Here is a 72089-nt window from a genome sequence, read left to right as displayed (position 1 = left end):
TAATATATCTTTTAAATGTGGCCTCACTAGTACAGTGCACAGTTGCAGCAACACAACACCTCTTTACTTCTCTACTCCAGCCCCTTGAAATAAAAGCCAGCATTCCCTATTACCTTCTGCACCTGTATGCTAACTTTCTGGGATTTCATGAACAAGGAACCCCAAACCTCTTTGTGCGACAGCTTTCTGCAGTCTCTCTCAATTTAAATAATAATCCACCTTCTCATTCTTTCTTCCAAAATGAACAATATCACATTTTCCCAGACTGAATTCAATTTTTAAATTATCTGCCCGCTCACTTAATTTGTCAATATCTCTCTATAAACTATTTATAGAATCCAAGGATTTTTGGAAAATGACTACAAATGCATTCACAATCTCTGTAGCTACCTCCTTTAAGATCCTGGGATGCAAACCATCAAGTCCTGGGGAAGTGTTAACCTTTAACCCCAGTAGTTTGTTCGAACTAATTCTCTAGTGACGATGACTGTATTTAATTCCTCCCCTGTGCCAATCTATCCATTTCCTTCTTAAATATATGTAAGTACCTTGAACGTGATCAAACAAAAAAAAGTCTATTCTGGGTGGGATTAGAGAGGCTGTCTCCGGCATACTAATGGCCCACCGAGGCCATACTCAGTCACTTTCCTGCACTGAGGAGCTCTGTTTGTCAGTTTAGGAAGAGATTGGGGTGCCATTTTTCAATGCCCCCCCCCCTCCCCCCAGATCCCTTCAATGTCCAACTCACCTTTTGGGGTCCCTCGTGCCCCCCACACTGCACCTCATACAAGCAAGGAATTGCACTCCATCTCCCACAGTCCAAAGATGTGCAGGTTAGGTGGATTGGCCAGGCTAAATTGCCGCTAAGTGTCCAAAGGTTAGGCGGGATTACAGGGGATTAGGCCTAGGTACGATGCTCGGAGGGTCCTCAGAGGGTCTCACAGCGCCAGGGAACCAGGTTTGACTCGAACCTCGGGTGACTGTCTGGAGTTTGCACTTTCTCCCCGTGTCTGCGTTGGTTTCCTCCGTGTGCTCCGGTTTCCTCTCACAGTCCAAAGATTTGCAGATTAGATGGGTTGGCTATGTTAAATTGACCTAGGTGGGGTTACAGGGATAATGTGGGGTTTGGGTGCTCTTTCAGAGGGTCGGTGTAGACTTGATGGGCCGTATGGTCTCCTTTTGCACTATAGGAATTCGCTGATTCTAACATGCCATTTGCCTTCCTGATTGCTTGCTATACTTGAATGCATGCTTTCCGTGACTTAGAGACCCAGGTCCCTTTGGATGTCAACATTTCCCATTCCATCACCATTACGTAATACTCTGCCATTCTGTTTCTCCTTCTGAAGTGGATAACTTCACATTTATCCACATCATACTGCATCTGCCATGTATTTTTCCACTGACTCAACTTGTTTAAATCTCCTTGAAGTCTCTCAACCTCCTCCTTACTACTCACATTGTCGCCAAGGTTCATGATATCAGTAAACTTGGAAATATTGCTGGACCCAAGTACTGATCCCTGTGCGATGTCGTGAGTCATTGCTTGCCACTTTGAAAAAAGTGTGATTTATTCCTACTCTCTGTTTCCTAATAGATTTCCTTTGGTGCAGAAGGAGGCCATTCGGCCCATCGAGTCATCACCGACCCGCCAAAAGAGCAGTCTACCCAGGTCTACTCCCCCATCCATCCCACCCTATCCTCGTAACTCCGTCACCTAACCTGCACATCCCTGGACACTAAGGGACAATTTAGCATGGTCAATCCACCTAATCACACATCTTAGGCTGTGGGAGGAAACTGAAACACCCGAAGGAAACCCACGAGGAGACACAGGGAGAATGTGCAAACTCCACACATACAGTCACCCAAGGCTAGGATTTAACCTGTATCCCAAGTGCTGTGAGGCAGCAGTGCTAACTACTGTGCTGCCATACCACCACACCCATACCTGCTAACCAATTCTCAATCCATGTCAACATATTAATCCCACAGACTTTAATTTTGTTAACCTCTTATGTGGGACTTTATCAAAAGTTTTCTGAAAATCCCAATACACTACATCTACTGGTTCACCCTTATCTATTCTGCTAGTTACATCCTCAAAAATCTCCAGCAGATTTGTCAAATATGATTTCCCTTTCAGAAATCCATGTTGATTTTGTCTAATCCCATTGATATTTTCTAAGTGTCCTGTTATCATATCCTTTATAATAGACTGTAACATTTTCCCAACTATTGGTGTTAGGCTAACCCATCTGTAATCCCATTTTCTCCCTCCTTCATTTTTTAAATAGAGGGGTGCATGTGCTGCCCTCCAATTTGCTAGGACTGTTCCAGAATCTAACGGATTTTGGAAGAAGATAACCAACGCACCCACTATTTCCATGGCCACCTCCTTTAGTATTTTGGAATGTAGATTACCAGACCTTGGGGATTTATCGGCTTTCGGTCCCATTAATTTTTTCAACACTATTTTTCTAGTAATACTAATTTCCTTCAATTGTTCCTTCTCACTAAACCCCTGATTCCTTATCATTTCTCAGAAGTTATTCATGTCTTCCTCTGTGAAGACAGATCTAAATTAGTTGTTTAATTGCTCTGCCATTTTCTTATTCTCTATTATGAATTCGCCTGTTTTGCACTGTGAGGGGCCTACTTTTTTTCACTCATTCTTTTCCTTTACAGTCTCCTTTTATGTATTCTGCAGGTTTACTCTCATAATCTATTTTTCCCCTCTTAATCAATCTTTCTGACCTCCTTTGCTGAATTTTGAAGTGTACTCAATCTTCAGGCTTGCTACTTTTTCCAGCAACGCTACATGACTCCTCTTTGGAACTAATACTGTCCTTAATTTCTTTTGTAAGCCATGGTTGGGCCACTTTTCTTGTTGTGTTTATGCACCAGGAAAGAATGTATAACTGTTGCAATACATACATTTGTTCCTTAAATATTAGCCATTGCCTATCCACCATCATGCCTTTTAATGAAGTTCCCCAATCAATCTTAACCAATTCACACTTCATACCTTTGTAGTTCCCTTTTTTTCGATTTAGGGCCCTAGTTTCAGATGGACTTCTTCACTTTTCATCCTAATGAAGTATTCTATCTTGTTATGGTCACTGTTCCCTAAAGGAACCTGGTACAATAAGATTATTCATTAACCCCTCCTCATTGCATAATGCCAAATCTAGGGTAGCATGTTCCCCAGTTGGTCCCTCAACATACTGGTCTCAAAAAAAACATCTTGTACACACTCTAGTGATTCATCTGCCACAGTATTGTTGCTAATTTGGTTTGCCCAATCTATATGTAGATTAAGGTCACCCATGATTACTGTAGCATCCTTGTTACAGACACCTCTAGTTCCCTATTTAATGCCATCCCCGACATTACCATTACTATTTGGAGGTCTATCGACAACTCTCACTAATGTTTTCTACGCTAGTTGCTGTTTAGCTCTACTCAGATTTATTCAACACCTATATTTTCTGAGCCACTATCCTCTCTCACTATTGCACTGATTTCATCCTGAACTAACAATGCCACCCTTGTTTATTCAGTTCTCAACCTTGGTCACCCTTTAGCCATGTCTCCGTAATTGTAATCTTATCATAAGAACTCATCAAGTATGCTCACTCTAGCAATATAGGAAACAAGGCAGCCAATTAGAACACAGATTAGAACTTGGTGGCAGGGTGGCACAGTGGTTAGCACTGTAGCTTCACAGCGGCAGGGTCCCAGGTTTGATTCCCGGCTTGGGTCACTGTCTGTGCGGAGTCTGCACGCCCTCCCCGTGTCTGCGTGGGTTTCCTCCGGGTGCTCCGGTTTTCTCCCACAAGTCCTGAAAGGCATGCTGCTAAGAAATTTGGACATTCTGCATTCTCCCTCCATGTGCCCGAACAGGTGCCAGAATGTGGCGACGAGGGGATTTCCACAGTAACTTGATTGCAGTGTTAATGTAAGCCTACTTGTGACAATAAAGATTATTCTTACAAACATGGGGGGGCGATTCTCCGAGCCCCGCGCCGGACCGGAGAATCGGCGCAATCGAACCACGACGCCCAGCAACGGCGCGCGATTCTCCGAGGTGCGGAGAATCGGCGGCATTTGCGCCGGTGCATTTGATGTGGCGCTGGCCGCGGGCCGCTGGAATCGGTGGGGTCGCCGAAACTCCGGCCTGGATGGGCCGAGCGGCCGCGCGGATACGACAGAGTCCCGCCGGTGCCGTTCACCCCTGGTCGCTGCCGGCAGGAACTCTGCGCGAAGAATTGGGGGGCAGCTTGTGGGGGAGGGGGGCTCCATCCCCGGGGCCTCCGATGGCGTCTGGCCCGCGATTGGGCCCACTGATCGGCGGGCCGGCCTCTCCCCCCCCCGGGCCTACATTCCTGTGCGGTCGGCCCCTGAACACCGACGCCATGTCGAGTCGGGACCGGCGCGCTGAAGAAATCCCCTGCGCATGTGCACGTTGACGCGGCGCCCATTTGGCGCCGGGAAGGGAAGTTGGAGCGGCGTGAACCGCTCCAGCGCCATTCTGGGGCCCTGTGGGGGACAGAATCGGTCGTCCCCGTGCCCGTTTCGCACCATCGTGAAACGCGAAGGCGTTCATGATGGCGCAAACAGTTCGTCTCCATTTTGGAGAATCGCCCCCATGATCCTGCAAATAGCAATATGATATTGACCATTTTTATGATGTTACTTTAAGGAGAAACTTGCCAATTCACCTAGGCTCCTTTGACAACAACTTCTAAACCCATGACATCTACCAGAAGAACAAGAGCAGCAGACATACGTTGCAGACCACTGTAGGTTCTCCTCCAAATCGCATACCATCCTGAATTCGAACTACATCGCCGTTTCGTCACTGGGTCAGAATCCTATAACTTCCACCCGAACAACAGTGGGCAGCACGGTTGCATAGTGGTTAGCACAGTTGCTTCACAGCACCAGTCTCCCAGGTTCGATTCCCGGCTTGGGTCACTGTCTGTGCGGAGTCTGCACGTTCTACTTATGTCTGCATGGGTTTCCTCCGGGTGCACCGGTTTCCTCCCACAGCCCAAAAATGTGCGGGTTAGGTGGATTGGCCATGCTAAATTGCCCGTAGTGTCCAAAAAGGTTAAATGGAAGTTACTGGGTTACGGGAAGAGGGTAGAGACGTGAGCTTGAGTAGGGTGTTCTTTGTAAGGGCCAGTGCAGACTTGATGGGCTGAATGGCCTCCTTCTGCGCTATAAATTCTATGATTCTATGAACACTGTGGGTGTACCTACAGCACATGGACTGAAGAAGGCAGATCATCACCTTCCCAAGAGAAATTTAGAGATGGGCAACAAATAGCAGCCTTACTCGTGAGCGAATAAAAATTAAGGCCCAGCTCTTCTCTGGAGCGGTGCCATGAATTCCTTTACATCAACCTGAGAGGGTTGAATATTATTTTCATGTCTCATCTGAAAAACTGTGCAACACTTCCTGTGCACTGCAATGATCTCATGCAGCTGTCCTTTCTTAGAATTACAACATTTGTCCTTCCACCACTGCAGTCCAGACTGCTGACATCAATGCTGAGGTAATGCAGTCCAAAGCCCGCCTCTCAAGGCTCAGGTTTGCTCAAGGTCATCCTGCAATTGGCCATCTGCAGATGTCTGCATCCCATGAGTGAATTTAAAAAAAATCTTAACTTGAGGGTAGGAATCAGACTGTTGGAGGACAAGACAAGCAGAAAAGACATTGGCAGCATGAGACTCAGATAATCTTAACTCCCAGGATACCCACCCAATAACTTTAAGAAATGGGTTGTCCACAGTTTATTTCAAACAGAAACATGGGAGGAGGTCATATGGTGTAAGCGTGGGAGTGGCTGCGTTTCCTCGAACTCTGGTGCCACTCTGCTTTTAATCCTTTTTTTATCCTGATGCACAACTCATAGTTATTTGATCCTGATGTGTGCAATTTCTGCTATGTTCCTGTAAGACCCTTGCTAAACAATGGCAAGGAGAGCCAACTTAACTCAGGAAAATCCTTGTTTGATTGAGGCAGTTGGAGATGGCGCGGGTGGGGCCCAGTTCGCAGTGGCGGTTTCGCTGGTGAGCATTTCTATGCTTCGGCAATGCCGTTGGTGTCAAGATAATGGCTGTCATTGTGAATGAAGTTGTGGATTATTGGTGCTCACTTTGAGGAACTGTGAGATATCTTAAAGAGAATGGATGAAGCAGAGAAGAGAATCCTGTCAGGTGATAGGGCAGTTTTCTTGGTGGGGGCTCACCTTCAGTCCTAGGAAATCCTACTCATGGTAGGTAGCACATCCTGGTTGATTCAGAGAAATGCGGCCAGAGAAGGAGCATCTGTCTGCCCGGTCCCCCGAGGGAATGTGGGAAGGAATTCTTGGGTGAATTTGAGAACTGGCTGCCATGCTTTCCCAATCTCAATTTGAAGGCTGGGCTTTTCTAGTGCAATGGAACACATTCTGCGGAATTCTGTGTTGGCGGGTTCCTCCGCTTTGCCGGCAGAGCACCCATGCCCGCGGTCTGGATCCGTGGATCACATACAGGTCACCAACGCTTGAAATAGTGCAACACTATTTTATTGAATCATTAACTGTTTAACATACTCTCACTGTGGGTTAACACGATACTAACTTTAACTAAAGACCTTTGCCCTGTCCTAACCTTTGCCCTGTTTAGGGCAGCACGGTAGCATTGTGGATAGCACAATTGCTTCACAGCTCCAGGGTCCCAGGTTCGATTCCGGCTTGGGTCACTGTCTGTGCGGAGTCTGCACATCCTCCCCGTGTGTGCGTGGGTTTTCTCCGGGTGCTCCGGTTTCCTCCCACAGTCCAAAGATGTGCAAGTTAGGTGGATTTGCCATGATACATTACCCTTAATGTCCAAAATTGCCCTTAGTGTTGGGTGGGGTTGCTGGGTTATGGGGAAAGGGTGGAGGTGTGGACCTTGGGTAGGGTGCTCTTTCCAAGAGCCGGTGCAGACTCGATGGGCCGAATGGCCTCCTTCTGCACTGTAAATTCTATGATCTATGATGATCTAACCAGTCGATGCACCCAGCACATGGTGAATGTCTGTGCTGCAGGCTGTGAGCTCTGTCCTACTAGCCAGCTGCAGCTCGAATGAGCTTGAACTCTAACTGCGTGTGCTCTAACTGGTGATTGGCTGCGGTGTTGTGTGTGTTGATTGGTCCCACTGTGTGTCCATCAGTGTGTGTCTGCACCATGATATACTGGTGTATATTATGACATCCCCCTTTTATAAAAGTATGTACATGTGTGGCAATAAATAGTGTATGGTGAGAATATCCCTGACTACGTGTGTGCGAAAGACATATTTACAGAACTATGTATATGAGAACTAAGCTATTTACATGGGAAGGTGCCTGGTGCAGAAAAATAGTATGCCACAAGAATAACGAGATGAACACTATATACAAACCATGTAAACGATCAAACAGAAAAACAGAACAATTCAGAAAGTCTAGAAGTCCACAAAGTTCACAAATTAAGTCTCTGAGGTGGGCGACGAATTCTGGTTGACCACCTCAAGGGTGGGTCGGGAGCCGCCGGCTGAGGAGCGGGCTGGACTGCGTCAGAGTGAGGAGGACGCAGAGTGACCGGGATCTCTGCATAGTCCATGGCAGGGTCAGCAGGAGGGCGAGGCGACTGGAAGATCACGTAGCGAGCATGGAACGAGACGAAGGGCGCGTCGATTGCGGCGCAGAATGGAGCCATCCGGTAGACGAACCAGGAACGAGCGGGGGCCACCTGCCGAAGGACAACAGCGGTTGCAGACCAGACACCATCCGGAAGATGGATGCGGACGTTGTCATCTGGAGACAGAGCAGGAAGATCAGCTGCACGGGAGTCATGAGTCGCCCTGTGCTGTGCACGAGACAGCTGCATCCGTCAAAGGACCGGCTAGCAGCCACCTTGTCCGCATCCGGCCGCACACCCAACTGGGAGATGTTATCCCCAAGGAACTTGAGTTCCGTCTGACCAAAAGAACAGTTGGCCCTGTTGAGGCGTACGCCCTGCTCACGTACGCGTTTGAATACGCGCTGGAGGCGACTGACATGCTCCTGCGGGGTGGTGGACCAAATGATTATGTCGTTGACATAGACGCGAACACCTTCAATGCCTTCCATCATTTGTTCCATAATCCTATGGAACACTTCTGAAGCAGACATGATCCCAAACGGCATCCTGTTGTAACAATATCTGCCAAAGGGGGTATTGAATGTACACAGTTTCCTGCTGGATTTGTCGAGCTGGATTTGCCAGAATCCTTTTGAGGCGTCGAGTTTGATGAAGAGCTTGGCGCGAGCCATCTCGCATGTGATCTCTTCGCGCTTGTGAATTAGATAATGCTCCCTCATGATATTGCGATTTAGATCCTTGGGATTGATGCAAATTCTCAATTCGGCGGAAGGCTTTTTTACACATACCATGGATCTGACCCAGTCGGTTGGTTCCGTGACTCTGGAAGTCACTCCTTGGTCCTGGAGGTCCTGCAGCTGCTGCTTGAGGCGGTCCTTACGGGGTGCTGGGGCCCTGCGAGGTGCGTGCACCACAGGCGTGGCATTCTGTTTCAAAAAGATCTTGTAGGTATATGGGAACGTGCCCATGCCTTCGAAGACGTTGTGGTGCTGGTTGATGATGGCGTCGAGTTGCGCCCTGAAGTCAGTGTCCTGAAAGGCAGACGTGTCATCAGGAGAGAGAGAGTGAACTCTCTGAACTAGGTTCAACAGCTTGCATGCCTGCGCGCCAAGCAGGGAGGCTTTCGAGGAGCCCACGATTTCAAAAGGAAGATGGCTTTGCGTGACCTGTGCGTCACTTCAAGTTGGCACGAGCTGCTGGCATCAATGGCATTGCCATTGCAATCCAATAGCTGGAAGGATGGCTGGTTTGACAGAAAGGCTTTGGAAGTCAGACCATGCAATGAGATTGGCGGAGGCACAAGTGTCCAGGCGGAATCGTATTTGGGACCGGTTGACCGTCAGGGTGGCACACCACTCATCGTCTGGATCGATGCTGTATTCCGACAGCGGCTGGTGTCTTTGCTTCGGGGACACCCTGTTTTTTGTCACGATACCAACTCGAAAAGGTGCCTTCGGGTCCTCGGTGTCACTGCTGTGTGGGAGCTCTGCATTGGACTCGGTGACCGTGGGTTGAATTGCCTGGACATTCCTGCGAGGCTGGCTGAAGCGATATGAATTGACAGGCTGAGCTGCTCGGCAGAAGGCAGCATAGTGGCCAAGTCTGCCACATCTTAGGCATTGTCGAGATTTGGCAGGGCATTGCCATTTTAAATGGGCGGAGCCACAGTTGCCGCACGTTGTAGCGTCAGCACGTTCGCTGCGCCACCGCGCATGCATGGTGCGGTCGTGCGTGGTGCGCGCCTGCGCATTATGTTCTTCGACGTCGCCGTCCCCTCATTTGGTGCGCACAAGCGCGGGAGTCCGCAAAAAGCGTGCAAAATGGCCGCCCTCATCCAGGCTGAGGCCCTGGAGTTGCTCAATTGCTTGGACCCATTCCACCTCGTGGGGACCTTGCTGCGCCATTTCAGCCGCTTGGATGTGGGAATACCGACTCGTAGCGTTTTCGTGTAGGACACAGGTCTCAATGGCGGTCGCTGGGGTGAGCTGCATTATTTTGAAGAGCTGCTGTCGTAGGGGGTCCGACTGAACAATGAAAACGATCTGGTCGCGTATCATGGGGTCGGAGGTGGGCCCATAGCTACAAGACTGCGCAAGGATGCGGAGGTGCATGAGAAAGGATTGGAAAGGTTCATCCTTACCCTGCAAACGCTGTTGGAACACGTAGCGCTCGAAACTTTCATTCACCTCTACGCTGCAGTGAGTGTCAAACTTGAAGAGGACCATCTTGAACTTTGTTTTATCTTCATCATCCGCAAAGGTGAGAGAATTGAAATTGTGGATGGCATGGTCTCCGGCCGTGGAGAGGAGGAGAGCAATCTTCCTGGTATCCGAGGCGTCCTCCCTGTCTGTGGCCTCAAGGAAGAGCTGGAAGCACTGTTTGAATATCTTCCAGTTGGCCCCTAGGTTGCCGGCGATGCGGAGCGGCGGCGGCGGGCAGATGTTGTCCATGTTGCAGGATGACGGAATGCTGGCGGAAGGCAGAGCACTTGCAGGTAGGTCTAAGAAGTGCTAATATCCCTCAACTCCTGGTATCATGTTGTGTTGGGTGCTCTGGATCCGTGGAATACATACAGGTCACCAACACTAGAAATAGTGCAGCATTATTTTATTGAATCATTAACTGTTTAACATACTCTCACTGTGGGTTAACACGATACTAGCTTTAACTAAAGACCTTTGTCTTGTCCTAACCAGTCAATGCTCTCAGCAAGTGGTGAATGTCTGTGCTGCAGGCTGTGAGCTCTGTCCTACTAGCTAGCTGCTGCTCGAATGAGCGGGAACTCTGATGCCCCCTGTCTTTATAGTGCGTGTGCTCTAACTGGTGATTGGCTGCGGTGTTGTGTGTCTTGATTGGTCACACTGTGTGTCCATCAGTGTGTGTCTGCACCATGATATACTGGTGTATATTATGACACGCCGGTTTCCTGATGGTGTGGTGTGGCCACAATGGGAAATTCCATTGGCTGGCTACCGGAACAGAGGATCCCGCTGCTGGCGAGGGCACGCCGCGCAGGAAAACATGGCTGGCAGACCAGAGAATCCCCCCCCCCCCCCATTGTATCCAGTCTTTGAAGCCTGAGGTCAGTCAAGTCTCTGGCCACTGGTCTTACGTTGCCTCGGTGTTCGTTGAGAAGGGTTGGAGGCGGGCGGGTGCGACAGTTCTTCACCACTGGCTGGGGCCTAAGTTTCTCTTTGCCGGGGCTTCGGGACAATGACATGGCAGAAGGGCAAAGGCTTCGGTGAAACTCTGGATGGTCCTGGATCTTACTCAATGATCCTGTCATGGCTTTGGCCTTTCCAAGCTCCGTGGATGGTTCCAATATCCTGCAGTTCATCATTAATCTTGAGCTTTGTTCTCTTGTGATTGTAGTACTGATTTTTTGATATTGCTTTTTATCTGACAAGAGTGTATGATATATGAACACAGATGAGATTGTTGCCTGTTATCCTGTTAAACTGCGAAAATGAGGGTTGTCCAATTTCTTTCTTTGATGGTATTCGCCTATTGATGCGCTCCAACGGTGGAATGAGTGAGACCTTGCTTTATTGTGCCTTACTGTTTGCATTCAATTTTGATTTTGATGTGGGTATGAAAGGAGCGTGGTGGGTAAGGGGGTCCACCCACCTGCTTCTGGCCCGGTGTGGAATTCTAAATCCTGGATTTCGGTGTTTCCAATACGGAGATACATCCTGGCTTGGGGATTATTTGTAGCTCTTCTCCTTCCTATTGGGGAGATGCTGAGATGGTTATACAACTGAAGGGTTGTGCTGTATTTACCTGGAATTATTATGCACTCTAGTCCCTGCTTTTACACTGAGGACATATATGTTTTGGTACCCTTCACTTTTCAAAGTAAATTAATTGCAGTGTTGATGTAAGCCTACTTGTGACACTAATAAAGATTATTACTATTATTCATAGATAAGATGAGTGGAGCCACAGCAGGGTGGGGATAGGTTGTTTAGTACAGAGGTGATTGGTATGACCTTATAAGTCCTCATTGTGGTTCAGGAAGACTCCTATTGGAACTATTGGTCTTGTGTTTTTCTTTTGTATTTGTGTTATTTTGGGATTAAGGAATCCTTGTTTGTTTCCTATGAAGGTGCAGACAGATCATGTATCCTGGAAAAGACTGGGTGCGTTCTTTCTGCCATTGGCGCCTCTGGTGTTGGAATTGGGGGGAGGGGGGTGGGGGGGGAATATGTACTGGTGCACGCCTGGGTGAGGTTGGTTAATCCTTGGACGTCTAACCTTTCTTGGGTTGGTCTTCTATATTTACTTAGGTGCGCAGGTAGTGACGGTGGTTACTTGATTACTGACTCATGGATAGTACGGTAGGCATATCATCCTGTTAGGGTTTCTTTGATGAGGGGAAATAAGTGGAATCTCTTTGAATGGGGGGGCCCAAGTGGCGCCTCTGGGGTGCCTAGAGATAGTGGTAGTTTTCTTTGTTCAATATGCAAGAGTGATTTGAGTATCCTTGTGTATGTATTCTCTGTATGTATATGTGGGATAATGATTACTCTGTACTGTACTAGATTTGGGGGATTTTTTGTGTGTCTTGTGACTAAATGGAAAACCTTCAATAAAAATATTAATAAATAAAAACAGAAACCCTCCTCAGTCGCAAATCTGCCATAGGTTTTCAGATGCCTCCTTTCCATTGACGTTAGGGTGAAAGAGTGGGTAATTCCTTGCAGAAATTCTAGGCACACAATTCTGTTTGAGTGTGTCTCCGAGCCTTTCCAGTCCACGTCACACCATAGGCAATCATTACATTTGCATAATTGTAGCTGTGCAGAAGAAATCTAATAAAGAATTCTGGGGTAGAAATTTATTTTGAGTAGTAGCTAGGAATTTAGGAACAGGATTAGGTCAGTCAGCCAATTGAGCCTGTTCCACTGTTCAATTAGACCATAGTACGAAGTCTTACAATACTAGGTTAAAGTCCAACAGGTTTGTTTCGATGTCACTAGCTTTCGGAGCGCTGCTCCTTTAACCTGATTTGTAAGACTTCGTACTGTGCTCACCCCAGTCCAACGCTGGCATCTCCACAATTAGATCATAGTCAACCTGTACCTCAGCCCCATTCGTCTGTCTTTAATCTGTATCCCTTGATGCATTGATCTAATAGAAGGATATTGATTTCTGTCTTGAACATTTCAGTTGAATGAGCAACAACCATATTTTGGGAGAGATTTCTGGATATCTACTGCTCTCTGTGTGAAAAGATGCCTCCTGCTTTCATTCTTGAATGCCTTGCCTCTAAATCTGAAGATTGCACATCTCGGGTGAAATTCTCCCCCAACGGCGCGATGTCCGCCGACCGGCGCCCAATTCGGCGCCAATCAGACGGGCATCGCGCCGCCCCAAAGGTGCGGAATGCTCCGCATCTTTGGGGGCCGAGCCCCGACATTGAGGGGCTAGGCCGACGCCGGAGGGATTTCCGCCCCGCCAGCTGGCGGAAATGGCGTTTGTTGCCCCGCCAGCTGGCGCGGAAATGCGGCGCATGTGCGGGAGCGTCAGCGGCCGCTGACAGTTTCCCGGCGCATGCGCGGGAGCCTCAGTGGCCGCTGACAGTTTCCCGCGCATGCGCAGTGGGAGAGTCTCTTCCGCCTCCGCCATGGTGGAGGCCGTGGCGGAGGCGGAAGGGAAAGAGTGCCCCCACGGCACAGGCCTGCCCGCGGATCGGTGGGCCCCGCCGGTAAATACCAGGTTTAATTTACGCCGGCGGGACAGGCAATTTCTGGGCGGGACTTCGGTCCATTCGGGCCGGAGAATTGAGCGGGGGGTCCCGCCAACCGGCGCGGCCCGATTCCCGCCCCCGCCCAATCTCCGGTACCGGAGACTTCGGCGGGGGCGGGGGCGGGATTCACGGCAGCCAACGGCCATTCTCCGACCCGGCGGGGGGGTCGAAGAATGACGCCCCTCGTTCTGGACCCCCTCCAACAGAGCTGTAATGACCTCCAAGTGGCATTATTGGTTGGCCAATTGGAGTATGAGCTCCCTCAATGATAGCTCATTGAGGGGGCCCATATAAGCACCTGTGTAAGCTTTGTGAGGCAGTCTTAAGTTGACTGGAATGCTGGCAGCACTGTTTGGAGCTGCTCTTGTATATAGTTATTGCAAATAAATACTGGTGTAGTGACGGAACCCCTGCCTCCTGTGGATTATTACAAGAGGAAATATCTTATTTGTATCTAGCCAATTTATTCCTTACCACTCCAATAGTACACTATCTTTTAAACTTTAGGGTACACAAACCAGGCTTACATTATCAATATTCAGAACAGAACTTGTTAAGTTCCAGTTTCATTTTGTGAATCTGTGATTGCAACCCTCTAATGTGGAGTCCAAATCTGCACAGTGCTTAGTGACATGAGCCGGGATTCCCCAATCCCGCCGCCAAGTTCTGACGCCGGCGAGAAAAGCAGCGCGAGCCACTCTGGCGTCAATGGGCCTCAAGTGGCAGATATCCACCCCTTCCTAGGGGGCTAGTATGGCGCCGGAGTGGTGTCCGCAGCTCCGGCACCTGAAAGCCGGCGCACCATGGCCGGCGTGAGTCCACGCATGTGCGCCACGGCCAGCACGAGTTTGCGCATGTGCGTGGGTTCCCATCTCCGCGCTGGACCCCGGGCAATATGGGGAGCCCTACAGCGGCCCGGCGTGGAAGAATATAGGCCCCCACGGAACTAGCCTGCCGGCCGATCGGTAGGCCCCGATCATGGGCCAGGCCACCGTGGAGGGCCCCCCCGGGGTCGGACCCCCCTGCCCCCCACCAGGACAGCCCCGCAGACAGAACTCCGAGGTCCCGCCGGTTATAACCATATGTAACCCACGCTGGTGGGACTCGGCTGAACTCGGCGGGCACTTGGCCCGGAGAATTACCGGGGGGGGGGGGGCGCTTTCAACGGCTCCCGACAGGCGCGGTGGCGATCCCACGGGCGTCCGGGAATCGTCGAGCCGGCGCTGGGGCAGCATGGCGCGATTCTCGCACCTCCCCAGCCATTCTCCGACCTGGCGCGGAGAATCCCAGCCATGGGGTCTGACCAAGGCTTTGTGCAACGGAAGCAGGAATGAGATCAGGGGATGGGAGTATCGGGAATGAGGGAGACAAGGGACTGGGAAACTGGAGGTCAGGAATAGGGGTTTAAGCAGGAGAGGGAGTTGGGAAATCAGGACAGAGGCTAAAGCCAGCATTTCCCTATAGAATTAGCAGATTTAAAAGTAGCAATGCAATGAATCGCATTAGTGCCAAGAGAGAAGTAACAGTATATGAGTGAATGAAATATGGAGACCTTACTACATGCAAATGTAGGTACAAATATATTAATGAGGAGCAGGAGCTGACCATTTGGCCCCTTGATCCTGCTCCCGCCAGTCAATAAAATCATGGTTGATCGGATTATGGCCTCAATGCCTCTGTCCTGCATATACCTGATACCCCCTTGTTCGTCAAAAATGTATCTACTTCTGCCTTAAAATATTGAATGGCTCTGCCTCTGTCACTCTCTAGAGAAAGAATTTCACAAATGTAGGACCCTCTGAGAGAAAAGACAGTGGGCAGCACGGTGGCACAGTAGTTAGCACTGTGCCTTCACAGCGCCAGGGTCCCAGGTTCATTTCCCTGCTGGGTCACTGTCTGCGCGGAGTCTGCACGTTCTCCCCGTAGCTCCGTGGATTCCCTCCCGGTGCTCCGGTTTCCTCCCACAGTCCAAAGACGTGCAGGTTAGGTGGATTGGCCATGCTAACTTGCCCTTAGTGTCCAAAAAGGTTAGATGGGGTTATTGGGTTACGGGGATAGGGGGGAAGTGAGGGCTTAAGTGGGTCGGTGCAGACTCGATGGGCCGAATGGCCCCCTTCTGCACTGTATGTTCTATGTTCTCATTTCAGTCTTAAATGGGAGACCCATTTAGTTCTAGTCTCGCCCAAAAGGGCAAATAACCTTTCATCACCCACTCCATCAAGCCCTCTCAGGATCTTATTTGCTTCAATAAGATCACTTCTCATTCCTCAAAATTCCAGTGGATACTGGCCCAACCCATTCAACTTTTCCTCATAAGAAAATCTCCTTATCCTAGAAATTGGTTGAATGAACCTTCTCTGAACTGCTTCTAATACAATTATGTCCTTTCTTAAATAAAGAGAGTGGGCAATGAAGTAGAAGATGAAATACAATGTGGAAAAGTGTGAGGCTATGCACTTTGGAAGGAGGAATTTAGGCATAGACTATTTTCTAAATGGGGAAATGCTTAGGAAACCAGAAGCACAAAGGGACTTGGGAGTCCTTGTTCAAGATGCTCTTAACGTTAACGTGCAGGTTCAGTCGGCAGTTAGGAAGGCAAATGCAATGTTAGCATTCATGTCAAGAGGGCTAGAATACAAGAGCAGGGATGTACTTCTTGATGTGTTGGGTAGGCTGGGTCGAGGTGAACTGCACTTGATGCAGTGTAGTGAGAGACAGACCTCCAACACTTGATAAAATGCAACACGATTTTATTCAACATCCAAACTATTATACATGTTCAACTGTGAGTTGACACTATGTTGACTTGACCGGAGACCTGACACTAGCCTGGCCAGACTAACTTAGCTACCACATGGTGTAGGCACTGGCTAGCTCACGAGCTCTGACTGTCTCAGAGGCTGGGTCCCGAGAGAGCGGGAAAACTGGTGCCCTCTGGCTTTATAGTGGTCATGTCCTGTCTGGTGATTGGCTGCTCTGTTCTGTGTGCTTACTGGTCATCCTGTGTGTCAATCACTGCCTGTCTGCACTCTAGCGTATACATAGATGTATATTATGACACTTCTGATGCTGTATAAGGCTCTGGTCAGACCCCATTTAGATTATTGTGCGCAGTTTTGGGCCCCATATTTAAGGAAAGATGTGCTGGCCTTGGAAAGGGTCCAGAGGATGTTCACAAGAATGATCCCTGGAATGAACAGCTTGTCGTATGAGGAATGGTTGAGGACTCTGGGTCTGTACTTGTTGGAGTTTAGAAGGATGAAGGGGGATCTTATTGAAACTTACAGGATACTGCGAGGCCTGGATAGAGTGGACATGGAGAGGATGTTTCTACTTGTAGGAAAATCTAGAACCAGAGGACACCATCTCAGACTAAAGGGTTGATCCTTTAAAACAGAGATGAGGAGGAATTTCTTCAGCCAGAGGGTGGTGAATCTGTGGAACTCTTTGCCGCAGAAACCTGTGGAGGCCAAATCACTGAGTGTCTTTAAGACAGAGATAGTTAGGTTCTTGATTAATAAGGGGACCAGGGGTTATGGGGAGAAGGCAGGAGAATGGGATGAGAAAAATAACAGCCATGATTGAATGGCGGAGCAGACTCGGTGGGCGAGTGACCTAATTCTGCTCCTCTGTCTTATGGTCTAATGGTCTAAAACTGTACACTGTACTCCAGAAGTGGTCTCACCAAGGCCCTGTATAAGTGTGGCAAAACATCCCTACTTTTATACTCCACTCCCCTTGCATAAATGGCAACATTCCATTTGTCTCCCTAATCACTGCTGTGCCTGCAACCAACTTTTCCTGATTCATGTATCAGGACAGCCGGATCCCTCTGTACCTCAGAGTTCTGTAATCGCTCTCTATTTGGATAATGTTGCTTTTCAATTCTTCCTGCCAAAATGGACACGTTCAAATTTTCTCACATAGTACTCCAAATGCCAAAATGTTGCCTACTCATTAACTTCTGTACATCCCTTTGCAGACTCTTGTATCCTCCTCACAACTTACTTAATCATAATTTTAATAATCTTTATTGTCACAAGTAGGCTTACATTAACACTGCAATGAAGTTACTATGAAAAGCCCCTAGTCGCCACATTCCGTCGCCTGTTTGGGTGCACAGAGGGAGAATTCAGAATGTCCAAATTACCTAGCAGCATGTCTTTCGGGACTTGTGGGAGGAAACCGGAGCACCCGGAGGAAACCCACGCAGACACAGGGACAGTGACCCAAGCCGGGAATCGGACCTGGGACCCTGGCGCTGTGAAGCCATAGTGCTAACCACTATGCTTCCTACCTATCTTTGCGTCATCAGAAAATTTTGCAACTATATGTTCAGTCCCTTCATCAAAATCATTGATGTGGGTTATAAATAATTGAGGCCCCACTGATCCCTGTGGCATTCCTTTGGTTACACCTGTTAGCTTCCTGTTAGCTAACCAACCCTCTAACAATACTGATATGTTACACACTGTATCAAGAGCTCTTATTTTATGTAGTAACCTTTGATGAGGCACCTTGCCAAATGCCTTCTGGAAATCTAAATGTACCACATCCACAGGTTCTCCTTTATCCACATTACTAGTTACTTCCTGAAAGAAACCTAGTAAATTAGACCTTCGTGATTTCCCTTCCATAAAACAATGTTGACTCTGCCTGATTGCATCAAGATTTTACAAGTACCTGTTATAGTCGCCTTAATAACTCGTGTGGAGTTTGCACATTCTCCCCATGTCTGCGTGGTTTTCACCCCCACAACCCAAAGATGTGCAGGTTAAGTGAATTGGCCATGCTAAATTGCCCCTTAATTGGAGAAAAAAATAATTGGGTATTCCAAATTAATATTAAAAAATAATAGATTCCATAATTTTCCCTATGACAAATAGTACGCTGACTGGCCTGGACTTTCCTGCCTTCTGTCCCGCTCCTTTCTTGAATAGAAGAGTTACATTCACTACTTTCCAATCTGATGGGATCTTTCCAGAATCTGGGCAATTTTGGAAAATTAAAACCAATGCATCTACTATCTCATCAGCAACTTTAAAGACTCGTGGATGAGGTCCATCAGGACCCGGGGACTTGTCAGCTTTTAGTTCGAGTATTTTCTTAGGCCATTTTCTCAGGTGATTGTAATTATTTGAAGTTCCTCCCTCCCTTTAATCTCGTGGTTCACAATTGTTTCTGAGATTTTATTTATATCCCCCTCAGTGACGAAAGATACAAAATATCTGTTCAATCAATCTGTCATTTTCCATTCTCACTCTCTAGAGGACCAATGTTCACTTTGCTCACTCCTTTCCTTATAAATACCTGTAAAATCTCTTGCTATCTGTTTTTGTATTTTTATCTAGCTTTCTCTTATACTCATATTCTCCCTTCTGATTATTCTTTTCGTCATTCTTTGCTGTTTTTTATATTCTGCCCAGTCTTCCAACCTGCCACTAACCTTTATGGAATTGAATGCTTTTACTTTCAATTTGATGCTACGCTGGTGCATCCTTTCCTGAGAGGCTTTCTTTCCCACTGGAATATATCTTGCTGAGTGTTATGAAATATTCCCTTTAATGTCGACGACTGTATCTCTATTGACCTATCCTTGAACCTAATTCCCCAGTTCATTTTAGCCAGCTAAAGACAGATGAAATTGGAGGTAAATGGTGAAAGATTGGTTCTACTAGTAGGTAAATGGAAAATAAAGAGATGGAGACTCAAGATTCTCACTGGAATAACCAAGGAGGAGGGAAAATGAATGTGTTCATCAATTCAGGGAATGCCACAACACATGCAGTTATTGAAGTACAGAGTGTCGTGTTATTCATCCTGGGGTAACACGGACTGCAACAGGATGCAAATGAACTGTAAAGCACACACCAAATGTAGGCGTTGGTTCAATACGATTTATTGAACTTCTATAACAATGCACACAGCTGGCTGTGGGTTGACTCTCTAATACTCTAAGTATACTAACTCTAACTAACTAGACCAGGCTAGCTCTGATCCACGTGTAGAAGGTGCTGACTGATATATACACCTTGACTGTCACTACAGTTGTCACCAGTAGATAGAGGCAGAGTGCTGATGTCTCGTGTGTTTTATAGTTGGAAACCCCCCTCTGGTGTTTTGTCTGGTGATTTGTCGTGTTCTGTTCTGTAAGTTGATTGGCTCACCTGGGTGTCAGTCACTGCCTGTTTTATCTCATGATGTGCATGGGTGCATATTATGACATCCCCCTTTTTAAAAAAAAAATTGTTGACTGCTTAGAGCATATACGACATATTTACAGAGATAACTATTACAGCAAATGGCGAGTGAATGCATATGTACATGTAAGGTGTCTAGAGTGCAGATACAGAACAATATATACAAAGGAAATATTTATAAGTCCAATCGTTGGGGCTGGCGTCGGATTCTTGTTGATCGCCTGAGAGGTGGAGGTGAGGACGACGGCGCCTTGACAGGCGGGAATGCAGCCAGATTGGTGGCCTCGTGGAGCAAGGTGTCCGGATAAGACATAACGACATCTGGGAATGTAGGATCCGGTGGTGGGCAGGCAAGTTTGCGTAGTGCCCTTCTGTTGCGCCTGACAATGGATCCATCAGCCATACGAACCACAATCGGCCTGGGAGCAGCCTGTCGAACAACAGCTGGAGCTGACCAGCCTCCACCAGGCAACTTGATGTGAACAGTGTCCTTCGGAGAGAGCACGGGCAGATCAGTAGCATGAGCATCGTGTGTCAGCGTTTGCCGGTTTCTGAGTTGCTGCACCTTTTGCAGCACTGGAAGGTGATCCAGGTCAGGTAAATGAATGGCCGGAACAGTTGTCCGCAGGTCACGATTTATAAGGAGCTGTGCCGGAGACATACAGGTGGACAGAGGGGTTGCCCTGTACGCCAGGAGCGCAAGGTTAAAATTCGCAGCTGAGTCCGCAGCCTTGCAGAGCATTTGCTTCACGATATAGGCCCCTTTTTCGACCTTCCCGTTAGATTGCAGGTAATGCGGGCTCGAGATGATGTGCTTGAACTGGTATCGTTTCGCGAAGTTGGACCATTCTTGGCTGTAGAAACAGGGACCGTTGTCGCTCATGACCGTGAGCTGAATACCATGCCTGGCAAATGTCTCCTTGCAGGCCTTGATGACAGTCCTAGATGTTAGGTCGGACAGTTTCACCACTTCGGGGTAACTCGAGAAGTAGTCAATTATAAGCACGTAGTCATGCCCATTGGCGTGAAAAAGGCCGATTCCCACCTTAGACCACGGGGAGATCACGGTCTCGTATTGCTGGAGCGTTTCTTTGGGCTGAGCAGGCTGGAAACGCTGGCAGGTCGCACAATTGAGGACCAATTGTCCTCAATTGGGGCTGTTTAGCATAGGGCTAAATCGCTGGCTTTGAAAGCAGACCAAGGCCGGCCAGCAGCACGGTTCAATTCCTGTACCAGCCTCCCTGAACAGGCGCCGGAATGTGGCGACTAGGGGCTTTTCACAGTACCTTCATTTGAAGCCTACTTGTAATAATAAGCGATTTTCATTTCATGTTGGATATGTCCTCAATGATGCCAGGCCAATAGACAGCCTGCCGGGCCCTGCGCCTGCATTTCTTGATACCGAGGTGCCCTCGTGAATCTGTTTGAGCACTAAGCTCTGGAGGCTGCGAGGAATGACGATGCAATCCAACTTGAGGAGGATCCCCTCGACAACTGTTCGGTCATCCTTGACATTAAAGAACTGGGGGCATTGCCCTTTCTGCCAGCCATTTGTAAGGTGATGTATGACCTGCTGCAGAAGAGGATCCTTGGCGGTCTCTTCTCGAATGTTGACGAGTCGTTCATCTGAGGCCGGGAGGGTACTGGCTCAGAGTTGCACCTGTGCCTCAATTTGGCAGATGAAGTCGACCTGTTCACAGGGCGAGCTGATGGCGCGAGACAGGGCATCTGCAATGATTAGCTCCTTTCCAGGTGTGTAAACCAATTCAAAATCATACCTGCGGAGTCGAAGGAGAATGCGCTGAAGCCTGGGCGTCATGTCATTCAAATCCTTGTGAATGATATGGACTAGGGGTCTGTGGTCAGTCTGTACTGTGAAGGTTGGTAGACCGTAGATGTAACCGTGGAACTTTACAATACCGGTGAGGAGGCCCAGGCATTCTTTCTCTAGCTGAGCACACCTTTGCTCAGTGGGAGTCATGGCCCTTGATGCATAGGCCATTGGAGCTTAGGATAAGGAGTCATTCTTCTGGAGGAGCACCGGCCCAATACCGTCCTGGCTGGCGTCCGTAGAGATTTTAGTCTCCCGCTCTGGGTTGAAAAACGCTCGTACAGGAGCAGTGGTGAGCTTTGCCTTTAACTCGAGCCACTCTGCTTGATGTGTGGGTAGCCACTGAAAGGCAGTGGACTTCTTCACCAGATGCCTGAGAGCCGTGGTGTGTGAGGCGAGGTTGGGAATGAACTTTCCCAAAAATTAGCCATACCCAGGAAGCAGAGTACCGCCTTTTGTCTTCCGGGGTCTTCATTGTGTTGATGGCCTTGACTTTGTCCGTGTCTCGTTGCATGCCTTGCTGGGATATTTGATCACCCAAAAACTTGATTGATGACATGCCAAAGGAGCATTTGTCCATGTTCAACTTGAGGCCATGGGCATGTATGCGTCTGAAGACTTGTTGCAGACGGGATATGTGTTCCTCTGGGGTCGTGGACCATATAATGACATCATCAACGTAAACCCGCACACCCTCAATGCCCTCTAGCATTGTGAAAGATTTCAGAGGCCGAAACAATACTAAACGGCATGCGGTTGTAACAGTACCTTCCGAAAGGTGTATTAAACATGCAGAGCTTCCTGCTGGACTCGTCCAGTTGTATCTGCCAGAAGACACGCGATGCATCTAGCTTTGTAAAGAATTTGGCATGTGCCATCTCACTTGTCAGCTCCTCCCGCTTCAGGATCGGGTAGTGTTTCCGCATTATCTTCCGGTAAAGATCCTTGGGATCTATCCAAATGCGCAGTTCTCCAGAGGGCTTCTTCACACAGACCATCGAGCTGACCCAGTCAGTCGGTTCTGTCACTTTAGATATTATTCCTTGGTCTTGGAGCTCCTGCAGCTGCACCTTTAAGCGGTCCTTTAGAGGAGCCGGCACCCGGCGTGGTGCATGGATCACAGGCGTGGCATCAGGCCTGAGCAAGATTTTGTAGCGGTAGGGCAGCGTGCCCATCCCACTGAACACATCCGTGTATTGTGATAGGAGTTCGTCAATGTTAGCCTGAAGATTCATGTTGGCAGAGGACATGGCATGTATGCGCTGGACGAGATTGAGTAGCTTGCATGCATGGGCACCAAGCAGGGAAGCCTTGTCAGGCTTGACGATCTCAAACCGCAAAGTGGCCTTGATGGCCTTGTTGGAGACATGCAGGTGACAGGACCCTAACGCAGTGATGGCATTGCCATTATAATCAAGCAGCTGGCAGGCCGGCGGAAAAATTTTTGGCTGCCTTTTGATGCGAACAAGATCTGCTTGAGATATGAGATTGGCTGAAGCACCGGTGTCCAGCTTGAACCGGATGCTGCATTGGTTAACCTGTACGACAGCACGCCATTCGTCCGCAGAATCGACGATGAGAATGGGTAGGCATGTTGCAGAATATGAGGTGGCCTTGTCCTACATGATAATGATGCCCACTTGATATGGGGACTCCGGGCAGTCGTCCTCTGGATCCGTGGTGTTACCAGGTTCCAAATCCAGCAGCCCTTGCTGCACACTTCAAACGCGTTTGCGTTGGAACTGGGATCGTTGGCCCACGATCGGATGTGCAGACCTGCACAAGGCTGCATAATGGCCAAGCTTCCACAATTTAAACATCGCCTGTCTCTTGCAGGGTATTGGCGCTTTAAGTGGGCGGTGCCGCAGTTCGGGCACGTCATGACGTTGACGTCGTAACGCTCCGTGCGTCGTCGCACATGCGCAGTGCGGCCAGCCGCCGCTCGCACCTGCGCAGTGTTGTCTTTGGCCGCTTCGTTCTCCCGTCCGTGGTGCGCATGCATGGGATCCCGGGAAAAGCGCGCGAAATGGCCGCCTTCATCGATGCTAAGGCGCTGCATTCGGGTCGTGGCCTGTACACTCTCTGCCTCGTGGGAGGCAAGTTGGTCCTGTTCTGCCGATTTAAGGCGGGAGTAGCGGTTTTTCGCCTGTTCATGGACTTTGCACGTCTCGATGGCTACTGGCAGGGTCATATTTGATGTATTAGGCAGGTAGGCTCGATGTGGACTGCACTCGATGCAGGGAAGCTAGAAACAGACATCTAACACTGGAGAAGATCCAAAACTGTTTTATTCAACGATAGAACTGATGTACATATTTAACTGTGGGTCGACACTATACTGAACTGACTGGAGACCTTTTAGTAGCCTGACCAGACTTACTAGCTACCGCATGGTGTTTGTGCTTGCTAGTTCGTGGACTCTGACTGTCTCAGTGGCTGGGTCCCGAGAGAGCGGGAAACCTAGTGCCCTCTGGCTTTATAGTGGTAGTGTCCTGTCTGGTGATTGGCTGTACTGTGTTGTGTGCTTACTGGTCATCCTGTGTGTCAATCACTGCCTGTCTGCATCTCATTATATACATGAGTGGATATTCTGACAATATATTTTATCTTTAGGAGCTGCTCCCACAGGGCGTCGGAGTGGACGCCAAACACGATCTGATCCCTGATGAGGGAATCAGCGGTGTCACTGTAGTTGCAGGATTGCGCTAAAATGCGGAGATGAGTGAGGAAAGATTGGAAAGGCTCATCCTTACCCTGAAGGCATTGCTGGAAGACATAGCGCTCAAAGACTGTCGAATTTGGCTAACATGGTCTGGAACTTTTTCTTGTCCTCACCGTTGGCAAAAGTGAGCGAATTGAAGATTTGGATGGCCTGGTCCCCCGCAGTCGATAGGAGCAGCGCGATTTTTCTGGCATCGGACGCATTTTTGAGGCCCGAGGTCTCAATGTATAGATTGAATTTCTGCTCGAAGACCCGCCAGTTGGCGCCAAGGTTTCCGGAGATCCGGAGCTGTGGAGGGGCCTGGATCTTCTCCATGCCGCTGGAAGGCACTTGTTGATCGTCACTGAATTCTTGAAGGTAAATTACTTAGATGAAGTAGCCACTCCTGGTCTCATGTCGTGTTATTCACCCTGGGGTAACACGGACTGCAACAGGATGCAGATGAACGGTAAAGCATACACCAAAGGTAGGCGTTGGTTCAATACGATTTATTGAACTTCTATAACAATGCACACAGCTGGCTGTGGGTTGACTCTACTACTCTTAAGTATACTAACTCTAACTAACTAGACCAGGCTAGCTCTGATCCACGTGTAGCAGGTGCTGACTGATATGTACACCCTGACTGTCACTACAGTTTTCACCAGTAGAAAGAGGCGGAGGGCTGATGCCTCGTGTGTTTTATAGTTGGAAGCCCCCCTCTGGTGTCCTGTCTGGTGATTGGTTGTGTTCTGTCCTGGATGTTGATTGGCTCAGCTGGGTGTCTGTCACTGCCTGCTTTTACCTCATGATGTGCATGGGTGGGTGCATATTATGACACAGAGTAGAGCATAATTTAAAAGGAAACATGAAGGACTGGATTCTCCAATTTTCAGGCTATGTCCTGAGCCGGCGTGGGAACAGTGACGTTTTACGACTGGAAAATTGGCACAAACCGGCCACTGATCCTCTGTTTGGTGAGGGGGGGGGGATTAGCAGGCAGGCAGCATAGAGCACCCAGCTCTAGCTGCCGATACTGCCAGAGAATTGCTGGGACCGTGGCCGCGCATCCGCACGGTGCCAGTCTGCAACGGCTGCGCCATGCAACATGGAGCCCACTGCATGCAGACCTGGCCTGCCAAATAGTGCCCCTACTTTGGCCAGGTTCACGACCCCCAGATTACCCCCCAGCCCCTGCCAAAGTCCCCCCTGCCCGTGGATCTGCTCTCACCCGACTGTGGCGGCGTTGAACTGAGTCCGCAGCCACCACGCCGAGTTCCCCACAAAAATAGCATGACAGACCCATGCCTTCGAGAACTTGGAGCATTTGGGGGAGGACCTCGGGTAACTTCATGAGGCTGTCGATACGGCGTGCGCCGTACTCCTAGAGTACACCACTTTGGAGGGGGCGGAGCATCGCGAAAGCGGCGCCGTCCCCGATTCCATCGCAAACGGGGATTCCCCAGCCAATCGGCAACACGATTTCGCCGTCGGCGACTGGAGAATCCCGCCCTGTGAATATTTGGAAATGAGGAACACAAAGAATTTGGGGAGATTGGGTCCAGATGAATTTCTACCACACAGAAACAAGGCTGGATCTGGTTGTCTAATGCTTTGTTATCCCAAATATCAACATGCATGAATGATTGAAAAGTGTGTATTGTACAGTAGCACTGATAGTCACACACTCGCATTTTTTGTTGGTTCTTAAACTGAACAAAAAGAGAAAAATATGCTAAATTTGTTTTAATGGATTAGCAAAGATTTCACTTAATACCCTATCCCTATCTTCAACAGCGATTTAATTATTTCTTTGATGTATTGAGACATAAACAGGTTTCTTAATTAGATAGATAAATGAAAGGAGCAAGTTTAATGAACTCCGATTTATATCTTAGTATCCATTAAATCCCCTGCCTTCGACAGAGACTTAGTTAGATGGCTCAATTCAAAACCTTGCTGCTTCCACCCCTGTGCAAGGTGTATATGATGCTGGTGTGACAGGAATAGACAGCAGTCGTATGTGTCTTTGACAAGCTTAGTTATGTCACAATGGGCGGGATTCTTCCCGAACCGGCGGGGCGGGCCGTACCGGCACCGAGGAGTAGCGTGAACCAATCCGGCGTCGGGCCGTCCGGAAGGTGCAGAATCCTCCGCATCGTCAGGGGCTAGGCCGGCGGCGGTGGAGTTAGCGGCGCGCCAACCGGCGCCGGCGGGTCTGGCGCCGTGCCAACCAGTGCCGAAGGGCCTCCGCCAGCCAGCGCAAGTTGGCGCATGCGCGGGAGCACCAGCGTGTACTGGCATCATCCCAGCGCATGCGCAGGGGGGTTCTTCTCCGTGCCGGCCATGGCGGACCGTTACTGCGGTCGGCGCGGAGAGAAAGAGTGCCCCCAGGGCACAGGCCCGTCTGCGGATCGGTGGGCCCGATCGCGCAGGCCACTGTGCCCCCCCCACCCCGCCGTGCCCCCCCCCCCCCCCCCCCCCCCGCCGGGCCAGATCCCCCTGCGTCTCCCCAAGGATTGCACAGGCCGCCCGCAGAGCCAGGTCCCGCCGGTACGGACCTGGATTGATTTACGCCGGCAGGACCGGCCGAAAACGGGCGGCCACTCGGCCCATCGCGGAGGGGAGTATCGCTGGGGGGGGCGGCTGCCAACGGCCCCCGGCTGGCGCGACGCGATTCCCGCCCCCGCCGGAAAAACGCCGCCGGAGAATCCGGCAGCCGACGGCAGGGAGGCGGGGCGATTTCACGCCGTCCCCCGGCGATTCTCCAGCCCGGCGGGGGGTCGGGGAATCCTGCCCAATATCTTTGCTCCCATTGATGTGAATTCTATTGACGTTTGTCTTCCTTCTCGTTAATCCTCCTCGGTTTTGCCTGGGTGCCTGTTATGATAACCTATTCACAGTAATTATTTTTATGAGGCCTGCAGTTCTTCTGATAAATTTGAATTAAGAGTCAAAAGTTATTATTCTTAATCATCTTAACATTGATTTACTCAGACTGAAATTATAACAGCCGAGAATTATGCTGACTAATAACGATTTATTCCAGGAGTGTTTCACTGCTCACTGATCTGTTGAGAAATTGCTGCAGCAAAATTAAAAAATATAATTCACTACAGTAAGCTATCACTTAGCATTGCTGTATTCGAACCCAGATAAAAATAAAAATGAATTGCTCGTGTCTATAATTTTAGACCATTCTTGGTGAAATGCTAATATTCCTTCAATCAGGCCAATGCCTGTCATAATTCATGCACTTCTCTGATGGATACAGGTTATTTCGTCCTTTACCCTCATGCAATAAAAGTTTACTAATGGAAAGCCAAATAGAGTAAAAAAGAACTTGCATTTTTAACACTCCCAGGATGTCTTGATGCATTTTGCAGCCAACAATGTACTTTTGAACTGTAGTCACTATTGTGATGTAGAAAAACATGACTGTCATTAGTTTTAGTTATTTATTTCCGGTAATCTGTACATCACTGAGACAATATGCACCAGCATTCCTACTGTTCCTGAAGTACTTTGTTTGTTTTAAAGTGAACTAAGCCAGTAAAACTGAGCTAAGATTTATTCAAGACAAAACAAAATAAACACACTTAAGCTTATATTTAAGCAAAGTGCAGAGAAATAGGAAAGGAGACATATCTTGAAAAATTCCTGGCTCCATTTGAATGCCAAAGAACAACAAAGAACAAAGAAATGTACAGCACAGGAACAGGCCCTTCGGCCCTCCAAGCCCGTGCCGACCATGCTGCCCGACTAAACTACAATCTTCTACACTTCCTGGGTCTGTATCCCTCTATTCCCATCCTATTCATGTATTTGTCAAGGTGCCCCTTAAATGTCACTATCGTCCCTGCTTCCACCACCTCCTCCGGTAGCGAGTTCCAGGCACCCACTACCCTCTGCGTAAAAAACTTGCCTCGTACATCTACTCTAAACCTTGCCCCTCTCACCTTAAACCTATGCCCCCTAGTAATTGACCCCTCTACCCCGGGGAAAAGCCTCTGACTATCCACTCTGTCTATGCCCCTCATAATCTTGTAGACCTCTATCAGGCCGCCCATCAACCTCCTTCGTTCCAGTGAGAACAAACCGAGTTTATTCAACCGCTCCTCATAGCTAATGCCCTCCATACCAGGCAACATTCTGGTAAATCTCTTCTGCACCCTCTCTAAAGCCTCCACATCCTTCTGGTAGTGTGGCGACCAGAATTGAACACTATACTCCAATGTGGCCTAACTAAGGTTCTATACAGCTGCAACATGACTTGCCAATTCTTATACTCAATGCCCCGGCCAATGAAGGCAAGAATGCCGTATGCCTTCTTCACTACCTTCTCCACCTGTGTTGCCCCTTTCAGTGACCTGTGGACCTGTACTCCTAGATCTCTTTGAATGCCAGTTCCAGTTCAAACCTTGTGAACTTCCCTCATGTGCGATTGCTTAATTGAGACCTCTACAATAAATATCATTATAATAACACAACATGCTGATCAGCGATGATAAGGCAGGTGGCAGCATGATTATGCACAGATATGGCATGGTCGAACAGTCTTAGATTGTGTTACAAGGCATGACACGGCACTCAACATTTTGGTCAGACTTCAACAAAGATGCTGGGTGGAATGGCATTGACAACGCAGCGCCATAAAGCGCTGGTAATCAGACAGATCCCTCGTAGTGAGATTGCAGTGCATAGCCTATCAGTTCAGTGAGTGAGACAGCGTATTGAGAGCACCAGCAGTGGGTTAGCTCAGTTAGGAAAGGTGAATAGTAACGCAGTGGGTCAGATCAATAACAAGCAAGGGAGAGGCCCAAATTGGGCTACGTGCTAGGCGCAAAATCTCACGCGAGTCACCAGACTCCAGACGGTCACATTTAAATGAGCCACTAGGCTGCGTTCTCCCAGCACCCGGGAGTCATCTACCGCATCGGCGATGCCTCAACCAGATGCCAATTAGTCCTGGTCTCCACAAGCGGAGACCAGGCGTGGAGGTGCTCCAGGGGCCTTGGAGGCCATTGGAGCCCCCCAGGTGGTTGGAGACAGGGCAGGGCAGAATGCTGGCAGTCCCCCTGGCACCTGGGCCCCCTGGCAGTGCCAACCTGGCACCGTAGCAGTGCCAATCTGGCATTGCCAGGGACCTGGTTGGCACCGGTAGGGTGCCAAGGGCACTGTCTGGGTCAGGTATGGCAGTACCAGGGTGCCTTACCTGGTGTAGTCCTTACAAAATAACCACATTAGAAGAGTTAAATCCAAAACTTGCAGGTACAAAATTATTCTTGAAGATTGATGCTAAGCAAGGTTACTGATCAGTACATCTCGCGGAGAAGTTCAAAGAGCTTACTACATTTCATGCCCCATTCGGACAACATTGTCTTCAACGACTTTCTTTTAACCAAAAACTTTCAGCCTCACAGGGGCCGCATTACTTGCACTATACCAGGATTCATCTGCACAGCAGATGATATAGCTGTTGTTGGAAGAGCAAAACAAGAACATGACCATAATCTGCATTTATTGATGCGAGTGGCACATAACAAAGAATTGTGTTTAACAGTCTGAAATGCGACATCAACATGCAGCAGATTCATTCATTTAATTCTATCTATTCTAATCCAGAGGCTTTTCCCCAGGGTAGAGGGGTCAATTACTAGGGGGCATAGGTTTAAGGTGAGAGGGGCAAGGTTTAGAGTAGATGTACGAGGCAAGTTTTTTACGCAGAGGGTAGTGGGTGCCTGGAACTCGCTACCGGAGGAGGTAGTGGAAGCAGGGACGATAGGGACATTTAAGGGGCATCTTGACAAATATATGAATAGGATGGGAATAGAAGGATACGGACCCAGGAAGTGTAGAAGATTGTAGTTTAGTCGGGCAGTATGGTCGGCGCGGGCTTGGAGGGCCGAAGGGCCTGTTCCTGTGCTGTACATTTCTTTGTTCTTTGTTCTTTGTTCAAGTAAAGTAGAGGATATTCAGGCCATTCCAGCTCCTCAAGAGAAGGACAATCTTCAAAGTTGTCTCGGTCTCTTTTTAATTTCTTATCCCCTGACACTCACAATTTCACTTAAAAATCTTCATCGCACAGGGAATTGTTGACAACGGATGTACCTTTCCTGTGGCATGAAAACCACCAATACATCTTTGAAGCACTGAAACAGTCATTATCAGAAAGATCAACATTGAAATTTTACGATCCTAGCGACTCAACTACCCTGGACATAGGTGCTTCAGAGAAAGTTCTGGGAGCATGCATACTAAAAAAGGCAAACAGATTGCATTTTCTTCAAAATCTCTGTCCGTAAACAGTGGGAAACATTGGGCGGGATTCTCCACTCCCACGCCGAAGTGGCCGCGCCGTCGTGAACGCCGTCGAGGTTCACGCCGGCGCGGAATGGCCCCAGTCCTGACCGATTCAGGCCCTGACACTGGGCCAGGATCGGGGCCGCGTCATCTACACGCGCCAGGCCTTGTCACCCGTGTAAAAGCGGCACCGCATAGATGACGCAGCCAGCGCCGCATAACGGGCGTCATCCGTGCATGCGTGGTTGTCGTCCTCTCTAAATCCACCCCGCAAGAAGATGGGGGACGGATCTTGCGGGGCCGCGGAAGGAAGGAGGTCCTCCTTCAGAGAGGACGGCCCGACAATCGGTGGGCACCGATCGCGGGCCACCCCACATTCCAGGTGAAGCCCGGTGCAGGATCCCCCCTTGCCCCCCCACAGGCCGCCCACCCAGTGTTCACGCACCGACCACGACTGCAGCGACCAGGTGTGGGTGGACGGCGCCGGGGGAGAACCCGCCATTTTGGCCTGGCCGCTCGGCCCATCCGGACCTCAGAATAGCGGGGGTGCCGGAGAATCGCTATTTTGGGTGTCTCCGGTGATTCTCCGGCCTGCGGCCCGCGAAACCCGACCGGGCCGTTCCCGCCGCTTGGGAGAATCACGGGAGGGCATCGGACCGGCGTCCCCGGAAATTTGGGCGGCCCAGGCGATTCTCCCAACTGGCGTGGGAGTGGAGAATCGCGCCCATTATTAACTTTAGTGTTTGGAATCCTGGGCATCATTCTCCGCCGGCGGGAGTCTCCGTTTTGCCGGCGCCCGGGGGTTTCCCGACGGCGTGGGGCTGCCCCACAATGGGAAACCCCATTGACCAGCCGGTGTTACGGAGACTCCCGCCGGCCGGTCGGGGCAGAAATGTGGCGGGGCGGGTAGGAGAATTTCGCCCCCTGTGTTTCCATACTATGTAGTTGGACAAATATTTGTGGTACAGACCGACTACAAATTACTGGAGATGATTTTGCAAAAGCCATTGATCAGTGCTCCGCCAAAAAGGAACAAGATGTTGTAATGGGTCATGTGATTCAGTCTTCGTTTCACCTTTGCTTTGAGCACAGAACATAAATATAGCCCCAATGTCTTCAGGCTTTGCATCTATGTATAACTGTCCAGATGTACCTAGATTTAACAAATAACCCACAATGTGTTTCCAAACTCTAATGAGCAATTGGTACCTTGTTCCTTGTACAGTAAATAAACCAAGGTATTATATCACTATAACAACATAACAATTGGCAAAAGATGCAATGCCAACATGAGGAGAAACTTTTTCAGACAGCTGTTAGGATCTGGAATGCACTGTCTGAGAGTGTGGTGGAGGCAGGTTCACACAGAGAGTGGTTAGGATCTGGAATGCACTGTCTGAGAGTGTGGTGGAGGCAGGTTCACACAGAGAGTGGTTAGGATCTGGGATGTACTGTCTGAGAGTGTGGTGGAGGCAGGTTCACACAGAGTGGTTAGGATCTGGAATGCACTGTCTGAGAGTGTGGTGGAGGCAGGTTCACACAGAGTGGTTAGGATCTGGAATGCACTGTCTGAGAGTGTGGTGGAGGCAGGTTCACACAGAGAGTGGTTAGGATCTGGAATGCACTGTCTGAGAGTGTGGTGGAGGCAGGTTCACACAGAGAGTGGTTAGGATCTGGAATGCACTGTCTGAGAGTGTGGTGGAGGCAGGTTCACATGGTTCATGGTTCAGATCTGGAATGCACTGCCTGAGGGTGTGGTGGAGGCAGGTTCACACAGAGAGTGGTTAGGATCTGGAATGCACTGTCTGAGAGTGTGGTGGAGGCAGGTTCACACAGAGAGTGGTTAGGATCTGGAATGCACTGTCTGAGAGTGTGGTGGAGGCAGGTTCACACAGAGAGTGGTTAGGATCTGGAATGCACTGTCTGAGAGTGTGGTGGAGGCAGGTTCACACAGAGAGTGGTTAGGATCTGGAATGCACTGTCTGAGAGTGTGGTGGAGGCAGGTTCACACAGAGAGTGGTTAGGATCTGGAATGCACTGTCTGAGAGTGTGGTGGAGGCAGGTTCACATGGTTCATGGTTCAGAACTGGAATGCACTGCCTGAGGGTGTGGTGGAGGCAGGTTCACACAGAGAGTGGTTAGGATCTGGGAGCACTGTCTGAGAGTGTGGTGGAGGCAGGTTCACACAGAGAGTGGTTAGGATCTGGGATGTACTGTCTGAGAGTGTGGTGGAGGCAAGTTCACATGGTTCATGGTTCAGATCTGGAATGCACTGCCTGAGGGTGTGGTGGAGGCAGGTTCACACAGAGAGTGGTTAGGATCTGGGAGCACTGTCTGAGAGTGTGGTGGAGGCAGGTTCACACAGCGAGTGGTTAGGATCTGGGATGTACTGTCTGAGAGTGTGGTGGAGGCAGGTTCACATGGTTCATGGTTCAGATCTGGAATGCACTGTCTGAGGGTGTGGTGGAGGCAGGTTCACACAGAGAGTGGTTAGGATCTGGGAGCACTGTCTGAGAGTGTGGTGGAGGCAGGTTCACACAGCGAGTGGTTAGGATCTGGGATGTACTGCCTGAGAGTGTGGTGGAGGCAGGTTCACACAGAGAGTGGTTAGGATCTGGGAGCACTGTCTGAGAGTGTGGTGGAGGCAGGTTCACACAGCGAGTGGTTAGGATCTGGGATGTACAGTCTATGAGTGTGGTGGAGACAGGTTCACACAGAGAGTGGTTAGGATCTGGAATGCACTGTCTGAGAGTGTGGTGGAGGCAGGTTCACACAGAGAGTGGTTAGGATCTGGAATGCACTGTCTGAGAGTGTGGTGGAGGCAGGTTCACACAGAGAGTGGTTAGGATCTGGAATGCACTGTCTGAGAGTGTGGTGGAGGCAGGTTCACACAGAGAGTGGTTAGGATCTGGAATGCACTGTCTGAGAGTGTGGTGGAGGCAGGTTCACACAGAGAGTGGTTAGGATCTGGAATGCACTGTCTGAGAGTGTGGTGGAGGCAGGTTCACACAGAGAGTGGTTAGGATCTGGGAGCACTGTCTGAGAGTGTGGTGGAGGCAGGTTCACACAGCGAGTGGTTAGGATCTGGGATGTACTGTCTGAGAGTGTGGTGGAGGCAGGTTCACATGGTTCATGGTTCAGATCTGGAATGCACTGCCTGAGGGTGTGGTGGAGGCAGGTTCACACAGAGAGTGGTTAGGATCTGGGAGCACTGTCTGAGAGTGTGGTGGAGGCAGGTTCACACAGCGAGTGGTTAGGATCTGGGATGTACTGTCTGAGAGTGTGGTGGAGGCAGGTTCACATGGTTCATGGTTCAGATCTGGAATGCACTGCCTGAGGGTGTGGTGGAGGCAGGTTCACACAGAGAGTGGTTAGGATCTGGGAGCACTGTCTGAGAGTGTGGTGGAGGCAGGTTCACACAGCGAGTGGTTAGGATCTGGGATGTACTATCTGAGAGTGTGGTGGAGGCAGGTTCACACAGAGAGTGGTTAGGATCTGGGATGTACTGCCTGAGAGTGTGGTGGAGGCAGGTTCACACAGAGGGTGGTTAGGATCTGGGAGCACTGTCTGAGAGTGTGGTGGAGGCAGGTTCACACAGCGAGTGGTTAGGATCTGGGATGTACAGTCTATGAGTGTGGTGGAGACAGGTTCACACAGCGAGTGGTTAGGATCTGGGATGTACTGCCTGAGAGTGTGGCGGAGGCAGGTTCAATTGAGTCATTTGGATTATTATCTGAAAAGAAAAATGTGCAGGGTTAAGGGGAGGCTGTGGGAGAGTGGCATTAGTGCATCTTTCAGAGAGCTGGCATAGACACAGCAGACCAAGTGGTCTCCGTATATGCTGCACCCATTCTGTCGTTCTGTGATTTGGTGATTCTGTGATAACATCTTCCTGTACTTGGCTGGTATAGCCATACATCTTTGAATTTATTGAACCTCCCTCTATATCTTCTGTTCATTTGAAGTGTGAACTAACTTTGCTTGAACATGTACTTTCCACTATCTTCACACACAGTTTCATGCCCACTCTGGAGAAAGATCCCTTGTACTATAACAGGAATACTACTGCCACTAATTGCATTGCTATTTACACTGCTATTTAGAATTCTGTTACTTCTATCATTATCACCAATACGGCCAGAACTGTTAATATTAGTGTTATTAATAATTCTACTAATTTGCTTATGACAAATAATAAAACTACTACTATTCTACTAATAATACTTCTATCAATAATAGCACGCTGCAATCTCATCTCTTACAAACACTAATACCATTACTAACAGAGTCTGGTGCTACTGATAATGATATTGTTAGAAATACTAGTCTTACTACTAATATTACTGCAACTAATGTGATTACTAATGATACCACCAATACGACTACTAGTATTAACCATTAGGTGTCAATAGACTCCAACAGTTTTGCTTGCGCCTGCCATGAGCTCAGGGTGAAGAAACAGAATTCAGGTAAATAACTTTTTGTCTTTCATAGAATTTACAGTGCAGAAGGAGGCCATTCGGCCCATCGAGTCTGCACCGCCCCTTGGAAAGAGCACTCTACCTAAGCCCACACCTCCACCCTATCCGCGTAACCCAGTAACCCCACCCAACCTTTTTGGGGACATTAAGGGTAATTTAGCATGGCCAATCCACCTAACCGGCACATCTTTGGACTGTGGGAGGAAACCGGAGCACCCGGAGGAACCGCACACAGGCAGGGGGAGAACTTCCAGACTCCGCACAGACAGTGACCCAAGCCGGGAAGCAAACCTGGGACCCTGGCGCTGTGAAGCAGCAGTGCTAACCACTGTGCTACCGTGCAGTCTTTCTTTTTTATATAGATTCAGAAATGTATTGATAGAGTTCTCACACATGTGGGTTCATTCAGGTGGAGAACAGACTTACTTACCAGTCCACTAGATCTTTCTAGCCTCTTTAAAAAGAGACGTAAAGAAAATTATTGATGGGGGGTAGAAATCTGAATCATTGACCTTCTGCATTGAATCTTTAAACTTGTTAACCTATGTTAATCTAACCCAGAGAAGAAAATTGTATCAACATGTTTTTTTTTTAATAAACATTTTATTGAGGTATTTTTGTATAGAAACAACAACAAAATAGACAATGTACGTGAAACCATAAACATAGTGCAAAAACCTTTTACCTTTCCTACAGGTCCCACCCTTATTACCCCCCTACTCTAACCTAAACTACTCTTCCCCCCACCCCCCCCTCCCCCGTCTGCTGACAATTAATTTTCCGCAAGGAAGTCAGCGAATGGTTGCCACCTCTGGGTGAACCCGAACAGTGAACTCTCAAGGCAAACTTAATTTTCTCCATACAGAGAAGGCTAGCCATGTCCGAGAGCCAGGTTTCCGACTTTGGGGGCTTTGAGTCTCTCCAGGCCAATAGTATCCGTCTCCGGGCTATCAGGGAAGCAAAGGCCAAAACATCTGCCTCTTTCTCCTCCTGGATTCCCGGGTCTTCCGACACCCCAAAAATCGCCACCTCTGGACCCAGCCCCTTGTTTTTAAAACCTTGGATATGACGTCCGCAAATCGCTGGCAAAATCCCCGAAGCTTTGGACATGTCCAAAACATGTGGATATGGTTCGATGGTCCTCCCGCGCATTTTGTGCACCTGTCCTCAACCCCAAAGAATCTGCTCATCTGGGCCACTGTCATGTGAACCCGGTGAACAACCTTAAATTGTATCAGGCTGAGCCTGGCACATGTTGCAGACGCGTTGACTCTACTCAACGTGTCTGTCCATAGAGCGTCCTCTACGTCACCTCCCAGCTCCTCTTCCCACTTACACCCAGCTCCTCGGTCTGCGTCTCCTCCGACCCCATAAGCTCCTTATAGATGTTCGAGACGCTCCCCTCCCCTACCCACCCTCTGGAAATTACCCTATCCTGAATCCCCCTCAGTGATAGGAGCAGGAAGGTTGCCACCTGTTTACAAAGGAAGTCCCGCACCTGCAGATATCTGAATATGTTTCACCTCGCCAGCCCAAACTTTTCCTCCAGCGCCCTCATACTCGGAAAGCTCCCTTCTATGAACACATCCCCCATCCTCGCAATCCCCGCTCTCCGCCATAACCGGAACCCCCATCCATACTTCCCGGGGCAAACGGGTGGTTTATCACAAATTGGGGCCCGGACCGATGCTCCCACTCCTCCCACATGCTGCCTCCACTGGCCCCAAACTCTCAGGGCTGCCACCACCACGGGGCTGGTGGAGTACCGCGCTGGCAGGAGCGGCAGAGGCCCCAGACTGGTGCCCTTACAAGAAGCCGCCTCTATACGCACCCACGCCGACCCCCCCCAACTACCACCACCACCACCACCACCCACTTCCTGATCATGGCTATGTTAGCCGCCCAGTAATAGTTGCTAAAATTTGGCAGTACAAGCCCGCCCTCTCCCCGGCTCCGCTCGAGCATTACCTTCCTTACCCGCGGGGTCTTGCCCGCCCAGACGAAGCCCGCGATCACCCTGTTGACCCGCTTAAAAAAGGACGATGGAATAAAAATGGGGAGACATTGAAATACAAATAGCAACCTCAGGAGGACCTTCATTTTTACCTTTTGTAGCCTCCCGGCCAGCGACAACGGGAGCGCGTCCCATCTTCGGAACTCGTCCTTCATTTGGTCCACTAGCCAGGCCAGATTCAGTTTATGCTGCCGCTCCCATTCCCACGCCACTTGGATGCCCAGGTACCTAAAACTTCCCCCTAATCACCTAAATGGCACCTCCCCCAGTCGCCCCTCCTGTCCCCTCGCCTGAACCACAAACATCTCACTCTTATCCATGTTTAGCTTATACCCCGAAAAACGGCCAAATTCCCCTAAAATCGTCATGATTTCCTCCATCCCCTCGACTGGGTCCGAAACGTACAGAAGCAGATCATCCGCATAGAGCAAAACCCTGTGCTCCACCCCCCCCACCCCCCTCCACCCCCGGACCAGTCCCCTCCAGCCCCTTGAAGCTCTCAGAGAAATTGCCAATGGCTCTATAGCCAGCGCAAACAACAGTGGGGAGAGGGAGCATCCCTGCCTCGTCCCCCCGGTGCAGTCTAAAATAGTCCGAAGTTGTTCTGTTCATCCGCACACTTGCCACAGGAGCCTGACCCAGTCAATAAAGCCCCGCCCAAATCTGAACCGTTCCAGTACCTCCCACAGATAATCCCATTCTACCTGATCAAAAGCCTTTTCTGCATCCATTGCGACCAACATCTCAACCTCCCTACCTTCCAGGGGCATCATGATCACATTTAACAGCCTTCTTACATTGGCCTCAACTGCCTACCCTTAACAAACCCCGTCTGGTCCTCCCTAATAATGTCCAGAACATAGTCCTCAATCCTGGAGGACAAGATTTTGGCCAGCAACTTGGCATCCACATTCAGCAGGGATATCGGCCTGTAGGACGCACACAGCTCTGGGTTCTTGTCCCGCTTAAGAATCAGCGAAATCATTCCCTGTGACATCGTCGGGGGCAGCACCCCTCTTTCCCTTGCCTCATTGAACATCCTCAACAACACTGGCCCCAGTATCCCCGAGAACTTATTATAAAACTCCACTAGGTGCCCGTCCGGACCTGGGGCCTTACCCGCCTGCATGGCCTTCAAGCCCTCCACGATCTTTCCAAGCCCAATTGGGGCCCCCAGCCCTTCTACCCACTCTCCGTCCACTGTTGGGAAATTCAGCCCCTCCAAGAAGTGCCCCATCCCCTCAGCAACATGTTAAGAGTTCATAAAGTAACATTAATCGAAACTCATTGTATTGAAAAGAGAAAATGAACATCTCTGTATCACTGTGGTCCATTTGCAAAGCAGGAATTGCCAGTTAAATAACCACTTAAACCATGTTTCCCTTGATTTAGTATGGAAGGCATTCATATGAATGGCATCAACTCTCACCTTGGATGAGTAAGTGTTCATTTTTCCATTACGCCACAGTATTGACTGAGGACGGAAAATAAATAGCAGCTCATGGAGCATCACACTGCATAAAACATTAGCAATTGATTTGTAAATTTATTAGTTGGTAGGCTTACTGATTATTAAAAAATCAGTATTATTGAATAGCTCTCAAAAGTTTACGACAAATGTGTTGAGAAATGTCAGCAATGGTTCCCTGGCATCCAGCCCTGATTATTTTTCATCCAGACTTGTATTCAAGCTGGACAGATGACAGGTGCGCTGCAAATGTTCACTCAGTAAGTAAAGGAGAGAAATGTCATTTTGTATGAATGTGACCTACATCTTTCTGACAAACAAATCAGAGTAAATATGGTCACCCAAACATTGTTGTGCCCAACAGAAGACAGAAACACAATGTCCTCGTAAAGAGCAAAATTAAGTGAAGCAATGCCAACCACAAGCCATGTTTGATTATATTCCTTAAAAAAGCTCAGGGACCGCAAAATATCTAACTTGAGTAAATAATGGCAATTCCCAGCAAATCTCAATTTGATGTGAAGGATCTGGACATTCAGCAAGTCACAGAGTAATTTACAGCCAGAAGGAGTCGCATTCAGCCCGTCGAGTCTCTATCGCTCTCCATGGAGCAATCCAGTCCCTGCTCTACCCCCTCATGCCTGCAAATCTATTTCCTTCAGATGGCCATCAAATTTCCTTTTGAAATAATTGATTGTCTCTACTCCCACCACCTTCATGGGCAATGAGTTCCAGGTCATTATCACTTGTAGGGGGAACGTGGTATTCCTATCCAGTGAATAATTTGCAGGAGTCATCTATTGCACCCTGTACTTTTTGGAACTCAGCAGTATAAAAACCTGATATCTGCTCTGCTCTAGGCAAACCAATTTCTGATTTGGGTCAAAAATCAGGCCTCAGGTCCTTAAGTAACATCTTCAAGCAGCCTAATGCCAGTCTTAGGCAGCCAACAGTAGTGGTCAAACCAAAATGGCATTGACGTGATACTGATGCTATTCAGGAATTGGCCATTAGTTGCATGAATCATACTTACTTTCCAAGTGAAATTGTGTCCTATGATGCACTTTAAGATCTCAATGCAATTTTGGGTTTCTGTCATGCAAACTCCACCCAGTCGAGTTGAAAGGAAAACTGTCAAAGCAGCAGTCACTAAAGGGGCTGCTGGTGGCACTGCAATACAAGGATAAGTGTTGTTCAGAACTGGTTATTGTTAGAACAGGAAGAACTCGAGCACTCCTCCTGTCCCTGCAAAATTCATGCATGTCCCTCTGTGATCTCAACCATTATCTTTGGCTAATAGTGATTATCGATTCGGGTTTCAAACACAGTTCCTTATCTATTTTATGAGACTTAGCCCTAAATCAATCTTACAGCTTTCCGTTAGCTTTTCCCTATTAATTTTCATGTGCTGTCATGTTTTCCCCTAGTGACAGAAGTTGCTTAATAGAATATGGTTTGTGATTTATTGTGACTTCACCATGAGAACAAGTTAAACAGACTATCCTCCTCCAGCAGGGCATCCAAGTGAAAAACACAGTGCTGACTATAAAAAAATAGTTACGATGCTGAAAAAAGCTAAGTATCATCAAAAAATATAATACCAAGCCCAACTATTTACACAACTGAATATAAATGAGGCAAAAAGAAAGAGCGAGATGGAAAGAAAGACAGGCATGCATTATATGGAGCCTTTCATGAATTCTGGTCATCCCAAAGTGCTTTGCAGCCACTGTATTTGATTTGATTTGATTTATTGTCACATGTACCGAAGTACAGTGAAAAGTATTTTTCTGCGGCCGAGGGAACGTACACAGTACGTACATAATAGACATAAAAGAATAATCAACAGAAAACATTGACAAATGGTACATCGACAAACAGTGATTGGTTCCAGTGCAGAACAAGGACTAATATTGTAATGGGGGAAAAGTGGCAGCCAATTTGCACATGGCAAGGTCTGTCAAAGAGCAATGCAATAATGACCATATAATAGTTATGTTGGTTGAGGGGTAAAAATTTGCCAGAACTCTCCTGCTCTTCTTAAAAATAGTGCTACAGGATGTTTTGCATCCCCCTAAACAGGGCACTTATGCCTTGGTTTAACATCTGGGGCGTCATTCTCCGACCCCCCGCCGGGTTGGAGAATGGCCGTTGGCCGCCGTGAATCCCGCCCCCGCCCCCGCCGAAGTCTCCGCTCCCGGAGATTGGGCGGGGGCGGGAATCCGGCCACGCCGGTTGGCGGGACCCCCCGCTGGATTCTCCGGTCCGGATGGGCCGAAGTCCCGCCCAGGAATTGCCTGTCCCGCCGGCGTAAATCAAACCTGGTATTTACCGGCGGGACCAGGCGGCGTGGGCGGGCTCCGGGGTCCTGGGGGGGGGCGCAGGGCGATCTGACCCCGGGGGGTGCCCCCACGGTGGCCTGGCCCGCGATCGGGGCCCACCGATCCGCGGGCGGGCCTGTGCCGTGGGGGCACTCTTTCCCTTCCGCCTCCGCCACGGTCTCCACCATGGCGGAGGCGGAAGTGACTCTCCCCACTGCGCATGCGCGGGAAACTGACAGCAGCCGCTGACGCACCCGCGCATGCGCCGCATTTCCGCGCCAGCTGGCGGGGCAACAAACGCCATTTCCGCCAGCTGGCGGGGCGGAAATCCCTCCGGCGTCGGCCTAGCCCCTCAATGTTGGGGCTAGGCCGCCAAAGATGCAGAGACTTCCGCACCTTTTTGCCGGCGCGATGCCCGTCTGATTTGCGCCGGCTTTGGCGCCAGTTGGCGGGCATCCCGCCGTTGGGGGAGAATTTCGCCCCTGATCTTAAAGCTGGCACCTCCAAACCTGCAAAACTCACTCAGCCGTGTGTTGAAGGTTACATGTTCAAGTCTCTGGAGCTGGATGCGATCCTAAACCTTCCGACTCAGGAGTGAGGTGCCTCGCACGAGCAAAACAACATGCTAAGGGTTGGGCTAGAAATTATCTTATAAGGCATTGTGCAGTAAAAGAACCAGCTGAGAGAGAAATGGATAAATGTTCAGCTTACTAAGGCCAAGTAATGTATAAGCATTTTGTTTTGTTTAGGTGGCACAAGGTGATGAGTGTATGCCTATGTTCTGTTGTCCTCCATCTGATGACAATAGTCCGCTTGCCAATTGCTTTATGTACTGAAGAAATTATATTCTGCAAGCTCTGGGACATGAAGTGTGATGTGTTGGGTGCTCTGGATCCGTGGAACACAAACAGGCCACCAACACTTAAAATAGTACAACACTATTTTATTAAGTTAGAAACTGTTGAACATACTTTCTCTGTGGGTTAACACGATGTTAGATTAAACTAAAGACCTATGCCTGTCCTAACCGATCGGTGCACTCAGCACATGCTGAAGATCTGTGCTGTGAGCTCTGTCCTTCTGAGAGGCTGCATCCCGAATGAGCGGGAACTCTGATGCCCCCTGTCTTTATAGTGCGAGTGCTCTAACTGGTGATTGGCTGCGGTGTTGTGTGTGTTGATTGGTCCCGCTGTGTGTCCATCAGTGTGTGTGTGTCTGCACCATGATATACTGGTGTAGATTATGACATCCCCCTTTTATAAAAAAATGTATGTGTGTGGCAATAAATAATATATGGTGAGAATGTTCCTAACTACGTGTGGGGTGTGAAGACATATTTACAGGACTACGTACATGAGAACTAAGCTATTTACATGGGAAGGTGCCTGGTGCAGAGAAGCAGTATGCAACAAGAGTAACGAGATTAACACTATATACAAACCAGGGAAACGGTCAAGCAAAGCAACAAAACAATTCAGAGAGTCCATAAATTCGAAAAGTTCATAAATTTAGTCTCTGAGGTGGGCGACGAATTCTGGTTGACCGCCTCAAGGGTGGGTTGAGAGCCGCCGGTTCAGGAGCGGGCTGGACTGCGTCAGAGTCAGGGGGAGGCAGAGTGACAGGGAGCTCTGCATAGTCTGTGGCAGGGTCAGCAGGAGGGCGAGGTGACACTGGAGGATCATGTGGCGAGCGCGGAACGAGACGAAGGGCGTGTCGATTGCGGCGCAGAATAGAGCCATCCGGTAGACGAACCAGGAACTAGCGGGGGGGCCACCTGCCGAAGGACAACAGCGGCTGAAGACCAGCCACCATCCGGAAGATGGACGCGGACGTTGTCATCTGGAGCCAGAGCAGGGAGGTCAGCTGCACGGGAGTCATGAGCCGCCTTGTGCTGTGCACGAGATAGCTGCATCCGGCGAAGGACCGGAACGTGGTCGAGGTCTGGGACATGGATGGATGGCACCGTCGTCCTCAGGGTGCGACTCATGAGTAACTGGGCTGGCGACAGGCCAGTGGACAGTGGGGTGGAGCAATAGGCCAGCAAAGCAAGGTAGAAATCAGACCCAGCATCGGCAGCCTTGCATAGGAGCCGTTTGACGATATGTACTCCCTTCTCTGCCGTTGGATTGGGGATACAGGGGACTGGGCAAAATTGTACCGCCTGGCAAAGTTGGACCATTCTTGGCTGGCGAAGCAGAGGCCATTGTCCGACATAACCGTGAGCGGGATGCGGTGTCGAGCAAAGGTTTCTTTACATGCACGAATGACTGCAGACGAGGTGAGGTCGTGCAACGGTATCACCTCCGGGTAATTCGAAAAGTAGTCCACAATCAGGACATAGTCTCTACCCAGCGCGTGGAACAGGTCGATGCCCACCTTGGTCCATGGTGACGTGACCAACTCATGGGGCTGCAGGGTCTCACGTGGTTGGGCCGGCTGGAAGCGCTGACAAGTAGGGCAGTTGAGCACGGTGTTGGCGATGTCGTCATTAATGCCGGGCCAGTGCACTGCCTCTCGGGCCCGTCGGCGGCACTTTTCCACGGCAAGGTGGCCCTTGTGTAGTTGTTCCAGGACAAGCTGGCGCATGCTATGCGGGATGACAATGCGGTCCAGTTTTAGAAGAAACACGTCTACTACCGCCAGATCATTTCAGACATTATCGAATTGAGGGCATTGGCCCTTGAGCCACCCGTCCATTAGGTAGCGCATGACACGCTGTAGCAAGGGGTCAGCCGCTATCGCCCGGCGAATTTGGACGAGGCGTTCATCCGAGGCAGGTAGATTGGAGGCCGCGAATGCCACATGGGCGTCAACCTGGCAGACAAATCCCGCTGGATCACATGGAGTGTTGACTGCCCTGGAGAGAGCGTCAGCCATGATGAGGTCTTTGCCTGGGGTGTATACCAGCTGGAAGTCATATCGCCGGAGCTTGAGAAGAATACGCTGGAGGCGAGGCGTCATGTCGTTCAAGTCTTTCTGTATTATATTGACCAGCGGGCGATGGTCGGTCTCGACAGTGAATTGAGGAAGTCCGTAGACATAATCGTGAAACTTAACTACACCGGTCAGAAGGCCCAGGCACTCCTTTTCTTTCTGCTGCTCCGTGGGGGTCATCGCACGTGACGCATATGCAACGGGGGCCCATGATGAGGCCTCATCACGTTGAAGGAGCATTGCCCCAATGCCGGATTGACTGGCATCGGTCGAAATTTTGGTCTCCTTTGCTGGATCAAAGAATGCTAAGACAAGGGCCATGGTCAGTTTTGCCTTGAGTTCTCTCCATTCGCGCACGTGGGCAGGGAGCCATTGGAAGTCTGTAGTCTTCCTGACCAGGTTCCTGAGAGCCGTGGTATTAGAGGCGAGGTTAGGGATGAATTTCCCTAAAAAATTGACCGTGCCCAGAAATCGGAGGACCGCCTTCTTGTCCTCTGGTGTTTTCATAGCTGTGATGGCAGCTACCTTGTCCGCATCCAGCTGCACACCCAATTGGGAGATGTGGTCCCTGCGGAACTTAAGTTCTGTCTGACCAAAATAGCACTTGGCCCTGTTGAGGCGGAGGCCATGCTCATGTATACGTCTGAATAAGCGCTGGAGGCGACTAACGTGCTCCTGCGGGGTGGTGGACCAAATGATTATGTCATCGACGTAGATGCGAACACCCTCAATACCTTCCATCATTTGTTCCATAATCCTATGGAACACTTCTGATGCAGAGATGATACCAAATGGCATTCTGTTGTAACAATATCTTCCAAATGGGGTGTTAAATGTGCAGAGTTTCCTGCTGGATTTATCGAGCTGGATTTTCCAGAATCCTTTTGAGGCGTCAAATTTGGTAAAGAGCTTGGCGCGAGCCATCTCACATGTGAGCTCTTCGCGCTTGGGAATTGGGTAGTGCTCTCTCATAATATTGCGATTTAGATCCTTGGGATCAATGCAAATTCTCAATTCGCAGGAAGGCTTTTTTACACATACCATGGAACTGACCCAGTCCGTTGGTTCTGTGACTTTGGAAATCACTCCTTGGTTCTGGAGGTCCTGCAGCTGCTGCTTGAGGCGGTCCTTAAGGGGTGCTGGGACCCTGCGAGGTGCGTGCACCACAGGCATGGCATTCGGTTTTAATAAAAGCTTGTAGGTGTACGGGAGCGTGCCCATGCCCTCGAAGACGTCGTGGTACTTGTTGATAATGGCGTCGAGCTACGCCCTGAAGTCAGTGTCCTGAAAGGCAGATGCGTTAGCAGGAGAGAGAGAGTGAACTCTCTGAACTAGGTTCAACAGCTTGCATGCCTGCGCGCCAAGCAGGGAGGCTTTTGAGGAGCCCACGATTTCAATGGGAAGGATGGCTTTGCGTGACCTGTGCATCACTTCAAGTTGGCATGAGCCGCTGGCAGCAATGGCATTGTCATTATAATCTAATAGCTGGCAGGCTGATGGAAGGATGGCTGGTTTGACACGAAGGCTTTGGAGGTCAGACAATGAGATTGGCGGAGGCACCGGTGTCCAGGCGGAATCATATTTGGGACCGGTTGACCGTCAGGGTGGCACACCACTCATCGTCCGGATCGATGCTGTATATCGATAGAGGCTGGATTCTTTGCTCCGGGGACACCCTGGGCGTGATTCTCCACTCCCGCGCCGAAGTGGCCGTGCCGCCGTGAATGCCGTCGAGGTTCACGACGGCGTGAAACGGCCCCGATCCCGACCGATTCAGGCCCTGACAATGGGTTACGATCGGGGCCGCGTCATCTACACGCGCCAGGCCTTGTTGCCCGCGTAAAGGCGGCGCCGCATAGATGACGCGGCAGGCGCCGCATACCTGGCGTCATCCGTGCATGCGTGGTTGCCGTCCTCTCTGAGTCCGCCCCGCAAGAAGATGGCAGACGGATCTTGCGGGGCCGCGGAAGGAAGGAGGTCCTCCTTCAGAGAGGACGGCCCAAAGATCGGTGGGCACCGATCGCGGGCCACCCAACATTTGAGGTAGCCCCCGGTGCAGGATCCCCCCTCGCCCCCTCGCAGGCCGCCCCCCCCCCCCAGCATTCGCGCGCTGTTCCCGATGGCAGCGACCAGGTGTGGACGGCGCCGGGGGAACCCGCCGTTTTGGCCTGGCTGCTCGGCCCATCCGGGCCTGAGAATAGCGGGGGTGCTGGAGAATCACCATTTTGGGGGTCTCCGGCGATTCCCCGGCCTGTGGCCCGCGGAACTCGACCGGGCCATTCCCGCTGCTAGGGAGGGCGTCGGACCGGCGTCCCGGGAAATTTTGGCGGCCCAGGCGATTCTCCCAACCGGCGTGGGAGTGGAGAATCTCGCCCCCTGTTTTTTGTAATGATACCGACTGGAAAAGGCGCCTTCGGGTCCTCGGTGTCAATATCGGGTAGCAGGTCCGCATCGGGCTCGGTGACCGTGGGTTGAATGGCCCAGACATTCCTGCGAGGCTGGCTGGAGCGACAAGAGTTGGCAGGCTGAGCTGATCTGCATAAAGCAGCATAGTGGCCAAGTTTGCCACATCGCAGGTATCGTCGGGATTTGGCAGGACATTGCCGCTTTAAGTGGGCGGAGCCACAGTTGCGCATGTTGTAGCGTCAGTACGTTCGCTGTGCCACCGCGCATGCGCGGTGCGGTCATACATGGTGCACGCCTGCGCAGTACGTTCGTCGACGTCGCCGTCCCCTTGTTCGGTGCGCACAAGCGCGGGAGTCCGTGAAAAGCGCGCAAAATGGCCGCCCTCATCCAGGCAGAGGCCCTGGAGTTGCTTGACTACTTGGACCCGTTCTGCCTCGTGCGGACCTTGCCGCGCCGTTTCAGCCGCTTGGATGTGGGAATACCGACTAGTGGCGTGTTCGTGTAGCACACAGGTCTCGATGGCAATCGCTAGGGTGAGCTGCTTTACCTTGAGGAGCTGCTGGCGTAGGGGGTCCGACTGAACACCGAAAACGATCTGGTCGCTTATCATGGAGTCAGAGGTGGACCCGTAATTACAGGACTGCGCAAGGATGCGGAGGTGGGTGAGAAAGGACTGGAAAGGTTAATCCTTACCCTGCAAACGCTGTTGGAATACATAGCGCTCGAAACTTTCATTCACCTCGATGTCGCAGTGACTGTCAAACTTGAGGAGGACCGTCTTGAATTTTGATTTATCTTCAACATCAGCAAAGTTGAGAAAAATGAAAATGTGGATGGCATGTTCCCCGGCCGTGGATAGGAAGAGAGCGATCTTCCTGGTGTCTGAGGCAGTTTCCCGGTCTGTGGCTTCAAGGTAGAGCTGGAAGCATTGTTTGAATATCTTCCAGTTGGCCCCAAGGTTACTGGTGATGCGGAGCGGCGGCGGCGGGCGGACGCTGTCCATTTTGCAGGATGACTGTATGCTGGTGGAAGGGAGATCACTTGCAGGTAGGTCTGAGAGGTTCTAACATCCCTCCACTACTGGTACCATGATGTGTTGGGTGCTCTGGATCCGTGGAACACGTGCAGGCCACCAACACTTAAAATAGTGCAACACTATTTTATTAAATTGGAAACTGTTGAACATACTTTCACTGTGGGTTAACACGATGTTAGATTAAACTAAAGACCCATCCTCACTGACATCAGTCACCCCCCATCCTCACTGACATCAGTCTCCCCCATCCTCACTGACATCAATCTCCCCCATCCTCACTGACATCAGTCTCCCCCGTCCTCACTGACATCAATCTCCCCCATCCTCACTGACATCAGTCTCCCCCCATTCCTCACTGACATCAGTCTCCCCCATCCTCACTGACATCAGTCTCCCCCCATCCTCACTGACATCAGTCTCCCCCATCGTCACTGACATCAATCTCCCCCATCCTCACTGACATCAGTCTCCCCCATCCTCACTAACATCAATCTACCCCCGTCTTCACTGACATCAGTCTCCCCTCTCCTCACTGACATCAATCTCCCCCATCCTCACTGACATCAGTCTCCCCCATCCTCACTAACATCAATCTACCCCCGTCTTCACTGACATCAGTCTCCCCTCTCCTCACTGACATCAGTCTCCCCCCATCCTCACTGACATCAGTCTCCCCCATCCTCACTGACATCAATCTCCCCCATCCTCACTGACATCAGTCTCCCCCGTCCTCACTGACATCAATCTCCCCCATCCTCACTGACATCAGTATCCCCCATCCTCACTGACATCAGTCTCCCCTGTCCTCACAGACATCAGTCTCCCCTCTCCTCACTGACATCAGTCTCCCCCCATCCTCACTGACTTCAATCTCCCCCGTCCTCACTGACATCCGTCTGCCCCATCCTCACAGACATCAATCTCCCCCATCCTCACTGACATCAGTATCCCCCATCCTCACTGACATCAGTCTCCCCTCTCCTCACTGACATCAATCTCCCCCCATCCTCACTGGCATCAGTCCCCCCCATCCTCACTGACATCAGTCTCCCCCATCCTCACTGACATCAATCTCCCCCCATCCTCACTGACATCAGTCTCCCCCATCCTCACTGACATCAGTCTCCCCCATCCCCCCATCCTCACTAACATCAATCTACCCCCGTCGTCACTGACATCAGTCTCCCCTCTCCTCACTGACATCAGTCTCCCCCCATCCTCACTGACATCAGTCTCCCCCATCCTCACTGACATCAGTCTCCCCCATCCTCACTGACATCAGTCTTCCCCATCCTCACTGACATCAGTCTCCCCCCATCCTCACTGGCATCAGTCCCCCCCATCCTCACTGACATCAGTCTCCCCCATCCTCACTGACATCAATCTCCCCCCATCCTCACTGACATCAGTCTCCCCCATCCTCACTGACATCAGTCTCCCCCATCCTCACTGACATCAATCTACCCCCGTCGTCACTGACATCAGTCTCCCCCCATCCTCACTGACATCAGTCTCCCCCATCCTCACTGACATCAATCTCCCCCCATCCTCACTGACATCAGTCTCCCCCATCCTCACTGACATCAGTCTCCCCCATCCTCACTGACATCAGTCTCCCCCGTCCTCACTGACATCAGTCTCCCCCGTCCTCACTGACATCAGTCTCCCCCGTCCTCACTGACATCAGTCTCCCCCCATCCTCACTGACATCAGTCTCCCCGTCCTCACTGACATCAGTCTCCCCCATCCTCACTGACATCAGTCTCCCCCATCCTCACTGACATCAATCTCCCCCCATCCTCACTGACATCAGTCTCCCCGTCCTCACTGACATCAGTCTCCCCCATCCTCACTGACATCAGTCTCCCCGTCCTCACTGACATCAGTCTCCCCCCATCCTCACTGACATCAGTCTCCCCCATCCTCACTGACATCAGTCTCCCCTGTCCTCACTGACATCAGTCTCCCCCCATCCTCATTGACATCAGTCCCCCCATCGCATCATGGAACAGATGATGGAAGGCATTGAAGGGGTTCGTGTGTACGTGGACGACATCATCATATGGTCCACGAATCCCGAAGAGCATGTTTCCCGTCTCCAGCAGGTATTCCGCCGTGTCCATGCCAATGGCCTGAAGCTGAACAAGTCCAAATGTTGCTTTGGCATGTCGACACTCAAGTTCCTAGGTGACCAGATCTCTCAGCAGGGCGTGCGCCCCGGACACAGACAAGGTCAAGGCAGAGAGTCGAACTCATAGAGAACTGTGCTAACTATGCTACTGGTTCAATAAATCAGATTGAATTAACTTCAAGGTCTGGAGTATCTTTTGGTTAAAGCTGCATCCAGTTGCAGCCTGTGTTATCCCAGAGTACATAACACAACAAGTGTGTGGGTGGAGCTGGGCTGTCTGCCTTTCACTTTCGATTTTGAGCTGGCAGCTGCAGTGTGTTTTTGTTTTTGTTTTCAGAGGTGGACAGCTGCATTCAAAACAAGCAGCTGTATAATGATCTCTCTCTCTACAAGCTAAGGAATATTTCCAGATGATTGATGATTTCAAAGTAACACCTGTTTCTGTAGAGCATTTAAACCTGCTGTCTTTATTTTAAAAGGGTTTAACGTGTGGATGTTGTTTGGAAAGTTATCAAGGGTTATCTATAGAGTACTGTATCTTTTGGGGGGTGGTCAGGATTGATAGTTGATAAACTGTTTACTGTGTGTTTATAAAATGTTAACTGGATTCATAGAATAAACATTGTTTTTGTTTAAAACATATTTTAGCTCTCTGTTGCATCACACCTGTAAAGTAGGATCTTGTGTTCCCCATAACCACAATCTATTAAATGTTGTGGGTCAGGTGAACGCCATGATATATTTTGGGATTCTCCAAACCCTGGCCCATAATATTACTCCATGCTTAATGTGGAGTCATGCCTCTCAAGCTATATGACCAATTACCTCTCTCATGGAAAGTACCTATGAACCCTCATGGACTGTGATTAATTACTTTGAGCATGTTTGAACTAGCCAATCTTCTGCAATTGAGTATAGTTTATCATGAAGACTATAAAATAGGGCTCTTAGTAAAGATTTTCAATTCAGATTCTTTCAAGACCAAGCTGGATCTATCGCATGTTTGGCTGGAGTACAAGAGGTAGGTATTGGTGAAGTTAATCAGGACTAGAGTTGTCTTTCGGACTAATGTCAACTGCCTAAAGGAGTTGGAGAAAAATTTTCCAACCTCCACTCCCTCCGCCCCAAGGCGCAGAATTTTATTTGTTTCCCACATCTTCCAGGAGATTATTGGCTCTGGGTGGGAACTCTGAGTCACACAATTATGTGAAATAGGTTGGGTGAATAAATAAGTCTTTTCCCGATTATCACTTTCATATGTAAACAAAAACATCGGGTGTGATTCTCCGTTTCAGAGAGCAGGGGCTCGATTCTCCGATTTCCAAGCTATGTCCGGAGGATCTATGGCGTTTTACGCCCCAGCGGCGATTCTCCGACTGGTGAGGGGCTAGCAGTTGCCGCATGTAAAACATCCGGCTACCACGACAAAATTGGCCGGAGAATTGCCGGGTCCATGGCCGATCTGCAGCGGTCGCACCGTACAACATGGCGCCGGCCCTGCGCGCACCCTGCCTGATAGTGCCCCCGGCTCGACATGGCGTTCTTGCAGCGGGCAGGGCGGGGGAATCCCCCCTAAGGGCGCGATTCTCCCATACAATTTCTGAGTTATTGGGTGGGATTCTCCGACCCCAGCTCCAACCCAAACGTCAAGTGGATGGCAGCGAGGAAGAGGACACGGACAGCGATGGGATCCCTCGAACCACCGCCCGAGACACCCTGGAGCACCAGTCCGGGACAACACTGACTTCCCGACACAGCTGTCTCCAACACCCTCCACCATCCCAGAGACACTCGCCTCGGTTGGATACCTCAGTGAAGAGGATCTTGGGGTGCTATCTGGTGCACATCACACGTGCTGCGGTACCTGAGGTGGTGGTAGGAATCCCCGAGAGGGTGGACGGTCGGAGGGCGGCCAGACTCAAGCGACTGGCTACTGTCCGGACGGGTTTGGGGATTCTAGAAAGGGCGGTTGCATCAATATTGCAGTCGCAGAGCCAGGGACTACATGAGGAGTTGTCCGCAACCATACAGAGCCTGCAGGTGCAGTTTGGGGAGTCCAACCGCCTGCGGGGGCAGGAGGTGGTGCCGACCATGCATACCACGCAGGTCAACACTGCATGGGAGGCGTCCATGGTACAGGCCTTGGGGGCAAAGGTATCAGCCATGAGTCAGGATGTCCAATGCTTGGGGCACTCTGTGCAGACGGTGGCCGAGGCAAAGGACAGGGCTGCCCTGTCACAGGCAGTCATGTACCAGGACCACCTGGACATTGCAGCAGCAATCCAGAGCGTGGCCCAGTCACAGCGGGTCATGGCTGAGGGTGTCCGTGGCATTGCCTGGGCCCAGAAGATGGCTGCCAAAGGTGACCCAGGTCACAGGGCGGGAATCACAGCAGACCACCTGCACTCCTGATGTACTGCCTGGGGATCCACCTAGATACATGGATACATAGCAGGTAGGAGCAGAAGGAGGCCTTTTGGTTGATCGTCTAACTCAATAGCCTAATCCTGCTTTCTCCCCATAGCCTTTGATCCCATTCTCCCCAAGTGCTACATCTAGCCACCTCTTGAATTTATTCAAAGTTGTAGCATCAACTACTTCCTGTGGTAATGAATTCCACAGGCTCCCCACTCTTTGTGTGAAGAAATGTCTCCTTTTTCTGTCTGAAATGGACTGGATCCGCTGTTATTGCCAACCCAGGGCCCACACCCCAGAGTGAGGCAAGTAGGAGTCAAGTAGGGGGTTGCGTGGGTGGGAAGGGAGGGGTGGGAGCTTGGCACAGGGAGGGTGTTCATGGGTTGGGTGGTTGGACGGGGTTTGGGCGTGTGGGGGTAGGATGGGATGTCCCTGCCGCTGGCCAGGCCCCCTTGTTGATGAACCTGGAGGCGATTAGAGCATTGAATTTGATATATGGTGCAGACCGGGCATATAGAGCCTCCGTGATGGCAAGGGTGCACCTGTGCACCGAGGTCTGTGAGATTCTGGACAGGTCCCCAGGAAGGACCCCGTTGCGTAAACGTTGAAGGCGACCGTCACCTTGATGACCACCGGAGCGAGTGTCCTCCCCCAAATCCGCGCAGTGCCAGGTGCACCGTGGTCTGGAAGATAGGTCGCACTGTCCTCCTGCTCAGACAGAATTTTCAATGGCATGCCCGGTCCAGCAGGTCTTCGAGTGATAGGCGCTACTACTACACACAAACCTGATGCAGTCCTCCTTCCCACCTCCTCTTCAGCCAATTGGGTGGCCGGCTCAGCACCCCCACCGGATGCCTCCTGTGCCTCTGGGACAAGCGCCACTGCTGCAGGACCCTCCAGGAGCAGCTCTTGCTCGTACCGCCTCAGTGCATCCCCCAGGGCTGCGGCAGCCAGGATTCCTGGTTGGATTCCGGTAGCCATTGTCTGCAAAGAGTGTAAGTCAGACATGTTATCATGGTGCCTATCCCCATGCCCAGCCACGTTCAACTGGCTTCATGGTGGCTCTAGTCTGCAATGCAGCCCCTGCCCCCCTCTTCCTCCCTCCGGCCCCATCCCCACCCCCACCCCTGACTGTTCCGCCTGGCGCGCTGTCCTCCGCACACCTAGCCATGTCTGTGCCTGGCACTGTGGGGGCCTCTGGCCCTGGTACCTATTCCTGCTCCCAGAGGTACTGTTGGCTGGTGCTACCCATGCCAGCAGTACACTCCACGGCTCCCATCCGGCACCCTCCTGTAGGGGCTACTGTGGGCATTGCCTTTGGGTGGACTGCGTACTTCCCTGCCAGCGGATGGTGGCCGGTTGGGGGGATGGTGATGTTGGTGATGTGGGGGGTTGGGGTGGAGTGTGGGGGTGGTGCGGTGGAGAGTGGGGCCGGGGGTGCAGGTGTGGTGGGGTGGGTCACCCATACGGCTGGTGTCACTGCACAACCACGAGCTATGGTGGGCAGTCAGTGGGGTGCGCTGCAGGCTGGTTGACTGGATGCTCTGTCCCATGGGGCAGTGTTTTTCAAAAAATTTTCCCGGAGCCCATTTTTACCAACTGGCCAACCTTTGGGACCCACGTCAGCCGACCTTCCCAACCCATGCTGGCCGACCTTTGCGACCTACCATTTTTTCTTGCCTTGTTTGCTGCTGACAAAATGGAGGAATCGCAATCATGCCCAAAGCCCGTGATGGCGACGTTCGGGGGCCGTGACCTGCCTCCCTCAGGCAGGAAGAGCACATCAAATTTTTTTTTTTATCTTCTGCATCTCCGATTGCGCAATTTCAGACTACAGTCGCAGCAGCTGTTTTATTTTTATTTATTTTTTGTAAATTGTAACAATGTTGCAATGGCACATTTAATTAAAGAGTCCAAAGCCCATGTTATCGTCAGACTCTTCAGATTCTTCCTGCAACCAGCACTAACATTGCAGATCAGACTATTGACATCAATGTTCGTCAATGCCTTGGCAAACAGACTGGGCCAGAAAGGCTCAATGGGCACACCAGCTGTTTTAATCAGGGCATTGAGTTTGTCTTCGGTGACAGTGACCTCGTCGTCGTGCAGGATGAGCGTGCTGTAGATACAGGCGAGTTTCGAGGTGGAGGCCATGGCGCTGGATCTCTGCGGGTGGGTCCGATGGTGCTAGTCACCGGGGAGGGAACTCGGCCTTAGCTTCGTTCAGAAGCGAGCACTTCCGAACCAGGCAGAGCGAGCAGCAGCCGGCTTTTAACAATGCTGGCTGCGATCGGCCTTCAAAAAAGCCGCAACCATATTAAACAAATGCGGTCGCACTGCGCGTGCGTGCCCGCTCATCGGTGTGCATGGCACCTCTTTCCCGATTTTTAAAACTGCAAGTGAAACCCGCCATTGATAATTCCTCCCGGTTGAGGCGGAGCAATAGGGAGGCCCCGGAGAATCCCGGGTCAGGCCTGCTAATGATATGCGGATGGAATTTACTGTACATGCAGAGGAGAACACATTGACGCCACTGTCGAGGCACCGGAGCGTGGCATTCTGTTGGGCGCCTGGTGCCAGCCACGATTCTGGCCTCACGCGTGATTCGCCCAATCGCCTTTCTCGATACAAACGTCAGCTGAAAGATAATCCCACCCATCACTTGCTTCACTTTTGCATGTTCCATATCTCACATTCCAACTAGTAACTTTCCATTGTTTGTTTCTATTGCTCTATTTTCCGTTCCAGGCACTGGAGATAGTGGCATGTGCTGGTGTGAAGAAATGTCAATTCTGCAGTCAGGGTGAGCGGGTCCACAGTCAAAGCTCACTGAGATCTGTGCAGTGCAATAACCAATAACAACTTTGTAGCCTTGCCACGGACTGCAAAATCATTCCTTTTGAATCTGAATCTCTGTGAGAAAGTTGGTTTTCTGCGCTTAGATGCTTGATGTCACACCCAATGTGGGATGCTTGTGATGTGTCACTATAACAACATCTACATTCCACAGGTGCATCTGCAGGAGAAATCTCATCCAGTAATCCATGTCCATCGATCATCTCTTTCACACTTGACAGCATTGAAATGATTCCACAAGGGCACAGAACAAGACGGGGGAAAAGCTTTTCAGAATGTTTCAGTTTAATGCAGTATATTCCTGAAAACCTTTCCAAACAACTCTTGTTTCAGCACTCCCCTTAAACTGAAAATTCCACCTGTGGGTAGCCATTTTTAAAGGTCGGGTTTGCCGAGGAGGAAAATCAACGGACTCTGCGCTCTTGACCCAGCACGGAAATACGGGCCTCTGTGTCTCTTCATAGTGCCAAAGGGATCTTTTATATCTATCTTGCAGACCATCTGGGCCTCGGTTTAACATTTTGGACAAATAATTCATTAGTCCCATTTTCTAAGTGTCGGGGCATAATTTGTGATGTTCAAATCATAGGAACAACGATTTGAAGAGTAGGAGAAAGCCATTTGGCTCTTTGAGCTGATTCTACCACCTGATAAGATTATGGCTGATCTGATTGCGGTCTCAAATTCCACTTTCCAGTCTGCCCCCTCTAACCCTTGACCCCTTTGCCTATCAGAGATCGACCTAACTCAGCCTTGAATAAATTCAATGACCCAGCCTCCATTACGTTCTGGGAAATTGAGTTGGCCAACACACATTTGTGCACCTACCTGATCTGAATGATGGTAGTTTTAGCTGGTGTGCCTCCAAATCTGAACTGTGCCCCATAATGCTGCTGGTGAGCAGAAGGTCCCAGCAGTGTTGTCCGCTGGTCAAAGGGTACGAGCGACCTGCTCTTTTTTAAAGGCAGGCTATCTCTTTAAGGGAGGCTGCACAAAATGATTACTACAATTCTTGGTAACTGAACACAAAGAAAGCCAAGGGATCCATAGTTTTGTAGGTGGGCAGTGGGAGACATGCCATGGTCCCACCTCATGGATGGGTGAGGGGTTTTCAGGGAACCGTAAAGGATTACCATAAATGGAAGCGGGATTCCATGCAGATTCCATGGGATTCCAAACACAGTCAATGTACAGTGAACTATATTTAATCAAGTATTCCATCGTATTCAGGTGGGGTGCAATAATTGGGGAATCACTTAAGAGCAGTTGTCGGGTTTGGAAGTTTCTGTTTACAATGCACGTATAAGTGTGTAAAGATTAGGCTCCAGTTTTGTCTGACTCTTCAGAGCAGACCATGCATCAACCCCCATCACTCACCCACTCAGCACACCCAGGCATTCAGAACTCACGTTTAACAACCAGATACTCCATTTCATCCCCAGATGCCCACTGATCCTGGCACCTGCAAATCCAACTCTTGCTGCATTCATATTCCTCCAACTTTTCAGTTTTTTGGCAGTCCTCACCCGCAATGCCACATGAAATCACCATAGTCTCTGATGACCATAGGCTCCCCTTTGAGGGGAGAGCTGACTGTTGGCGATTTAACCTGAGGATCACCACACCTCAGGCAATGGACAACGTGGGGCCTTCATGAATAACCTCAGCCGGTACAGGAATTGAACCTGTACTGCTAGCTTCGCTCTGCATTACGAACCAGCTATGTAGCCAACTGAGCTAAACCGGCCCCCAGAACTGGAGCCTAATCTTTACACACTTATACATGCATTGCAAACGTAGGAGTACAAGCAAATCCCCAATGAAACGTAACTAATGATCGTCTGCCCTCTCTCTTGCAGAACCACTTCTTAGAAAGGAACAGAACAAAACCGGCAGAGGCCAAGGACACTTGTATGTCCTGGGCCCAACAGAGGGGATTGTGGTACCGGCTGCATTATGGACTGTATATCTGATATTGTTGAGAACATTGAGGATGATGGTCTTTTCCTACTTAAGCTCCTTCTCAACTCTCAAACCCACGCTCTTCTTGTTATCTAGCATGAAGAGTGATGCGACCATCAGTTCACTCGAGACAAGAGTAGAAGTAAACCGTGGCTTTAATCAACTTAGAACAGTGCCTGCCTGCGACTGATCCAATACTGAGAACCGCCTACAGGTCGACTGCTCTTTATACCTCCCTTCGAGGAGAGGAGCCATGGGCGGAGCCCATACAGGCCCCAACATGTTCCCCTATGGATAATGCCATACAATGGCCTATAAGAGAAGCCCACAAGGGCAACATCATAGCACAGATACAAATACAAGGGCAACAGCATAGATACAAATACAATGAAGGATTATTGGCATAATACATTCACCACATTCACCCCTTGTTTAAAAAATGAAGTCCGGTGGGGATGACGAGTTCATAAATTCAGCCGGTCTGGCGCACGGATTGTGCGCTGTGATCGCCGAAGCTCTGGCGTTGCTGTTGACCCGGGTGTCGAACTCGTCCGTGCTGGCATCGATAGTGAGGGCGTCGGTGCGGGTACAGACGTGGGCTCCGGGAGCGTCTCTTCTGGAGCGTCATTCCTGTGGATCGGTGAAGGGGGGATGGCGGGCAGGATGGAGCGCGGGAGCCATATCGGGGCGAGGACGCTGGTCATGGTAGGTTGGCGGGATATGGTGGAGGGGCGCTGGTGGTGGTGGAACCGGCGGGCGCCAGGTCCCGGAGGGAGACTGTATATAAGCGTACTGGGAGGTGGAGTGTAGGAGCTGGACCCTCTCTACCAGAGGATCGGACCTATGGCTCCTGACGTATTTTCTGAGTAGGACTGGCCCCGGTGTCTTCAGCCAGGACGGAAGCGAGGCCCCTGAGGTGGATCTCCTAGGGAAAGCAAATAGGCGGTCATGAGGGGTCTCGTTTGTGGCCATGCAAAGTAAGGACCTAATAGAGTGAAGCGCATCGGGGAGGACCTCCTGCCAGTGAGAAACTGGGACCTAATAGAGTGAAGCGCATCGGGGAGGACCTCCTGCCAGTGAGAAACTGGGAGATTCCTGGACCGCAGGGTCAGTAGGACGGTCTTCCAGACCATCGTGTTCTCCCTCTCCACCTGCCCATTTCCCCTGGGTGGCAGAGGTCATCGTGGATAGCCCGTAGTGGGTCATCTTGCACACTGGTGCATGTGCCGCGGGACAGGGCACCTGGGGGCTCGCTGAGGTTCCCAGGATGATATATATATCGTAATTATAGGTGGAGAGTTCGATCCTCCACCTCAAGATCTTATCGTTCTTGATTTTGCCCCGCTGCGTATTATCGAACATGAAGGCTACCGATCATTGGTCGGTGATGCGGGTAAACCTCCTACCAGCGAGGTAGTGCCTCCAGTGCCGTACGGCTTCCACGATGGCTTGAGCCTCTTTTTCGACTGAGGAGTGCCAAATTTCGGAGGTGGTGAGGGTGCGCGAAAAAAATGCTACTGGCTGCCTGCTTGCTTGAGGGTAGCGGCGAGAGCAACCTCTGATGCGTCGCTCTCCACCTGGAAGGGGACGGACTCGTCCACTGCGTGCATCGCAGCTTTGGCGATGTCCGCCTTGATGCAGCTGAAGGCCTGGTGGGCCTCAGTCGCCAGTAGGAAGATGGTGGCCTTGTTTAGTGGGCGGGCTTTGTCCGCATAGTTGGGGACCCACTAACCCTAACCCCGTTTTCCACGACGTATCCGAGGATGGCTAATCTGGTTTTGCGGAAAACGCATTTCTCCTTGTTGTACGTTAGGTTTAGGGTTTGGGCGGTTTGGAGAAATCTGTGGAGGTTGGCGTCATGGTCCTGCTAATCATGGCCACAGATGGTGACATTGTCCAAGTACGGAAATTTGGCCCTCAGCCCGTACTGGTCCACCATTCGGTCCATCATTCTTTGGAAAACCGAAACCCGTTCGCGACGCCAAAGGGGACCCGGTGAAGTGGAAAAGGCGTCCGTCTGCCTCAAAAGCCATGTAGTGGTGGTCCTCCAGGCGGTTTGGGAAGTGGTGGTATGCAGACTTCAGATCCACCGTGGAGAACACCCGGTAGTGTGCGATCTGGTTTACCATGTCTGCAATCCGGGGAAGGGGGTACGCATCGAGTTGCGTGTACTGGTTTATGGTTTGGCTGTAATCTACAACCATCCGGTTCTTTTTCCCCGGTCTTGACGACCACCACATGAGCTCTCCAGGGGCTATTGCTGGCCTCGATGACTCCCTCCCGCAAGAGTCGCTGGACCTCGGACCTGACAAAAGTCCAGTCCTGTATGCTATACCGCCTGCTTCTGGTGGCGACTGGTTTGCAGTCGGCGGTGAGGTTTGCGAAGAGTGGGGGAGGGTCGACTTTTAGGGTCGCGAGTCTGCATATGGTGAGTGGGGGTAGGGACCCCCCGAACTTTAGGGTTAAGCTCCTGAGGTTGCATTGGAAATCGAGTCCCAATTGGAGAGGAGCGCAGCGGTCTGGGAGCACATATAATTTAAAATTAGCGTACTCAGCGCCCTGTATCGCTAGGGTTGCAGTTGTGTACCCTCGGATTTGCACCGAGTGCGACCCAGAGGCGAGGGAGATGGTTTTGTGCGGCGGGAAGATTGGGAGTGAGCAGCGTCTTACCATGTCCGGGTGAATGAAGCTCTCTGCTCCCAGAGCTGAAAAGGCAAGGTGTCTCGTGCCCGTTTACCCGGACGGTCATCATGGAGCTCCGGAGGTGCTTGGGTCGCGACTGGTCCAGGGTGACCGCGCTGAGTTGCGGGTAATCGGCATGGTCGGAGGTGCTGGGGCGGTTCCGCGATGGCTGCCCTTGTTGATCGTACACGTCGAGCGGCGTAGCAGATGGCGGCCCCCGTTGGTTGAGCGTGGCAGGCGATGAGGAATATGGCGTCCAAGATGGCGGCCCCCATGGATCGCATGTGGCCGGCCGCCTGGGGGAGGATGGCCAAGATGGCGGCTCCCGTGAGTCGCACGTGCTGTGAGGGCTGGAAGATGGCTGTCCCCACGGATAGCACGAGGCTAATGACGCACCTACAGGGAGCGGAGTCGGCAGACACGCTGACACATTGCGGGGTCTGCGGGCCTGTGAGTCTGAGGATCGGGCCTGTGGAGTTAGAGTTCTTGGACCTGGCCAGGCAAACTTTGGGGAAATGTCCTTTCCTCCCGCAGCTGCTGCAGTTCGCGTTACGGGCCGGGCAGTGCTGCCAGGGGTGTTGGGACTGGCCGCAGAAATAGCAGGGTAGCCCCCCATGGCGGGCGGGCAACTGCACGGCACAGGCCTGGGGTCGTCTTTGGTCGGGGGGCCACGAGGGGTCGCGTGGTCAGCCGGGAATACGTTAAGGCTTTGGAACGCTACTTCCAGAGAGGAGGCTAACTTTACCGTCTAATCCAGGTCCAAGGCCCCCTTTTCGAGTAGGCGCTGTCTCATGTACTTGGACCAGACTCTCGCCACGTAGACGTCTCGGATGGCGAGTTCTATATGTTGAGTGGCCGTAACGGCCTGGTAGTTGCAGCTGCGTGCGAGGGCTTTGAGATCATGTAGGTAGTCTTCTAGCGATTCCCCGGGGAGCTGGCGGCGAGTGGTGAGGATGTGTCGTGCGTAGACCTCGTTCACGGGCCGTACATAGAGGCATTCGAGCATCGCGAGGGAGTCTGCGTAGGAGGAGGCCTTGTCGAGTTGAACAGACATTCGATGGCTCACCCGTGCGTGGAGGAGGCTCAGCTTCTGTTTGTCGGTGACGGAAGGCGTGGAGGAGGCTGCGAGATAGGCCTTGAAGCAGCGGAGCAGGTGCAAAAACATTTATTTCGCCTCCGCGGCCTGCGGATCGAGTTCCAGTCGGTCAGGTTTGAGGGCCGATTCCATAGTTGCGTTTAAGTTGATTAAATTGATACGACCATCAATTCACTCGCGACAAGAGTAGAAGTAAACTGTGGCTTTAATCAACTTAGAACAGTGCCTGCCTGCGACTGATCCAATACTGTGAACCGCCTACAGATCAACTGCTCTTTATACCTCCCTTCAAGGGGAGGAGCCATGGGCGGAGCCCATACAGGCCCCAACATGTTCCCCTATGGATAATGCCATACAATGGCCCATAGGAGGAGCCCACAAGGGCAACGGCATAGCTCAGATACAAATACAAGGGCAACAGCACAGATACAAATACAATGGTGGATTATTGGCATAATACATTCACCACAATGAGCAAGTTGCTGATGATATGACCATGGACCTCTTGTTTCACATCCCAACCTTCTTCCCGTACACCAACCTTCCCTCTTGAATTTCTACTTCCTGATGCCCAAGAACCATTGCCTTGCCAGCCACAGGAACCCCATGAATAGGAAAGAGAACAACATACATCAGAGCTCAGATGAAGAGATCTTATCACTTCATCAGACAATCACAGCCACCAGCCCAGCCATTGGCACTGCACTTACTTTAGAAATGTTAGAGGTGAAAATATTCACACGAAGGCCTGAGGATAAGTAAAAAAAAGCAGTTTATTCTATCAGAATTCTGGGGGAAAAGGCCTAAGGCTCCGCAGCTTATTGACAGCACTCTTTCTCACTTGAACTGAGGCTCACACGGGTTAAAATACAGATTCAAGGGGCGGAATTAGATGTATTCTTATTTACATACAATCAATCAACTATATTCGCGTCACGCTTCATTACATGCAGTCAATCAATTTTCTTAGCATCCCAGTTATCACATATATGGTTAAAGCGGGTGCTGCCTTACTTGCTCCTAACTTCATACAGAAATCATTCAAAACTAACACAAGGATAGTCCTGTCTGCAGCTGTGGACCTTGAGCTTACTAATGATACATTGCATTCCTTGTTCTGTGAAGCTGTTATCAGCGGCTGTTAAAATACTCCCTATACATACCCACGCCTGGTTCTCATGAGGTAGTTTACACAGTTTGTAACTTATTGTTCAGGAATGTGGTTATTTCGGCCATTTTGTGACTTTACTATTGCTTTAATAACTAATAGCCATTTTGTGTCCTTTCTGATATTAACAAGTATTGTGTATACACTATCTATTTCTACAAATTGCTTCTTCCAAACAGGCATCTATGCCAATGAGTACCTTTTTGTCTCATCAGAACTATTCCAAAGTAATATTGGAGCACAAATGTAGTTACAGGACCAGCTATAATTTTTATCATAGTCCAGTATCAGAAAATGCCCTCCAACAGAAGCTAGTATGAGAATGAGTGGGCTGTAACCAGGCCAGGATGAAAGAATGATTTGTTTGCCAGTTCATCAGAGGGTGAGGTGCCACTTACTGCTGCAGATGACTCAGTTGCGGGCCTTAATGGGTCCGCATACAGGAGAGTGATGAATAGGCACTTAGCTGCCGGATGCATTGCCTGCCCTGCCAGATCTATCACTATCAAGGAAAATACAGAACTTGGTCTCCAACTTGGCAGAGGGAATTTTTTGAAGCTTTCCCTTTCCACAACGTCTGCTCCATCTCCCTGCCTTGCTGTACATTCAGGGTACTGCCACTGCTTGCCGATTCCTGTTGTAGTCTTTGCATTAATAGATCACCCTCTGCTCTGCAGTATTAGTCTCTAATAGAACTCACCAAAATACTTCCAAAAACACACCAGCATACTTTCAAAGGTTTATGTTTGTAACGTGTTTCACTTTAAATGAAAGCTTATAAGTGTGTAAAGATAAGGGGCTTGGTTCTCTGCCACCCGCCATCGGTAGCGGAGTTCCCGATGTGATGGAGAATTCCGTGTCGAGCTCCAGTCTGATGCTTCAGTCCCCTGCCGGCAGTGGTTGCGAGCTACACGCCCTCACCGGCGGGAGGACGCAAATGGCTCACTTGAACCCATTTGCATCCGATTAATGGGCTGGACCGGGGCTGAATTCTCTGGTCGCCGATGCCGAAATCGTGTTCGGCGAACGGCCAGAGAATCCGAGTTCGCGACCGAATCGGGGGGCGGTGCCGCCTTTGCGATGCTCCACCCACTCCAAAGCGGCATGCTCTGTCATAATATACACATCAGTATATGATGGTGCAGAGACACAAACTGGCTGACACACTGCAAGACCAATCAACACACACAACACAACAGCCAATCACCAGTTAGGGCATGGTCACTATAAAGTCAGAGGGCACTAGTTTTCCCGCTCATTCGGGATGCAGCCTCTGTGACAGACAGAGCCCGCAGTCAGTAGCACAAACATCCACCATGTGCTAGCAGTATAGGCTGGTCAGGTTAGGCATAGGTCTTCAGTCAATCTAACATAGTGTCGACCCACAGTGCAAGTATGTTTAACAGCTCTTAGTTAAATAAAATAGAGTTGTTCTATTACAAGTGTTGGTAGCCTGTCTCGGACATTGCCTGAGGCCCGCACGCCCCCGATGCACCGCCCCCGACTGGCCGGGTTCCCGACGGCGTGGATCTTTCATGGTCTCACCCATCGGGAACTCGGCGTGGCGGCTGCGGACTCAGTCCAGCACTGCCACAGTAGGGGTAGGGCCAATCCGTGTGCAGGGGGGGACATTATTCAGGGCTGGGGGCACTGTGGGGGGGGGGGGTCCAGGGCGCGCGAGCCGGATAAAAGGGGGGAACTATTTTGTAGGCTGGGCCTGTGAGCGGCCGGCGACATGTTGCACGGCAGCTGGAGCCAGGAGCGCTACGCTGCCGTCCTGCCAGTCCCCAGCAAAGCGCCAGTTTCCCTGCCACCGTTCCTACGCCGGCGTGGGGACATAGCCCCACAATCGGAAAATCCAGCTCCGGATTTTTCCACGTCGCTGAATCTCCAGTCCTCTTGGCCTGGATTTACGCAGGCGTGGATTGGTGCAAGAATTCTCCAGCGTGGCCCTGATGAGGTGAACCTTGGGGCTAAGAATTTAGTGTAGGTGTCCCCAGTCCATCAGAGGGCCCTTCCCTCCCCACCACAATGCAAATCTTGCCTACCCCACACCCCAGTCCCCATCAGACCCTCCGCCAACAATCCCCCATATCAGAGACCCCAATACCAGAGACCCCACCATCAGATCCCCATGTCACAGACCCGCCCATATCAATCACCCATCAGACACCTCTTCAGACCCCATATCACAGAACCCCTATATCAAAGAGCCCTATATAAGTGACCCTTCCATATCAGAGACATCCCCATATCCGAGACCCCCCCATATCAGAGACTCTCCCATATCCCCATAGGGGAGGCGGTGGCATAGTGGTATTGTCACTGGTGTAGTTGATGAGAGACCCAGAATAATGCTCTGGGGACCCAGGTTCAAACCCCGCCACTGCAGATGGTGAAATTTGAATGCTGGAATTAAAAGTCTGATGATGACCATGAAACCTTTGTCGATTGTCATAAAACACCATCTGCTTCACTAATATCCACTTTCAAAGAGAAATAGCTTTTGGTAGCCTGTAAATGACAGGGTAATATCTTCCATATAACAGGGTGTCTGGATTGTTTATTTTCATTTCCCTTCATGCTTTAATGCACCTCAAGAACACTGCTGCAAAGCTAACCACAATGTTTATAAAGATCTAGGAGATAAGTATAGTCACTTCTTTTTTTCCTCGGCCGAAAGCAGTTAACTGCTTTTCATGTTGATGGCACGGTAGCACAGTGGTTAGCACAGTTGATTCACAGCTCCAGGGTCCCAGGTTTGAATCTTTTTGATTAACTCTGGAATTTTTTATCACAGTGGACTTTTCTGAACATATTAAATTTGCTCTCTGTATCGTCTTTTATAATTGAATGAAATAATTTACATTTTACTTTTAAAGAAATTCCAAAGGGAATTAGACAGAGTTAAATATTTACTTTAAACAGACCTGAAAACAATCCTATGATCATAGAATTTACAATGCAGAAGGAGGCCATACAGAGAGCTATGTTCAGAAAAGTCCACTGTTATAAAATATTCTTGCTATCAATAAACAATTCCAGACTTAACCAAAATGAATCAAATACAAATGCACTTCCCAAGTTAAAAGATGCTTCCAACCAGAAACAGCATCAACCAATTAAAAATATAATTTTAGTTCAATTTATATAAATCATTAAATAAATATCTGAGACAAAATTAGAAATGTGATTTGAAGGCTGCTCCACTCGTTTCATCAGCTGTAGTCAGTGATTTAGAAAATTCAACTGATGCAAGTCTCTTAGTCTCACATTTGTTATGCGATTAATTTCAAACCAGTGGTATTCATAGCAAAACTTCCTGCCACTAATATATATGTATAATTAAAAATAAGCCAAGCATAACTCACTGAGTTTTAATTATGTCTGTGGGTTTAGAATTTTTCTATAAAGTGCAAGTGGTATAGAGATAATCAGACAAGTCGTGGAAAGTTAAGTCATCTATTGCTTCTAATAGTCAGGGCCATCAGGGGAATGCCATAGGATAAATCCTGAGAGACATTGCGCACAACAAGAGCACATTGTACAATCATGGGCAGCTTTTGTTCAAAGCCTGGGTGGATATAGAATATAGAACGTAGAACAGTACAGCACAGTACAGGCCCTTCAGCCCACGATGTTGTGCCGGCCATTTATCCTAATCTAAGGTCAACCTAACCTACACCCCTTCAATTTACTGCTGTCCATGTGCTTGTCTAAGAGTTGCTTAAATGTCCCTAATGACTCTGACTCCACCACCTCTGCTGGCAGTGCATTCCACACACCCACCACTCTCTGTGTAAAGGACCTACCTCTGACATCTCCCCTATACCTTCCTCCAATCACCTTAAAATTATGTCCCCTCGTGACAGCCATTTCCACCTTGTGGAAAAGTCTCTTGCTATCCACTCTATCCATGCCTCTCACCATCTTGTACACCTCTCTGCCTTCTTCGTTCTAGTGAGAAAAGCCCTAAGTCCCTCAACCTTTCTTCAGAAGACATGCCCTCCAATCCAGGCAGCATCCTGGTAAATCTCCTCTGTACCCTCTCCAAAGCATCCAAATCCTCCTATAATGAGGCAACCAGAACTGGACACAATATTCCAAGTTTGGTCTAACCAGGGTTTTATAAAGCTGCAGCAAAATCTCATGGCTCTTAAACTCAATCCCCCTGTTAATGAAAGCCAACACATCATACACCTTCTTAACAACCCTATCAACCTGGGTGGCAACTTTGAGGGATCTATGTTCGTGGACCCCAAGATCCCTCTGTTCCTGCACACTTCCAAGAATCCTGCCTTTAACCCTGTATTCTGCATCCAAATTCGACCTTCTAAAATGAATCACTTCACATTTATCAAGGTTGAACTCCATCTGCCACTTCTCAGCCCAGCTCTGCAACCTATCAATGAACTGTTGTAACCTGCAACAACCCTCAACACTATCTACAATTCCCCCAACCTTTGTGTCATCGGCAAACTTACTAACCCACCTTTCCACTTCCTCATCAAAGTCATTTATAAAAACCACAAAGAGCAGAGGGCCCAGAATAGATCCTTACGGGACACTTCTCTTGTCATCCAAGGTTCGTTGCCAAGCACCAAGTCCAATATGGCCTCCCCCCTAGTCGACCTATCTACATATTGAGTCAGGAATCCCTCCTGTACACACCTGACAAAATCTGCTCCATCCAAACCATTTGCACTAAGGAGGTTGCAGTCAATATTAGGGAAGTTGAAGTCACCCATGACAACAACTCTGTTACTTCTGCACTTTTCCAAGATCTGCCGCCCAACCTGTCCCTCTATCTCTCTGTTGCTATCTATAGAAAACTCCCAATAAAGTGACTGCTCCTTTCTTGTTTCTGACTTACACCCATACTGACTCAATAGACAAACCCTCCTCAACTATCTCCTTTTCTGCAGCTGTGGTTCACTCCCTAATTAACAGTGCCACTCCCCCTCCTCTTGTACCTCCCTTTCTATTCTTCTGAAAACATCTAAACCCCGGAACCATTCCTGCCCCTGTGAAATCCATGTCTCCGTAATGGCCACAACATCGTAGTTCCAAGTACTGATCCATGCTCTAAGTTCATCTCCCTTATTCCTGGCACTCCTTGCATTGAAACAGATGCACTTTAACCCATTCCACTGAGAGCAACTTTGCCCTATCAACTGTCTATCCTTCCTCACAAACTTGCTGCATGTTATTTCTGCCTGTTCAACAGCTACTCTATCCTCTGATCCATGGCTCTGGTTCCCATCCCCCTACCAAACTAGTTTAAACCCTCCCAAAGAGCTCTAGCAAACCTCCCACACAGGATATTGATGACTCTCCAGTTTAGGTGCAATCCATCCTTCATGTACAGGTCCCACCTTCCCCAGAAGGTATCCCAATGATCCACATATCTGAAGCCTTCCCTCCTGCACCAGCCCTGTAGCCACGTGTTCAGCTGCAGTCGCTCTCTGTTCCTTGTCTCACTTGCACGTGGCACCGGTAGCAATCCTGAGATCACTACTCTGCTTGTCCTGCTCTTTAGCTTCCAACCTAACTCCCTAAAATCACTTTTTAGATCCTCATCCCTTTTCTTAGCTATGTCGTTGGTGCCGATGTGCACCACGACTTCTGGTTGCTCCCCCTCCCCCTTAAGAATCCTGTAGACTCGATCCAAGACATCCCTGGCCCTGGCAGCCTGGAGGCAACATACCTTCCGGGTATCTTGCTTGCGACCACAGAATCTCCTATCCATTCCCCTAACCATTGAGTCTCTATCACTATTGCTTTTCTATTCTCCCTCCTTCCCTTCTGAGCCACAGAGCCAGGCTCAGTGCCAGAGACCTGGCTGCTAGGGCCTTCCCCCAGTAGGCCCCCCCCACCAGCATCCAAAACAGTACTTGTTTTGAAGGGGAACAGCCACGAGGGATCCCTGCACTGTCTGCACCTTCATTTTCCTTCCCCTGACTGTAACCCAGCTACTCTTTTGGGTGTGGCTACCTCCCTGTAACTCTTCTCTATCACCCCTTCTGCCTCCCGGATGATCCGAAGTTGCTCCAGCTCCAGTTCCCTAATGCGGTCTCTGAGAAGCTGGAGTTGGGTGCACTTCCTGCAGCTGTAGTCAGCGGGGACACCAGTGGTATCCCTCACCACCCACATCCTACAGGAGGAGCATGCAACTGCCCTAGCCTCCATCCCCTCTGATTTTACAGAATTTCGCAGCACTGTGAACCAACTGGAACTCCGCCCTCCAACTCTGCTCCCAGTCAGCTGCACTCTCTGTAAACCCCTGGCTCCTTTCACGCTCTTTGAGGAAGTGTAGGAAACAAAATGAAAGGAGCACCTTGCTCCCTCCTCACCTAACTCCCTCAGTCACCAAACTGACACTACAGCACTCAAATGCACCCAAATTCAGCACTCAGTGCAAACAAAGTCTGCACTGTAGCTGGCTCACCTTTATAATGTGTGACTAGCCTCTGAAAACTGGCCTAATCCAATTAACTAATTAACAAGCTCCAGCTGCAAGTGGCTGCAAACAGAACCTCTGTTTAAAGCTGATTGAAAACTCACTTTCTTCTAAACCCAAAAAGCAACTTTTAGGTTAATTAACTAAATAAAAGAAAGACTAGACTTTAGATTTAAAAAATGAATCCTTAATATCCCTCAGTCACCAAACTCTCACTATAGCACTCAAATGCACCCATAGACTTAAAGGGCTTCTGAGAAAATTTTATGCAGCATGCACACTTGAAAATAAATGGCTACACAGAAGAACAAAATCTTTTAGGAGTTATTATAAAATTCAAAATAGTTTATATTACTTTAGGCTTTCCGAAGGCTATTTGGAAGAGGCAAAAAAGTGATTGTTGAAAAACATGGAAATTGAAACTCGGTGTGGATATAGAGAGGGACAGTTTTTCACAGTACGGGAAGGCTCCGTGGACCTTTAAAAATAGCAGGTGAAAGCAAGATACGGAAGTCCCATCCCCACGTCCAATAGATCTAATTTTTGCTGGTGGAGGGAGAAGAGTGTGATTTACACAGATGAGAAGTCTAAACGCACCAAGGCCATTTGAACTATCAATGAGTTCAAACAGACCCCATTTTGACTGTTCCAAGGGCCTTCACTGGAAATGTGGGAGTCACAAATTTATAGATTGATGTATAGGTGCTTGAAGGGCAGGTAGTGTATTTTTAACTGTCATGGTCTGAAGCTTTTTAAATACCCTGCTCTTCTAATTTGAAAAAAATAAAAGACAGGTTACGATGTCAGTGGGAGTTCAAAAGGCCTGCTGGACTGCTTTGATCAATAATTCTTCTGGTGTTAGTTAGAAAAAATATGATCACCTGTTCCACAGTCTCAAACAGATTTTTGTTAAGGGCTATTATTATGTCATTATGAATGCTTGGCTGAGTTTAAAAGGTTATAACCACATTATCTCAGTCGGGGTTCTAAGTTCACAGTTTAAAGTGGCTATCAAAGAACTAGCCATATTTGATGTGGCTATTGAATAGAAGTTTTTTTTTTAAATTAAGACTTAAAAGCTTTGAATGGGTTTCATGAATGAAAGTTTTTTCTGTTAGGTGTATATGAGTCAGAACTGTATTAGATTGTTAGAAGTTTGCTTTTATCATCTTCACATGGCTTCTGAGATCTGCCAATAGTGGATACTGGATGAGAGGCAATGGAGATGGTCTGGGAGGCATATAAATGGGTAGGGACATGATATGGCATGGAGGTGGCATGGGAGAGTGCAGGAACATGGAGTGGATGGAGGTTGAGGAGGGGGATGAGGAGTGAGAGGACCTAAAAGCTTCTAAATTTCTAAAACATCTGGGTTAAAGTTCAAGAGAACTGCAATGGACCTTCTGACCAGCATGCTTTGACATTTGCCTGTGCCCTGTGGTCACCTGTAATCTACTTCTAGGAGTTGACAGGTCCGACTCTATCCTGCCCCTGCTGCCCTGGAGTAAAAATTGGACCAAATGGGGCCCTTCAAACTGAAGCTGTCCTGTTGGGTTGGGAAATTTCCTGACTTGAGCTACATGTCTCAGGAACGAACATCCACCCCAAGGATTATGAATTTAGTGAAGTGCAGCCTGCAGATTGCACTATTTGGGCACTCCAAGGCACCCCCTCTACAGCGAACAGTGAAACATGCCAGGTAGGAGACTGAATATCCATTGGCTGTAGGACCCAGGATTCAATGGAGGAAATAAAATATCTGTCAATATAAGACTGTCTAAAAATTCTAGGCGGGATTCTCACGCAACTGGCCGGCTGGCCCGACGCCGGCGCCAAGAGCGGCGCGAACCACTCCGGCATCGGGCCGCCTGGAAGTTGCGGTATCCTCCACACTCCTGGGGGCTAGGCCAGCGGCGGAGGGGTTGGCGCCGCGCCAACTGGCGGCAAAGGGCCGCCATGGGCCGGCGCGTGTTGGCGCATGCGCAGAACCACCGGCATGTTCTGGCGCAGGCGCAGAACCGCCGGTGTGTTTCCTGTGCATGCGCAGGGGGTTTCCTCTCCGCGCCGGCCATGGCGGAGCCCTACAGAAGCCGGTGTGGAGGGAAAGAGTGTCCCCATGGCACACGCCCACCCACAGATCGGTGGGCTCCAATCGCGGGCCAGACCACCGTGGGGGCCCCTCCCCGGGCCGGATCCCCCGCACCGCCCCAAGGACTCCGGTAGACAGCCGACAAGCAAGGTCCCGCCGTGATGGACCATAGCCATTTCACGTCGGTGGGGCAGGCTGAAAACAGGTGGCCGCTCGGTCCATCGGAACCGGAGAATTGCCGGGGGGGCCGCTGCCAACGGCCCCCAACAGGTGTGGCGTGATCCCCGCCACCGCCCGATTGTCAGAGAGGCATCAATTAATGAACAATTATCACATTATCATAAATCTGAGATTAGCTATGGGAAAAGACAAGTGGCAATCTCGAGACAATATATTTAATTGGAGGGTGTGGTTTAACAGAATTGTCCCAGGAAAATTCAATTGAAAGATTGGCAATCAAACTGCAATAAAACAATGTGCTGCCTTTAAAGAGGAGCTGGTTTAGTACAATTGAGATATATTCCCACAAGGGAAAGGTAGAGAAACCAAAGCTAGAGCTCTGCAGATGATGAAAGATAACATAAAAGTTGGAAGTACTGTGAAATATGAAGAGGATAATGATAAACTTCAAGAGGACAGAGATTGGCTTGTGAAATGGGTGGATACTTGGCAGGTAAAATTTAATGCAGAGAAATATGAATGAAATGTTTTGTAGGAAGAATGGGGACAGGAAATATGAACGAGAGATGGTTTATATATAAAGGGTACAATTCTAATGGGGGCTTAAGAACAGAGAGACTTGAAGATATACGAGTAGAAATTATTGCAAGTTGCTATGCATTTTATAAAGCGGTTAAAAAGGCATATGAATCCTGGGCTTAATAAATCAAAGCACAGAGTGCAAAAACAAGGACATAATGATGAACCTTTGTAAAATACTGGTTTGGCCTCATCTGGAGTATTATGTCTAATTATGGGCACCACACATTAGGAAGGATGTAGAGGGCTCAGAGAAGAAGCAAGCCCTCCATATACACAGGATCTGCTCAGACGAGGAAGAGCGTAACAGACATCTACAGACGCTGAAAGATGCCCTCGTACGAATGGGATATGGCGATCAACTCATCGATCAACAGTTCCAACGTGCCACAGCAAACACCCGCCCGACCTCCTCAGAAGACAAACACGGGACACAACTGACAGAATACCCTTCGTCGTCCAGTACTTTCCCAGAGCGGAGAAACTACAACATCTTCTTCGCAGCCTTCAACACGTCATCGATGAAGATGAACATCTTGCCAAGGTCATCCCCACACCCCCACTACTTGCCTTCAAACAACTGCGCAACCTCAAACAAAACATTGTTTGCAGCAAACTACCCAGCCTTCAGAACAGCGACCACAACACCACACAACCCAGCCATGGCAATCTCTGCAAGACGTGCCAGATCATCAACATGGATACCACCATTACACGTGAGAACACCACCCACCAGGTATGCGGTGCATACTCGTGCGACTCGGCCAACGTTGTCTACCTCATACGCTGCAGGAAAGGATGTCCCGAAGCGTGGTACATTGGCGAGACCATGCAGACGCTGCGAAAACGAATGAACGGACATCGCGTGACAATCACCAGGCAGGAATGTTCCCTTCCAGTCGGGGAACACTTCAGCAGTCAAGGGCATTCAGCCTCTGATCTCCGGGTAAGCGTTCTCCAAGGCGGCCTTCAGGACGTGCATCGCCGAGCAGAAACTTATAGCCAAGTTCCGCACACATGAGTGCAGCCTCAACCGGACCTGGGATTCATGTCGCATTACATTCATCCCCCACCATCTGGCCTGAGCTTGCGAAATCCTACCAACTGTCCTGGCTTGAGACAATTCACACCTCTTTATCCTGGGGTTACCCCTATCTCTGGATCTGTAAAGACTTAATTACCTGCAAATACTCGCAGTCTAAGCATTGTCTGGCATCTTTGAATTTGTCTATATATATGTTTCGGAGCAGTGCTCCGAAAGCTAGTGTTTGAAACAAACCTGTTGGACTTTAACCTGGTGTTGTAAGACTTCTTACTGTGCTCACCCCAGTCCAACGCCGGCATATCCACTTCATGGCTATCATTGACA

This window comes from Scyliorhinus torazame, chromosome 15 (assembly GCF_047496885.1).
Source record: "Scyliorhinus torazame isolate Kashiwa2021f chromosome 15, sScyTor2.1, whole genome shotgun sequence".
Taxonomy (NCBI): domain Eukaryota; kingdom Metazoa; phylum Chordata; class Chondrichthyes; order Carcharhiniformes; family Scyliorhinidae; genus Scyliorhinus; species Scyliorhinus torazame.
This window is presented reverse-complemented; position numbering follows the sequence as displayed.